Genomic DNA, 72,089 nt, shown 5'->3' with positions numbered 1-72,089 from the left:
ACACTAGCAAACCCATATGCTGCTAGGATGGGGGAACTCTGGCACATGTTCACCTCTTCCCTTGCTTGGTTCACTTTTGTGAAGTTCTCATCCAATTGTGAAGGTGGAGTACTTAGATGTCAGTCTAAAATAAATCCAGGACAAGAGATGTTGGGGACAGATAACTTGAGCAATTTGAGATACAGTGCTATAACCAACACTGAGCAGCCCGTATGGTGCTAGGTTTGGGGAACTCTGGCACATGTTCACTTCCTCCTGCGCTTGGTTCACTTTTGAAGTTCTAATTAAAGCAAGAAGGTGTGAAGGTGGAGTACATTGATGTTAATCTGTTCATCCCTTCAATAGTAAAAAATTTTTAAAGTAGGGTAGACCCAGAAAATCTGATTGACTCCAATCACATGGCCACCTATGGTGCCACAGCTTTCAATTGGAACAGTAGTAATTCCCATTTCCTGTTCGTCTTGCTAATGGTCACAATGTCAATAATACTGATGTAGGCCTATCTGTCCAATGTGATATCATGTCATGCAATAACATGGTCCTATGGCTACATCACCTGGCTGCTGGACTTGACCTCAAGTTGGATAACACATGACTTGAGCCCCAATATGTGTGTGTGTGGCCACGGAGCTATGAGCAGACAGCCCAAAACTAAATTTTTAATAACAATCTTGAAAAAGCACTGAAAATTTACTTTTCTTTAAGAACTTAGTTCACAGGCGCACTTTTCATAGAGGCATAACATGCTGCTATGGGGCACTTGGGTATAAGAGTTACAGACCTAGTTGATCCCATGCTCTTTGCTATTGGGTGGCAAGAACCTATGCATGAGAGGAAATGCATTTTTCAGGTTTCTTGGTGGAATTAGCTCTTAAACATAATTAATTATGACTATAAAAAGAAATGTATACACAAAAGCAGCCGCTCATTACTAAACTGCGCAAAAACTCTTGACTGCTCATAATTAGCTTGATTTGGAGCTTAGCAGAAAAGTTCATATTTGAACAGTATAACATTTCATTTACAAATGGTTTAACTTCATGAATCAAGTCAGGAATCATGTTTCCTCCTGGATTGTAAAATGGGGATTTCTTGATCACCTCTGACACTGATAGTAAAATCTGACAAATAAATAATTTTTACACTTGCCCTATATATTTTTCTTTTTTAGCTGTTTCCTATATGCAAACTTATTCAACTTTCTAAATGGTCATTATTACAAATGTCCTATTGTTTTTCTTCTGCAGAGAATGTCCTTCACCTAGCTGCTGGTGCTGCTGAATCTGATATAAATCTATCAGAGCTCCGCTCCTGTTTCTGATGCTCTCTCTCTCCCCTCGCTCAGTGTTGGAGATAACAGGAGATGTAGAGAGGTGAGAGTATCTAAGGAGGGCTGCTCACACAGGTTGTAGAATAGACACTTTGCAGTGGAAAGAGAGCAGCATACTAGAAACACATCCAGGAGACATGTCCACATGAGAAAAGTTTGAAACTAGGATCCGATTACAAACTGAATATCAGGGGGTCTGAAAATGAATGAAGGAATGAAGATTGCAGGCTGAAACTTTGTGTAACATACAGTAGTTCACGAACAGAGAACCACAAACATATGTAGAAATAATATTTTTTCAATGTTAAAAGTGTCCATAGCCTTAGGTCAGTGGCCAGTGTTCATTCTTGTATGAAAGGATAGAAAATTGTATTTGGTCATATATCAGTCATTGTGCTGTTGGGTGACAACCAATAGTCCTACCTTACAATATCAATTCTGGTTATCACCTACGTGTAGAGCCCTGAATGGTAAATCTCTTAGTGTAGATTCTCACTAGCTTCCTCTTTTGTATTCTCAGGGACAGGTATAGGTGCCTAACATGTCTTCTAATTTGCGTGACCGCCATTTGTGTAAATAATTGTGGTTTGAGGTATAGAAATTTACTGGGAAGACTTACTGTTTAGGAAATCTGAACAACTAGTAGACTAAGGTCCGTCATAGAGAAGTGGGTATAGGAGTGGAGATAGTTGGATTTAACACTCTTGAGTAAGTGCATCTAATCTCAACTCAGGTTTGGACCCCGAGCGTCCACCAAGTGATCAGTTGGGTATGATTATTACTTCTGCAACCCCAATAGGTATGAATTAGCCCTTAGTTTGTATGCTCTCACTTTCTCCAGATATTTCATTATCCTCTCAAATTTCAATTACTGGTAGGCTAATGGCATCATCATTATCAAAACCTTCAATGTCTATACCAGTAACATAGACTGTGAGTCTTAGTAGTGAGTGAATACTGCACCGTGTAATATGTTGGTGCTCAAATATTTAATTCCATTTTAAGGCTCTATGTTAGGAATTCAGTTTTTCTGTTTTTGTTTTCATAGGAATCATAGAGACACCAATGGACTCCAATGGATCCCATTTATTTATTTTGAGGTCCATTGGGTATTGTTTGTCATTTTACTGGAAAAGTTTGTGCTGTAGGCTTTGCTATTTTTGATATTCTGGAAAACAACAGCGATTCTGCAACAGAGGCTCCAAACAGAATCTCCGATGCCCATGTGATCAGAGACTTACGCATTCTGAGTAAATATAAGGGACTCCTGCTTCAGGACTTCAATCAATTTCCAAATGTGGATTGTGGCTATAAAGAGTGTCCCTCCCTGTGGAGTACCTGGGCATTACATGGAGAGCCTATTGACATCAATAGACATGATGTAATTCTTCAGTTTCCAGTGATGGCATTGTAGCAGAATTGAACAGGTGTCACCAGGTTCGTCTACAAGCTGCATCCGATGGTCAGAGATTAGTTTATTTTATTGTCCAAAGTAGACAACGCCTTGGCCACTTTTTTTTTTTTTTTGGGCAAACCCCTCTCCAGGGCAGGCCTGCAAAGGGAAACATTCTTACCTTCTCCCCACTTCTGGGTGCCAGCTCTTTTGCTCCTTAGCCTTGGCTGCCTTGCTCGGGTCCCACACCGTCAACATCCACTTCGATGTCGCTGCAGCCAATCGCTAGCCACAGTGGTGACCTGCCCCCTTTGTGTCACATGACCATTTGACATGACCCCCCCCCCCCCCTCCAAAAAAAATGTGGCCAACCCTGTTAAATTTACCCTAATTATGTGGATAGGTAGGCACAGGACCAACATGATCAATGGTCCTTGTCTCCATGGGTCTATGCATAGACTTAGCAGATAACCAACCTGCCTGGTGTTGCTAGGTTCCTCTACAAACTACAGCTGATGTTTGGAGGTTCTAGCAATCACACATTTTGAGATTAACTTATTTAATTATCCAAACCATAAATGCCCCTTAAGGCTACTTTCACACTGGCGTTTTGGCTTTCCGTTTGTGAGATCCGTTCAGGGCCCTCACAAGCGGTCCAAAACGGATCAGTTTTGCCATTAATGCATTCTGAATGGAAAAGGATCTGCTCAGAATGCATCAGTTTGACTCCTTTCCGTCTCCAATCCGCTTTGGAGGTGGACACCAAAACGCTGCTTGAAACTGTGCCAAACACACAATGTAAGTCAATGGGGACAGATCCGTCCTCTATTGACTTTCAGTAGTGTTCAAAACGAATCCGTCTCGGCTATGTTAAATATAATACAAACTGATCCGTTCTGAACGGATGCAGACGTTTGTATTATCTGAACAGATCTATCTTTGCAGATCCATGACTGATCCGCACCAAACACGAGTGTGAAAGTAGCCCTAGTTTACCCCAACTATGGGTGGACATGGATAACCTGAGCAAGGTTCCTCATCAACATGGGTCTATGTTGGTGTCTTGTATGTATGGGTCTTGTTCTTTCAGTCTTTATCTTCTCCATATGCTCTTCCCTAGTATAAATCTCAACCATTCCTTATATTTCCATGTTATTTATATGACTTCTACGCTTCGTTCTCTACCATGACATACCTCTTTAAATAAAACAATAAAGCGAGCACAAGACAAGAGGGTCACTCACAAAACTCCTTTCAATAATCTTTTACCCAAAGGGAATTAAGATCAAAACCCATCTTATTCAAGTCAAAAGCAAACATTTCATAAATTTAAGAATGCCGATCCCCGGGAGGGATTTGCAGAGCAATTGAAATATTAAATCAATAGACAAGAGATTAAGTGATGTTAATAATACACAATGCCTTTTGTGTGACTCCAGCAACAATCATCTCCCTCTTTTAGGAGAAAAAAAGAAGAAGCTCTGAACGTGTTTGTTGTTTTATTTTGCTCGATGTTTGCGTTTTGGAGCGAGGAAGAAACGTGTGACTGTATATAATTGGAAGGATCATGCTTGATCAAATATTATGAATTAGAATTTTAGGGCAATGGGATTTAAAAGAAAAAATGGAAGCTCTCAAATGTAATGACATGGTCAAATGGGTACATTTGCAGCACAAATGGTTTCTTAATTTCATGCAGTTTAACTTTAGTATTGCACCATGCTCACTCCCTGTAAACTGGAGTCTTAATTAGAATGGAAGGAAGAGCGATCAGCATCGGTCTTTGTTTCTAATGTTGTCTTTCTGTTTAATAGTTGCAAAGCTTTGCTTCCCAAATTTTTCCTCGCACTAATTACAGCTCATGTGATGATCATCGCCTGCACAAAAGAGGCAAAAAAAACTGCAGAACAAATGGAGGATGTTGATGCTTAAGGCGTGGGGGAGGGGTGATAAAATCTCAAAAGCTGCAGCTCGTCATTGATGTGCATTAATATCGGGGGCGAGGGCAAAGTTAGCATTTCTGCTTGATGCGGTCGTTCTATATTTTTGTGGTGTTTACTGTATTGATATATTTTATTGGTATTTTTAATAGAGTGGTTGGAAGCTCATTGAACACTGCTCTGTTGATTAGTAAAGGGTGGAACCGGTCAGTATTGAGGGACTGTAGGTGTGTGGCTATGGTGCAGCGTCTGGTTTTGTGTCGAGCAGGGGCATAGTTATAGAAGGTACAGAGGTTGTGAATGCTTGTGGATCCAGGAGCCTGTAACAAGTTTGCATTGGGGCCAAAGAGCTGTGGGTTAGTCCTCTGACCCTAGGGGTGAAGCACTGTGCTGGATTATGGCCTACTGGAATTAGATCAGCCTAAATTAGGGTTAAAAAGTTTAGGTTTAAATCAAGGATAGGATGGCCTCTAAAAAAAAAATTGTGGTTGTGTCTCCTATATGGAACCTCTTTTGCACAAGTTCACCCATGGCTACATTGACTTTCTCTTACTATGAATGAGTTGGTGGTGAAAGAGAAAAGACTGGTTGATCCCTTAACGATATAAGTTTTTTCACCTGTAGAAGCAGAGATGGGTAAAGACAGATTCTCAAAAGTTATTGTTTAAGGGTTTTTCCGAGACTAAGATATTGATGACCTATCCTCAAGATGGGTCATCAGTATCACATCGGTGGGGGACCAACATCCTGCACTTCCACCAATCAACTGTTTTCGGGAGCTGCTGACCACAAAAGTTATACAGTAGATACAGCCAGGGGTGCACCACCAATGAGGCCAGGTGAGGCAATCGCTTTAGGCAGCAACAGGTAGGGGCAAGCGGGGGGCAGCGGAAGGGCCATGGGCAATAAACGCTTTCATTGTGGCAAAGGGGTTAGGTTAAGAAATTGGCATTTGGGGGGAAGGGGCATTTTAGTTTTCGCCTCAGGCAGAAGAAGGCTAAGTCCACTGTGTGGTGGCCGTGCTGGGGAACTGTAGCTTAGCTCCTTTTCTGGCAGCTGAGCTGCAATATGCCGGTGCTGGAAACTACACAGTGGAGTGGATGGAGCCTTCAATTCACAATATAGTTACTGGTACCAGCAACTGCCTGATGCAGCTGATCTTGGGGACTCCAGATGTCGAACCAAGATTGGACTTAAAGGGGTTGTCCGGCCATATACAGGGAGTGCAGAATTATTAGGCAAATGAGTATTTTGACCACATCATCCTCTTTATGCATGTTGTCTTACTCCAAGCTGTATAGGCTCGAAAGCCTACTACCAATTAAGCATATTAGGTGATGTGCATCTCTGTAATGAGAAGGGGTGTGGTCTAATGACATCAACACCCTATATTAGGTGTGCATAATTATTAGGCAACTTCCTTTCCTTTGGCAAAATGGGTCAAAAGAAGGACTTGACAGGCTCAGAAAAGTCAAAAATAGTGAGATATCTTGCAGAGGGATGCAGCACTCTTAAAATTGCAAAGCTTCTGAAGCGTGATCATCCAACAATCAAGCGTTTCATTCAAAATAGTCAACAGGGTCGCAAGAAGCGTGTGGAAAAACCAAGGCGCAAAATAACTGCCCATGAACTGAGAAAAGTCAAGCGTGCAGCTGCCAAGATGCCACTTGCCACCAGTTTGGCCATATTTCAGAGCTGCAACATCACTGGAGTGTCCAAAAGCACAAGGTGTGCAATACTCAGAGACATGGCCAAGGTAAGAAAGGCTGAAAGACGACCACCACTGAACAAGACACACAAGCTGAAACGTCAAGACTGGGCCAAGAAATATCTCAAGACTGATTTTTCTAAGGTTTTATGGACTGATGAAATGAGAGTGAGTCTTGATTGGCCAGATGGATGGGCCCGTGGCTGGATTGGTAAAGGGCAGAGAGCTCCAGTCCGACTCAGACGCCAGCAAGGTGGAGGTGGAGTACTGGTTTGGGCTGGTATCATCAAAGATGAGCTTGTGGGGCCTTTTCGGGTTGAGGATGGAGTCAAGCTCAACTCCCAGTCCTACTGCCAGTTTCTGGAAGACACCTTCTTCAAGCAGTGGTACAGGAAGAAGTCTGCATCCTTCAAGAAAAACATGATTTTCATGCAGGACAATGCTCCATCACACGCGTCCAAGTACTCCACAGCGTGGCTGGCAAGAAAGGGTATAAAAGAAGAAAATCTAATGACATGACCTCCTTGTTCACCTGATCTGAATCCCATTGAGAACCTGTGGTCCATCATCAAATGTGAGATTTACAAGGAGGGAAAACAGTACACCTCTCTGAACAGTGTCTGGGAGGCTGTGGTTCCTGCTGCACGCAATGTTGATGGTGAACAGATCAAAACACTGACAGAATCCATGGATGGCAGGCTTTTGAGTGTCCTTGCAAAGAAAGGTGGCTATATTGTTCACTGATTTGTTTTTGTTTTGTTTTTGAATGTCAGAAATGTATATTTGTGAATGTTGAGATGTTATATTGGTTTCACTGGTAAAAATAAATAATTGAAATGGGTATATATTTGTTTTTTGTTAAGTTGCCTAATAATTATGCACAGTAATAGTCACCTGCACACACAGATATCCCCCTAAAATAGCTAAAACTAAAAACAAACTAAAAACTACTTCCAAAAATATTCAGCTTTGATATTAATGAGTTTTTTGGGTTCATTGAGAACATGGTTGTTGTTCAATAATAAAATTAATCCTCAAAAATACAACTTGCCTAATAATTCTGCACTCCCTGTATATTGATGACCTATTCTCAGGATAGGTCATCAATATCAGCTGTTTGATGAGGAGACCGTTCTCCATGCAAGCGCCACGTGCTAGTCTTTACACTATGTGTCATCTCCTGAGCTGCATTCACAATTTTGTTGGCTTTTAATGAAAAAGGCAACATCCCTGACAGCTTACCTTCTGTAATGTAGGAGAAGAATTAAGGTGGCTATTAGCTGAAGTTTGGCCAAAACCTTCAGGCCTACATGCCAAAATCTGCCATTACAGGAAATGATGGGGGGTCGGACTTGTTGGATTTCGTCATGCCTAAATCTTTATTCCCAAGTGAGCTAAGTCACCATCCAGTGTTTTGCAGAATTTCTCGTCCTATTGCAAACACATGCATCATCTGCTGAGCCTAGTATGCATGTGTTTGAGGGGGCCACAAACAATAGTTAGCTGTCTGTCTAAGTTGCACGGCCACCTTTAGTGTTTTTTAAGCTTGTTATCTGTACAGCATCTGATATAAGTCATAGAATTAATTTGGCTGCATGTCTGTTATGGACATTGACTCAACAAGGAATCATTTCTGCTCTGAAGCCTACAGAAATAAAAAATATAGCTCTGGGGTGTAATACAATCTGTAACTCCAGACAAATACAACCCATTTTCACTCAGATTAGCAATATGAGAGGACTGACCCATGACCATTGGAGAAGCGAAGAGGACAGCCACCGACATCAAGGAGAATAAGAAAAGTGAGGATTTGGGTTGTCATATTTCTAGTGATACACATTTTTTATATCTTTTTTTTGCTCCTGGGAGGCTTCATAGTTTGGTAGACATATCCGAAAGCCTGAAAACTACATGAATTTGGCTTTTGTTAACGTAGGCGTCAGGCCAGGTTCCAGAATTTTTGCATGGTATGCTGGTCATAGGTCGATGGCCTTTGCCTCTCCTACACATGTTGAACTTGGACAGTCTTTGCAGCCTTGGGCTGTGGCTGGCAATCGTTAACATTTTTTTCTGTAGTCTCAGTTATGTTATAGAAATATTCTTGGAGAAAGTTTCCTTCCATAGGTTTCACTTTTCACAAGGGTCGCCTTGATTTGAGTCATTATTTTTCAGCATTTAGATACGGGATACACCTAGAAAAATAGCTCTGAGGAGAGAGTGTCCATGTACTGGTTTGATTGAGTTTGACACTAAGACGTTATCTGTGATAGATTAAACAAACTCACAAACCCACTGAGCAGATGTTTACGAACATTCGGGATATTTACATTGATCTGAGGCTGATTACGGTAAATTAAGGTAAAGTACGAGATATCTCCATGTTCAGGTCAGATGAAAAGTGAAAACAAAGGCCTTTCAGTAAATGTCTACAATCAGAAGAGGCAAGAACTTGAAGATCTCATAGAGCTGAAGGGGAGGCATTGGTTATTCAGATATCCCTTAAAAATTACTGATAGGTCATTTTAATTCAGAACATTTAAGCTCCACCTCTGGGAATAATTGGTGACACTCTTTAATATGCCTACTTTTGGGGTACATTTTCATAAATCTTGTCCCTTTATGGTGCAGTTTGTTGGATTGTTCCCTCAAATTCAGAATTGGCATGACTTGGGTGGGATCATGCCCTACGCACTATTTTCAGTGACCCTTTTTTTTCAATAACAATTCCTGGACCAGATTAGTCTAAGGGAAGCATTACATGATGGTTTTAGGTCCAAAATGTGTTGATTACTATCTAACTATATCTTTACATCAGCTGGACCTCCATTTTTCTGTTTCAGATCTCAAAATACTGCTCATAGTCATAGATGTAAAAGATAACATGCTGACTGTTTGCAGCTGCCACAAGGTGGGGCTCAGAGATTACTGCATCCTCGGCACCCCCTAGTGGTGACTACAGGCAGCCAGATTTTCTATCTTATGTCTATGAAAGGGAAAATAAATAAATACAAAGGGAAATGTATAATTCGCCCTAACCTCTTTCTGGTGTTAAAAGGTTGCAAACCCTGACTTTTTAAGTAGAAAGCATTTTTTTATTCACCCTCTCCAGTTTCCAAAAGGGGCACATGGTGAGGGCGAATTGTATGCTGGCCCATAGGCTCCGGAACATTTATCATTATTTATGCCAGAAACTGACGTAAATAATTAGCGATGAGCGAAATTTTCAAAAATTCGATTCGGCTGCTCCGCCGAACTTCGACAAGAAATTTGATTCGTTATCAAGTACATTGTCACAAATCACATTTCATAGTTTTTTAGCGGATATTGTATCAGGGATTAAAAAAAAGAAAGTACATACCTTGGAGAGGCCGTCATGGCCACCTTGAGGCCGTCATGGCCACCTTGATTGAAGAAAACTTGCCAAACCTTGGCCAGAGTGATTTTTTTTTACCGCTATTTCAGGAAAAAGTGATTCATTACCACAAAGTGCAAGGAAATTCGCCTTGGTGACAAATCTAATTTTTCCTGAAATTCAGATCGAAGTCCACTTCGTTAACTTTGATTCGCTCAAACTATAAATAATGACTGAAATCAATGGAGCTGCTGTAGAATTCATTCTGGCGCATAGCCTGCCAGAGAAAGCATGTAATTTATGATAAGGCCTGTGCCTCGTGATAAATTACATGCCTCCTCCAGCAGCACAGGTACTACCTGCACACGCATGTCTCGATAAATCAGCCCAAAAATTTTTAAATTATAGTATTTAAAGAAGTTTTCCACTTTAGGCAATCCATCTTGTTAGAAGTGTACCATGACGGAATGCAGATAACTGGAAGCTAGTATTGAGTTTCCCTGCAGCACCACCACAGGGGAAACTCAGCATTACACAGACCCCATTCAAACCAATGAGTTGTGTCTGTAATGCAGGACAGGACAGGTCTACCTAAGAGACAGATTTCCCTCCCCTTCTCAATTAATTGAGAATTTCCCAAAAGGGAGCATGAAAGTGTTTTTTTTTTTAACTGCACAAAACTCATAAAAATACTAATGCTTTCATGGGTGGACATTTATTTAGGCCAGGATTTATGATCTTTTACTATTAGCATTGTGTAGAAAAGTTGGTATGTCAACTAGCAGTCCACCACAGTCCACTGCCACCAAAGTCACCAAGATCTGCACATGGGGGGTTATATTTTAACACAGCCTATGTTATAAAGTTGGGGTACCATATGCTGCCATTTGGTTCACCCAAACCTTTAGGCTACCACCCAACTATACTAGAAGAGAGTGGTCCCCACTCCCTTCTCGATGATCAAAAGGGTGCTCCCATTAGGGTGCCATCTCTTTTCATTTCAGTAGGGCTTTACATTGCTTACCCCGTCAGACAGTTCCCATGACCCTTAAGCCAGCTCTCTACCCTCATTTGCTAAGAATGTAGTTCCTCAGGGGAGGGGACTCCTTCATAGGTTGTTAGCAAAGGGTATGGGACCAACCAAGGCTGGGACACATAGTCACCATATATCAGCCTCTATGAAACGGGTATGTCCCCAAAACATGTCATTGAACTTCTGAGAGGTTATTTTTGCTCTATGACTATAACACTCAGCCTTACTATAGCTTCGGGAATGCCTAAAACGAGCCGTATGACTCAATGGAGAAGAGCATTATGTTTAATTGAATGGTGAGAAAAGTGTGAGATGATTAAGAATTGGAATTTTGATCCGCGTTGGTTGAGAACCATCTGTTTTCACCCTCTGAAAAATCCATAAACAGAATTATTTAGCTTGAAATCGAGCCGAAGGAACGAAACATTAGCCAACGATACGCTATATAATAAGAAAAAGGAGACGACGAAGAGGAAAACACTTGTGGAAATAGATCCTGAAGCTTCACCTTAAACCTGACTATTTTCATTCTTTCAGATGACAAGTAGGCTATTGCTGAAACAGATTTGTCACCAGCAACACAATCTGCTGGGGCTGGTAGTATAATGCGATCGCTGCGTTACTGCATCTAATTGTCAGACTGGGAGCGCCTGCCAGCGCTTGTGTCATCTGTCTGTCATGTCTTAATTAATTAGGATTATTTTGCACAATGTTCCGGCAACGTACCTGCTGTTGTGCAGTTTGGAGGCTCAATATGTGACTTCTAGCGCTTCCACATCATGCTGAGGGAGTCTTTAAATGGGCCGTTTCATGAAATAGATATTCTTCTACAGATTCAAGGCCTGCAACGACTGTATATTAAAGATAATTTATATACATTGCATATCATGTTCTTATGAAAAATTCAACAAAAAAAGGGAACCTTTAACCATTTTGATTAGCAACTCGCGCCTCATCTGGCATGCAAAGGGCAAGAGATCTTGGGCCTTGTTCCAAACGGATATATATGAGATCGTAAATTTGTACTGCTAGGCTCCCGTTGTCATTGATTTGCAGAAGTAGATAGTTTATCTGGAAAGTTCTAGTCTAGAAGCTTCAGAGAAGAAAATTGCATTAAAAAACATTAACTATGGAGCATTTGAGGTGATTTAAAGGGCCTTTTCAGGAATTAGAAAACACGGCTACTTTCTTGAAGAAACAGCACGGCACCTCAAAGCACTGGTGCCGTATAAAAAAAAAATGGATTATTATTATTACCTTTACCTAGTCATGGCTTGTGTCTGGTATTGCAGCTTGGTTTCATTGCAGTGGATGGAGCGGAGTTGCAATACCACATACAACCTGCGGACAGTTGTGGTACTCTTTTTAGAAGCCTCTTACTTTATGTTCACCTAGTTACTAATTTGGGGCAGTTACTATGCAACTGCCTTGCATCAGAATCTGGGTTTGGTTATTGCCCAGCTGTACCTGGTTAATTGAGGTGGAGTTGCTGATTGTTGAGCCTTTATACATCAAGGTCTTACTCCATTCTGGTTGCTTGGTATAGTATTTGCTAAGTGCATTCCCTTAAAGATATTTTGCATCTTGTTCTGTATTCTGGGATCTGTAGTTCCACAATTGTATCTTATTCTAGTCTAGTGTGTTTTCTGTGTATTCTAACCCTTGTAGTTCCATGTTCTTTCTCGCTGTGTTGTTGTCCTGGCTGACTTGCTGGATTGTATTGAAGTCCTGTTGCGCGGTCTTGTGCAAAGCATACATTGTTACAAGAAGATAGATTTTCTAACTGTGGACAACCACCTTAAAGAGAACATGTCACCTCTCCTGACATGTCAATTCATTTCAACCCATAAGAAACAGACAAACCCTAGAGGCAAGTTTTCGGCTTCAAAGACGCCTTTAAATGGGTTTCTCCTTTGAGGCCCATTATTGATGCACAGCCTCTCGTAGGCCAGTTCACCATTGTGCCAGATTGTGCTGTGGGCCGGCACCCACTTGGTGCTCTGTCCTCTTCCATTTGATGCTGAAATTATATAGAATAATTTGTCCTTGTCAGGGTTTTCTGCAGGTTTTTATATTCATGAAACTGGTACAGAATGATTTTTTTCCCTACAACATGATGTGACTATAGTCCATCCAGTTCAGCCTGTCATCCTGCAAGTTGATCCAGAGGAAGGCAAAAAAAAACCTGTGAGGTAGAAGCCAATTTTCCCCACTTTAGGGCAATAGAAAATTCCTTTCCGACTCCAATCAGACAATCAGAATAACTCCCTGGATCAACGACCCCTCTCTAGTAGCTATAGCCTGTAATATTATTACACTCCAGAAATACATCCAGGCCCCTCTTGAACTCTTTTATTGTACTCTGTCATGGTCTTACCTGCTTGCTGCTCTCCTTCGTTTGACATGTGCTGGCGGCCATCTTGGGTCCTGGGTTTCTTGTAGCCTTCCACCCTGCGGCTCCTCCTTCCCCTGGGAGGAGCTGGATGCCTAGCTCATATATATAGGAGGTCTGTGGCTTCAGTTCCTTGCTTGGTCCTCTTGTGTTCACATGCTTCTAAGACTGCTGCTGCTTCTGGTTCCTGATCCTGGCTTCGTCTGACTACCCTGCTGGTTCCTGATCCTGGCTTCGTCTGACTACCCTGCTGGTTCCTGATCCTGGCTTCGTCTGACTACCCTGCTGGTTCCTGATCCTGGCTTCGTCTGACTACCCTTCTGGTTCCTGACCTCTGGCTTCGCAAAGACTCTGCTCGGTTTCACCATCCGTTTGGACTTTTGCTTTTCAGCTTTATTTTCAATAAAGCCTTCTTATTTTCATTTATCTCTTGTTGTACGTCTGGTTCATGGTTCCGTGACATTAGGACCAAGCCATGAATTCTGACGGTACAGGGCCATCCTCGCTACCCACGCTGGTTGCCAGACTTGATCAGCAGGATCACCTGTTGGGTCGGTTCGCTGTGGCGTTGCAAACCCTGCTTGAACGCACGGCTCATTTCGCTCCCGTTGCCGATGGGTCGGTTGTCGCTCCTGGGCTCGCTCCTACTGCCGCTCCGGTTGTTGCGCCAGAGTCTACCCCGACACCTGTTGTTGCGCCTGCGGTGTTTCGGGGTATGACCGGTTCTGCCCCTCTTCCACAGCGCTTTGGGGGAGAGCCAACTCAGTGCCGAGGTTTCCTTAACCAGGTGGGCATTTATTTCGAGTTGCTGCCACATGCCTTTCCTACTGAGAGATCAAAGGTGGGCTTCTTGATCTCGCTGCTCTCGGACAAGGCCTTGGCCTGGGCCAGCCCTTTATGGGAGAACAACAATCCGGTGGTTGCCGAGTTTTCCGGTTTTGTTGCTTCTCTTCGGAAGGTATTCGATGTGCCGGCTCGTGCTGCCTCTGCTGCGAAGCTCCTTATGTCCATCAGACAGGGTTCACGATCCGTAGCTGAATACGCCATTGAGTTTCGTACCCTGGCAGCAGAGGTGGGCTGGAATAATGAGGCTCTGGTCGCTGCTTTCTCTCATGGTCTCTCGGATGCCTTGAAGGATGAGGTTGCAGCTAAGGACCTACCAGTTGAGCTCGAGTCTCTTATTTCTTTCCTGATTTTGATTGACACCAGACTCAGGGAGAGACCTTCCTTTAAGGAGAACCTGCGGAGGTCTTCTAACAGATTGGTGCCTACGTTTGCTGTCCCACCCGTGCCTCCCTCTCCTCCCACGCCTCCTGGGGATGACTTGTCTGGGGGTGAACCCATGCAGCTGGGGTTTGCTCGCCTGTCCGAGGGGGAGAGGGCACTCCGGAGACGCGAGGGCCGATGCATGTACTGTGGTCTCGGTGGGCATTTTCGGTTGGCATGTCCGAACCGTCCGGGAAACGCTCGTACCCTGAGATCCTGTCGGGGGCAGATCTTGGGTGGAGTCTCCTCGTCCCCGGTTTCCCGTGTTGACAAACCACTGATCACTGTTGTCCTCTCCTGGGTCGGGGGCTCGGTGACGACCCAGGCGTTGGTGGACTCTGGTGCTGGTGGTTTGTTCATTGATAGTGTGTTCGCTGCCGCCAATTCCATTCCTCTGCAGGCTCGAGGTTCCCCACTGGCTCTTGAGGCGATAGACGGCAGACCCCTTCTGCCGCCACACGTGACTCATGAGACCCTTCCAGTGGGGATAGCCATTGGTGCCGTTCACAGAGAGTCGGTCTGCCTCCAGGTTATTTCGTCTCCACACTACTCGGTGGTCTTGGGGTACCCCTGGCTCCAGAAGCATAATCCGACTTTCGATTGGAGATCGGTCGAGATCCTCTCGTGGTCACCGCAGTGTGGGGCTAGTTGCATCCATGGGTCTGTCAAGTTGCTGTGTACTTCCTCGGACTCTCTGTTGCCTCCTGAATACGAGGAGTACCGGGATGTATTCGATAAGGTGCGCGCGGTTGCCCTACCTCCGCACCGCCCATACGATTGTGCCATAGAGTTACAATCTGGTGCCGTTCCTCCTCGTGGCAAAGTCTATCCACTGTCGGTAGCGGAGAATGAGGCCATGGAGGAGTACGTGAGGGAGGCGCTTTCACGCGGACACATTCGCAAATCTTCGTCCCCGGCAGGGGCTGGATTTTTCTTTGTGAAAAAGAAGGGCGGTGAGTTGAGGCCTTGCATCGATTACAGGGGTCTCAATCGCATCACGATCAAGAACGCTTACCCGATACCCTTGATTTCCGAGCTGTTCGATCGCCTTAAAGGGGCCACGGTCTTTACCAAACTCGACCTGAGGGCGGCATATAACCTGGTAAGGATCAAGGCGGGCGATGAGTGGAAGACCGCGTTTAACACCAGGACCGGTCATTACGAATCCTTGGTTATGCCCTTTGGGTTGTGCAATGCGCCCGCAGTCTTTCAGGAATTCATCAACGATGTTTTCCGTGACCTGTTGCAGCAGTGTGTGGTAGTCTATTTGGATGACATCTTGGTATATTCTGAATCCATGGAGGCCCACATTCTGGATGTCAGACGAGTGTTGCAACGGTTACGAGAGAACAAGCTGTTCGGTAAGCTTGAGAAATGCGAATTTCACCGATCCCAGGTAACCTTCTTAGGTTACATCATTTCCGCTGAGGGGTTCTCCATGGATCCTGAGAAGGTTTCGGCTGTCTTACAGTGGCCCCAGCCCAGTGGTCTTCGTTCCCTGCAGCGCTTTTTGGGCTTCGCCAATTATTATCGGAAGTTCATCAGGGACTTTTCCATGCTGGCCAAGCCTCTCACGGATCTGACCAGGAAGGGCAGTAATTCCCAGGTCTGGCCGCTCGAGGCCATCCGAGCTTTTGAGGCCCTAAAGTCCGCCTTTGTGTCGGCTCCGATTCTGTCGCATCCCAACCCTGGGTTGCCCTTTGTCCTCGAGGTGGACGCGTCTGAGACGGGAGTAGGCGCCCTTCTGTCTCAGCGTAGAACACCAGAGGGTCCTCTGCTTCCTTGTGGGTTTTACTCCCGGAAACTGTCTTCCGCGGAGTGCAACTATCAGATTGGTGACAGGGAGTTATTGGCCATCGTGCAGGCCCTTAAAGAATGGAGGCACTTGCTCGAGGGTTCGGTGGTTCCGGTTCTCATCCTGACGGACCACAAGAATCTGACCTACCTTTCTGAGGCCAAGAGATTGACACCACGTCAGGCCAGATGGGCTCTGTTCTTGTCACGTTTTAATTACGTGGTCTCCTACCTACCCGGTTCCAAGAACATCAGGGCGGATGCCTTATCACGGCAGTACTCCGAGCTGTCCAGGGAGGAGTCGATTCCGACTTCGGTCATACCTCCGAATCAGATCCTGGCCGCCATTCGCACCAGCCTGACCTCTCCCCTGGGTGAGCAGATTTTGGCGGCTCAATCTGGTGCTCCCTCTGGGAGACCCAACGGCAGATGTTTTGTGCCTGAGGAGTTGCGCACTCGGTTGTTGCGAACCTACCATAACTCCAAGACCGCGGGGCATCCTGGAAAGAATCAGCTGTCCTGGGCTGTTTCACGTCTGTTCTGGTGGCCTTCCCTACGTTCCGACATCGCCGCATATGTAGCGGCATGCTCCGTTTGTGCCCAGAGTAAGTCCCCTCGGCACCTTCCGTTGGGCCTTCTGCAACCCATAGCCACCGGGGAGCGCCCATGGTCACACCTGGGGATGGATTTCATTGTGGACCTCCCTGCATCCCGAGGCCATACGGTCATTCTCATGATTGTGGATCGGTTTTCCAAAATGTGCCACTGTGTTCCTCTCAAGAAGTTACCCTCTGCACAAGAGTTGGCCACGATTTTTGCCAGGGAGGTCTTCCGGTTGCACGGTTTGCCTAAGGAGATTGTGTCGGATCGGGGGAGTCAGTTTGTGTCCAGGTTCTGGCGCGCCTTTTGCTCCCAGTTGGGGATTCATCTCTCCTTCTCCTCGGCCTACCACCCTCAGTCCAATGGGGCCGCAGAACGATCCAATCAGGCCTTGGAGCAATTCCTTCGTTGCTATGTCTCCGATCACCAAGACAATTGGGTTGACCTCCTGCCTTGGGCTGAGTTTGCCAGGAACACGGCGGTGAACTCTTCCTCTGGGACGTCTCCCTTCATGGCCAATTATGGGTTCCAACCTGCCGTGTTACCGGAGGTATTCTCTCCCCAGGATATTCCGGCTGTGGAGGATCACCTTTCCGTCCTACGTGCTTCTTGGGTACAGATCCAGAAGTCCCTTGAGGTCTCTGCGCAGCGCCAGAGATTCCAGGCTGATCGCAGACGAGCGCCTGCTCCTTCCTACCAGGTCGGAGACCGTGTATGGTTGTCCACCCGCAACCTCAACCTTCGAGTGCCCACTCCCAAGCTGGCGCCTCGCTTTGTTGGTCCCTTCCGAGTGCTTCGCAGGGTAAACCCGGTAGCCTATGCCCTTGCGCTTCCTCCTGGCATGCGGATCTCCAACGTGTTTCATGTCTCCCTGTTGAAGCCACTGGTGTGTAATCGTTTCACTTCCTCGGTTCCTCGGCCTCGTCCGGTCCAAGTGGGCAATCGTGAGGAATATGAGGTGAGCAATATCCTGGACTCACGCCTGGTCCGCGGTCGGTTGCAGTTTTTGGTCCATTGGCGTGGTTATGGTCCAGAGGAGCGTTCCTGGGTTCCCTCCGCAGATGTCCATGCTCCTGCCTTGCTCCGAGCCTTCCACGCACGCTTCCCTCAGAAACCGTTTTGTGCTCCGCGGAGGAGGGGCCCTTGAGGGGGAGGTACTGTCATGGTCTTACCTGCTTGCTGCTCTCCTTCGTTTGACATGTGCTGGCGGCCATCTTGGGTCCTGGGTTTCTTGTAGCCTTCCACCCTGCGGCTCCTCCTTCCCCTGGGAGGAGCTGGATGCCTAGCTCATATATATAGGAGGTCTGTGGCTTCAGTTCCTTGCTTGGTCCTCTTGTGTTCACATGCTTCTAAGACTGCTGCTGCTTCTGGTTCCTGATCCTGGCTTCGTCTGACTACCCTGCTGGTTCCTGATCCTGGCTTCGTCTGACTACCCTGCTGGTTCCTGATCCTGGCTTCGTCTGACTACCCTGCTGGTTCCTGATCCTGGCTTCGTCTGACTACCCTTCTGGTTCCTGACCTCTGGCTTCGCAAAGACTCTGCTCGGTTTCACCATCCGTTTGGACTTTTGCTTTTCAGCTTTATTTTCAATAAAGCCTTCTTATTTTCATTTATCTCTTGTTGTACGTCTGGTTCATGGTTCCGTGACATACTCACCATCACCACCTCCTCAGGCAGAGAGCTCCATAGTCTCACTGCTCTTACCGTAAAGAATCCTCTTCTATGTTTGTGTACAAACCTTCTTTCCTCCAGACGCAGAGGATGTCCCCTCGTCACAGTCACAGTCCTGGGGATAAATAGATGATGGGATAGATCTCTGTACTGACCCCTGATATATTTATACATATTAATTAGATCTCCCCTCTGTCGTCTTTTTTCTAAAGTGAATAACCCTAATGTTGATAATCTTTCAGGGTACTGTAGTTTCCTCATTCCAGTTATTACTTTAGTTGCCCTCCTCTGAACCCTCTCCAGCTCTGCTATGTCTGCCTTGTTCACAGGAGCCCAGAACTGTACACAGTACTCCATGTGTGGTCTGACTACTGATTTGTAAAGTGGTAGAACTATGTTCTTATCACGGGCATCTATGCCCCTTTTGATGCTGCCTGACGCTGGTTTCTACAGCTGTTCACAAAAAAACCTAGGTCCTTTTCCATGTCAGTGTTACCGAGTGTTTTACCATTTAGTATGTACGGGTGACTTGCATTATTCCAACCCATGTGCATAACCTTACATTTGTCAGTGTTAAACCTCATCTGCCACTTCTCTGCCCAAGCCTCCAATCTATCCAGATCCCTCTGTAGTAGTATACTGTCCTCTTCAGTGTTAATTACTTTACACAGTTTAGTGTCATCTTCAAAAATTTATATTTTACTATGCAAGTTTTCTACAAGATCAATAATAAATATATTGAAGAGGATAGGGCCCAGTACTGACCCCTGAGGTGCTCCAATAGTGACTATAATACATAGTTCCCCATAGAATCATAGATTAAAATTGTAGCTGCCTGAAACCACCACTAGGGGGAGATTAGGAGCTAACTGCAAACTGTCTTCTTATTGAGTTCAATTTATAAACAATAGGCAGTAAGCTTCTGAGCTCCCTCTAGTGGTGGCTGCAGGTAGCCAGAAATTGAATTATGTAAATCTATGTTAAAAAAAAAAAGCTAATGCAACTCCAACTTCTATAAAGATACATAAAAATGAATCAGCACAGATGTGTTTACCTGTTTGGATGCCATTTTATAAAACCTGGAGAGATTCTATATTTCAGGGATGCCCAACCTTTGGCCCTCCAGCTGTTGCAAAACTACAACTCCCAGCATGTCCGAAGAGGCTATAGCTATCAGCTTACAGCAGGGAATGATGGGAGTTATAGTTTTACAACAGCTGGAGGGCCGCAAGTTGAGCATGCCTGCTCTATTCTAATCCATATCTTTAAAGCTCAGACTATGGGGGACAAAAACACAAATCCATGATATGAGACTTTATATTTGACATTTTGCTGACTTTGACCTTGGTCGTGAAACCTACTTTAACCCTGTCAAGACAATTAAGAAGGGATCAATCCAATGCCATGTGTCTGCCTGACTGACTATATGACCATGCGCAGTCTTGGATTGCATTGCTTTGTCTTCTGCTTCTGAACAATACCATATTTGACACAATAGAAATCTGAGAGGATTGGGTTTTGGTGTCAGTTGGGACGACGCGTTACTGCGCCACTCATACAGTATTTAACTTTGTTTATTAAACAGGAGGTTTTCCGGGGCCATTAGAGCGGGGCTGAGGCTCGTGTGATATCACTTCTAGCTGCAATAAAGAATAAATGCGTTTTGTAAAAGAGTTTACATTCCAAGCAAATCCATACCACGATGATTACACCGGCGAGAGGCACATTTTAATAAGCGTCTCTCTCTCTCTATATATATATATTTTTGTTTTTGTTTTCTTGCTCTGTTGCAGAAAAAAATGGTCAGAATTCATCCGGAGATAGAAACCAGTCTGCAATGTTCACTGGGAACGAAATCTGTCAGCATTACATATCCTCAGGAAAAAAAAAAAATCCCTAATGAAATCCATAGCAAATAAGATGAGATGTAAGTGACCCAGGGATGTGGAGGTCAGCCTTTGTTTTGCATCCACTGCAGTTGCTAAGGGGCTTTGAATAGAATGTAAGGATTCAGAGTCAATGAGTTTCAGTAAGACAGTCTCATTTGATAAATGCAGCTCAATGATTTAACCCTGTGCTACAGAATGGAACAAAGTTATTTTGCCTACATCATATCATAAGGGTGACTCATTGACATTGAATGTCAGCCTGTAGAGGGTACTAGAGTGCTCCCAACATCTGACCCTATTCCTTTCCTCTAGCTCCCTCCAGTTTCCTTATTTGTATGCTAGAGTCTCTTTCGTTAATAGGACATATACGCTATTAACTTGACAAAAGCATGCTGCTATACTGATCGGGATGAATCAGGTGTAGGTGTTTTCTCTCCCCAAAGTGCAAAAAAGTGACATCAGTGAAAATAATGTGCACTAGAATGCAGTCTATTCAAAAGGAGATGAGGCCCCATCCTATTCCCCATAGCCAGAAGGCTTCTGAAGAGAGAGAGAGGGAACGTTGACCTCCCCTCGCCAAAACTTAGGAAAATCTGTCTTTGCTATGGCATCTGCCAAGCTTGCCGCCCAAGCATCATCCCACAGAGCTTGTAATCTAGGTTTGAATTATAGTTATAAGGGCTGGTACAGACAATAGAAGACCCATGTGCAAGGAGAAACCTCCCAAAGGATTGGACGTGGACTGCTATAAGCTTAGAGAAGGGCTCCCAGGTCTGAAACATTATTACTAATGGTGGATAGATGTTAGTAAATAATGCTTAAAGTGTAACTATCGCTTTATGGAAGTTTTAACATGTCACAAGTTTTAATTAGTGGGGTCTGGGTGATAAGACCCCCACAGTTGCTACAAGGAGTAGAAACCTAGTGTGTTCCATCAGCGTTGAGTCATTGTCCTCAAGCAGACTAGCATATTGCTTCATACTGATCCATAGAAAGAAGTATATGAGTCTGTACACCATGTACTCGGAAGTCCAAGGATAGCCGAGAAGAGATGATCAAAGCTAAAGGTGTGAAGTACACAGCTGAGAGTTTCTGCACCTTCTATTTAGCAATCAATGGGGGTCTCTATACTTGTACCCCAGTTGATGAAAAACAGTTGTGCGCTGTGCCCTTTGGGTTTCATTGGCTCTCCTTGGTGGAACTTGTGGCATATGGATCCATAAAAAGTATAAGTCTGCACACCACATACTTATCCCTCCGAAGAGTGGTGGGCAAGGCTGATTAAAGCTGAGGTGGCACAGTGTTAAGGTGGGTGCTTCTTCTTCATTTTAGCAATCGGTGAGGGTCTCAGCATAGATATAGCACGTTTTTTCCACAGAGAAAAACGCGCTATATGCACATGGACATACAGCCTCAGACTTGAAAAAGGAGTGTTTGTCTACTCCGAAACGCGTTGTCCTTGAAAAAATCAGAACTTACTTGACTCGTGGTTGTGGTTCTGCACCCTGTGTTGTCCTCAAACTGATTTGACTCCTATGGTCTAGCATTTGACTCCTATGGTCTAGAATATTCCTATTCACCTGACTGGCGGCTTGGCTCCCGCACAAGGTTATCGGACAAGCTTGGCTGCACCAACCAGTAACTATCTCCATTTGGCTTTCATTGTGGTTGCGCCCAAGTTGGTGCAACACAATTCCCCTATATGAGAGCACTGTAATCTGATATACTCACCCTATGAGCACCTTCTCTCCCTCTTTGCCATTTTTTGCCTCATATGTAATGGGGAGAAGAACATGCAACCAGTCCCCACCTGTGAAACAGTAGACAAGTGCAATGATTGCAAAATTTTCAACCTTAAAGAGTCAACGTAGTTTCACACAATTTCATTTTAGGCTTATTTAACGCTAGCATTAGACATCTTTGGCAGGCTGTTTCTCAGCATATTTGCTGGGTTTCAGCCAAAACTCCATCAGTCCCCATTATAGTGCATGGGGCTAGACGGTGATGCGGCAGCTTCCGGCAATGCCAGAATGCAGAGAGATCTGGCAGGCTGTTCCCTGCCAAAACAGCCTACCGGATCTAAAAGTAATAGTGTGAAACTAGTCTAATAAAGTATGGTGTAACTAGCAAATTTCTAAAAAATTTCATTTAAAAAATCTGCCTGCATCCACCTGAAAAAAGTTGTAAAGTCATGGCCACTAAGGGGTCTCATTTCCACCTAATTTGCAGTCCGCTGCCTGTTGTCAGGCCAGATATGTCCCTTGTAACAGAGACACTGAAGATGGCTTACAGGAAGTGGGGGCGTGTCAGAGCTAGCTGAGATCCTGAACCTAATAAAATAACTGCTTCTACACAGCTTCTGAACATCACAGGAGCCTCCTTTGTGTCTTTAAGTGTGATTCCCCCTCCTTATCTGTTATTTGAGCTCCATAGCTAAAAACAAATATACTGAGAAGTAAGGGAAAGGACATCACAGCAGTTACAGTGCTGGCAGATTTCACAGAAGGGATAAGCTGCCTGCTTGTGAGAGAAATGCATCTAGCTGTGCTGTGCAGCTGAAACAGGGAATAATATGACTGAAAAAAACTTTAGGGAATCCCAAAAACATCTGTTCCTTCACAGTTATGATTGTATAAAAAGCACAGCCATTATGCAAACTTTTTTGAAAATGGAGGTACACTTTAATAGTAGCTGTGTCATACTTAATTTTTCCTGTGATGGCAATGCATAGGATTTGATCACTTACTGCCAGGTTCATGCACAGATTACAACCTCTTTAAAAGTTCTGTGCATTTTAAAACTGTTTAGTTAAAATACATTTTATTTTCAGTCGGCCATGTTCATACAGAATAGTTTCATGATTCTGCTCATATGTCCCAGGATGAAACCTGGGGCGGCTGTTTATGTAGGAAGTAAAGGCTCCAGATCCTCGAGTGTTTACTTTTTATATGTCCAAATCAGCTGACTTATGTAAGTGCCCATAAATTAGATGTCGTACCGGGCCAACAGGACTCATCGGATTCACAGCACAGCTGCTGAGGGCTGGGAAGGCTGCTGTCTTCTTCCTTGAGGTGATGTAATTTACACTCCAAAATATTGTATAAGTCATCCTGGAATTAGGAAATCTGACTTGCCGCTTCTCATTATCTAAACTGTGACTCCATCTGGATCTCTATAAAAATTTCTACTGGGACTGTGTGGCTCCTACAACATCCTTAATGAAAGCCCCAGTGAGCCTCACGGAAAAGCTGATCTGTGAAAACACAATGGCAGAAAAAGCTGATACAGTGAACATTCAGGATGGATACAATGGGGGTCATTTACTATCCAGAAATACGCCTAGACTGCGACTCCCCGCTTACGCCTCGGTCTAAAAAAGTGGGAGGGGAAGGGGATAATCCAGCGGTTCTGTCTCATTCATCATGTTCTATGCCTGTTTTTGGTCTAACATTTAGAACTGGTGCTGGATGCACGGAAGTTATGTAAGATCAGTGTTTTAGACCCCCAATGTTTAGAAAATAGGTTTCATATTACTTTTTTCATATCATTCCCATCGTGGCTTAGGATAGAGGTTAGGTTTAGCGCTCTTTAAATTGTGGGAGTTGATTCAGTTTGTGCTCATTGTCTCCACCTACTGTGAGCAGTATAGGGGAGATTTATCAAGAATGGCGCTTTCTGCGCCAGTAATTCCCTGTGCTGCCAGAGGATGCATCTAATTTGTGACAAGGTAAAGGCTTCTTCATAAATTAGGCGCATCTTTCTGCAGTCCGTGCGCCTAACCAGAAATCTACGACAGCTCACAGCTACGGGCGTAAATGAAGACAAATTTGTCGTAGCCGCTGGCCATGCCCCTTTCGCGCCCCCTTTTTAATAAGTGGCAAGGGCAGCAAAAAAAAGGGGAGATGCGACAATTTTTTTAAAAGTTGCAGTTAAAAATAGAGATTAGTGAATTTTTAATAAAATCGATACGTCATTTTGCCAAATTTTTCTGGAAAAATTTGCTTCGATCTGAATAAATTTGCGGCAAATTACATTAAAAAACGGCTATTTCCTGGCTGCAGAAAGCCTTTATATGGGTGTAGAACACTGTGCCTTGCTGTAACACACATAGGGAGTCTGCTTGTGGTAGTGAAACAATACTTTGAGTCAGTATGACACGCAGATGACAAGCGTTGCTCTTAGAATCACTGCATACTTCACTTATTTGGGCAGTCACGGGGCCAAAACTGACCAAATAACTGAAGTATCAACTCAGCCTTACAGGTCGATATTAGCGTCAAGAAGAAGCGCAGTGCTTTTACACCCTCGTCAGCTGACTCCACATAGATGTCTACAGAGCCTGTTCTATTAAACGCTAATACAAGTAGAGCCCCCCCGACAGAGTGGAGAGGGTGTCAGCAGTAAGTTTGTGTTGACGTCAGTGATTATTTTGCCCTTCCTCTGATCCATCATAACAATAACCCACAAAAAATGGATCCTGTCTGTGGAGCATCCGCCTTCACTCGGTCAGCATTTGCTCAATAATCCATCAGTATTGCTAATAGCAAAAAAAACAGGAGTGAATCTAAAACAGAGATGGCACGTGAATGGAATATTTGCATGTCTTCTGTATTTTGTACCCACTCCTGCTTTTAGCTACCAAATCATAAGTCAATTCTGATGGGACCATACAGGCCTTACAGCTGCTACACAGACAGGATCCGTTGTACGTCTCATTTTTCCTTCCTTCTGACAGATCAGAAGAAAGGTCAAATAAATGATGATGTCAGTCAGGCCGAAAGCCAAAATAGTGGACCATTCATGAAGTGGGGAGGGTGGAAACAGCATGAGAAGTCCACAGAGTGGACCTATGACATAGTGGTGAGGTGGAAGCAGCATGAGGAGACCACAGAGTGGCCCAATGACAGGGTCTGGAGGTGGAAGCAGTATGAGGAGGCCACCGATTGGCACACTGACGGAGTCTGGAGGTGGCAGCAGTATGAGGAAGCCACCAAGTGGCACAATGACAGAGTCTGGAGTTGGCAGCATCAGGAGAAGGCCACCGAGTAGCACAATGACAGAGTCTGGAGTTGGCAGCAGTATGATGAGGCCACCAAGTGGCACAATGACAGAGTCTTGAGGTGGCAGCAGTATGAGGAGGCCACCGAGTGGCACAATGACAGAGTCTGGAGGTGGCAGCAGTATGAGGAGTCCACCGAGTGGCATAATGACAGAGTGTGGAGGTGGCAGCAGTATGAGGAGGCCACAGAATGGCCCAATTACAGAGTGTGGAGGTGGCGACAGCAGCAGCATCAGGAGGAGGCCACAGAGTGGCACAATGACCTTGTGTGGAGATGGCGGCAGCAGCATGAGAAGACCACAGAGTGGCCCAATGACAGAGTGTGGAGGTGGCGGCAGCATCAGGAGGAGGCCACAGAGTGGCACAATGACCGAGTCTGGAGGTGGCGACAGCAGCAGCATCAGGAGGATGCCACAGAGTGGCAAGGTGACATAGTGTGGAGATGGCAGCAGCCGCATCAGGATACCACAGAGTGGCAAGGTGACATAGTGTGGATATGGCAGCAGCAGCATCAGGATACCACAGAGTAGCAAGGTGACATAGTGTGGAGATGGCAGCAGCAGCAGGATACCACAGAGTGGCAAGGTGACATAGTGTGGAGATAGCAGCATCAGGATACCACAGAGTGGCAAGGTGACATAGTGTTGATATGGTAGCAGCAGCATCAGGATACCACAGAGTGGCAAGGTTACATAGTGTGGAGATGGCAGCAGCAGCAGCAGGAAACCACAGAGTGGCAAGGTGACATATTGTGGATATGGCAGCAGCAGCATCAGGATACCACAGAGTAGCAAGGTGACATAGTGTGGAGATGGCAGCAGCAGCAGAATACCACAGAGTGGCAAGGTGACATAGTGTGTAGATGGCAGCAGCATCAGGATACCACAGAGTGGCAAGGTGACATAGTGTGGAAATGGCAGAAGCAGCCTCATGAGACCACAGAGTGTCAAGGTGACATAGTGTGGAGATGGCAACAGCAGCAGGTTACCACAGAGTGGAAAGATGACATAGTGTGGATAAGGCAGCAGCAGCAGCAACATCAGGATACTACAGAGTGGCAAAGTGACATAGTGTGGAGGTTGCAGCAGCAGCAGCAGCAGGATAGCACAGAGTGGCAAGGTGACATAGTGTGGATATGGCAGCAGCAGCAGCATCAGGATACCACAAAGTGGCAAGGTGACATAGTGTGGAGATGGCAGCAGCAGCAGGATACCACAGAGTGGAAAGGTGACATAGTGTGGATATGGCGGCAGCAGCATCAGTATACCACAGAGTGGCAAGGTGACATAGTGTGAAAATGGCAGAAGCAGCATCAGGATACCACAGAGTGGCACGGTAACATAGTGAGGAGGTGGCAGCAGCATCAGGAGACCACAGAGTGGCAAGGTGACATATTGTGGATATGGCAGCAGCAGCATCAGGATACCACAGAGTAGCAAGGTGACATAGTGTGGAGATGGCAGCAGCAGCAGAATACCACAGAGTGGCAAGGTGACATAGTGTGTAGATGGCAGCAGCATCAGGATACCACAGAGTGGCAAGGTGACATAGTGTGGAAATGGCAGAAGCAGCATCATGAGACCACAGAGTGTCAAGGTGACATAGTGTGGAGATGGCAACAGCAGCAGGTTACCACAGAGTGGAAAGATGACATAGTGTGGATAAGGCAGCAGCAGCAACATCAGGATACTACAGAGTGGCAAAGTGACATAGTGTGGAGGTTGCAGCAGCAGCAGCAGCAGGATAGCACAGAGTGGCAAGGTGACATAGTGTGGATATGGCAGCAGCAGCATCAGGATACCACAAAGTGGCAAGGTGACATAGTGTGGAGATGGCAGCAGCAGCAGGATACCACAGAGTGGAAAGGTGACATAGTGTGGATATGGCGGCAGCAGCATCAGTATACCACAGAGTGGCAAGGTGACATAGTGTGAAAATGGCAGAAGCAGCATCAGGATACCACAGAGTGGCACGGTAACATAGTGAGGAGGTGGCAGCAGCATCAGGAGACCACAAAGTGACCCGGTGACAGAGTGGGGTGGTGGATGGTCATACCAGTACCCCACTGACGAAGGTGGGTGAAATAAGGAGCACTTGGCATCAGATATGTGGCATCAGGCCGTTGTCAGCATCAGAATAGTAGCTTAGGCAGGTAGCCAGAAGAAACCGGTCTCTTTTGTCAAAGTGTTCGTGTAGCACCATCGATTATCTAGTCTGATGCATCAGGCATTGGTGGGTGGAAATCCTGGCTGATCCACACCTGAATCATCTTGACAAAGGTCAGTCTCTCCACATTTTGGGTGGACAGGTGAGTTCTTCTTGGGATAACTATGGCCCCCGCCACACTAAACACCCGCTCTGATGCCACACTACTGGCCGGGCAGGACAGCTTTTCCAGGGAAAACTCAGCCAGTTCGGGCCACAAATCCAGTTTGGCTGCCCAGTAGTCCAGCGTATCTTCAATGTGGGTTGGCAGGGTACTGTCCAAGTATGCCACCACCTGCTGGTTCAGGTCCTGCTCCAGCTCTACCTGCTGCTGCTGGTGAGTAGTTTCTTTACTATGCGGGTGAAGAAAGCTACTCATCAGTGACTGTAGACTCAGGCTGCTGCTTATGGAGCTGGTACTGTTCCTGCCACCCCAATTCTCCTCAGCAGCCATGGCAGTGGAACGTGAGTGCAGAGGGCCTCCCCAGTCAGACCTGCGAGAGGATAGACGATGGCGCAGATAGGCAACGGCCAACTGACTACATAAGATGTCTCTGTAGTAGTTCAGTTTGTCCTCCCTCTCAGTGGGTGTAAAAAAGGCCCCCATTCTGGACCGGTAGCGAGGGTCCAACAAGGTGGAGAGCCAGAAGTCATCCCTCTGCCGAATGGTAACAATTCGGCTGTCACTACGCAAGCAAGTGAGCATGCATCGGGCCATTTATGCAAGTGACTCAGAGGGACTTCCTGCCTCCATCTCTACCGCATACTGCCATGGTGTGTCTGGGTCCTCTGTCTCGTCTTCCTCATTGCCCTGTTGCTCCTCTGGCTGTTCCTGCTTCTCCTCTCCTGTCACCTGAGTAGAAAAACCACCCATTTCGCTACACATTGCCTGTGCTCCAAGGTCCTCCTCCACCTCCTCCTCTTCTTCCAGTTCAGCTCCTACAGGGCTCATGTTGCCGTGAGATCTAGGAGCCATGCCTCCAGTCCCCTGACCAGCCATTGTTACCACTATCTGTTCCAGGACATGAAGCAGAGGAATGACATCGTTCATCCCATAGTCCTGGCGACTCACAAATAACGTGGCATCCTCAAAAGGCCTGAGCAAATGGCAGGTGTCACGCATGAGCTGCCACTGTCTGACATCGAAGTTATACAGGGGAGTACTCCTGTCCGCTTGTATCATCAGGAAATCGTTGATGGCCTTTCTCTATTCGTACAGTCGGTCCAACATATGGAGGGTTGAATTCAAGTGGAAATGTCCCATATCAGCCTATGTTGGGGGATGGCGTTCTGGCGCTGCAGCTCAAGGAGGGTGTGCTTTGCGGTGTACAAGTGGCTGAAGTGCATGCAAAGTTTCCTGGCCATTTTTAGGACGTCTTGCAGATGGGTAGAAGACTTCAGAAACCGCTTGACAACCAGAATAAACAAGTGTGCCATGCAGAGCGAATGGCTCAGTCCTCCTTGACGCAGCACCGACACAATGTTCTTCCCGTTGTCGTTCACCATGGTTCCCATTTTAAGTTGTCAGGGAGAAAGCCAGGATTCGATTTCTTGCTGAAAGACGCGGAGCAGTTCCTCCCCTGCGTGACTCAGTTCGCCCAGGAAAACGAGGTGCAGAACAGCATGACACCACAGTGCCCTGCACATGTGGTATGCTGGAGGGGCACAGTGATTTGTCCCTGCAGTGGAGTCTGAGGACAAGGTGGAGGATGAGGAGGCAGAGGCGGACATTGTCGCAGGACCAACGGCGTGACAACGTGTAGGCGGAAGCAGCGTGACCTCGCCAAGTTGCTGGTGTGGCTGCACAGGAACTACATTCACCCAGTGGGCCGTAAAGTACATGTACTGTCCCTGACCGTAGACACAGCTCCACACGTCGGTGCTGCCGTGCACTTTGGCAGACACCAACAGGCTCAAGGACTGGCCCACCATCTGTTCTACATATTTGTTCAGAGCTGGTATTGCCTTTTTCACAAAGAAATGACGGCTTGGGACTCTCCACCTCGGCTTGGCACAAGCCATCAGTTCTCTGAAAGGTGCAGAGTCCACCACTTGGAAAGGGAGGAACTGCCGCACCAGCAACTTGAACAGGAGCACGTTCAGCTTCTGCGCCGTTGGATGCGTGCACGCATACTGCTGTCTCTTGGCAATCGCTTTGGTGATCGATTGCTGACGGAATGACTGACGAGGAGTAGGAGGAGGAGGAGCAGGAGCATCTGGACCATCAGAATATGGGAATGACAGACAGTTCCCTTCAGCTGAGGTGGTGGAGCCTTGACTGTCTGAAACCAGGTGCGTGCCACTGGGTGATGCAGCGGTTGCTGCGGCAGGCTGGACCACCACATTGGAGCCACGGTTCTCCCAGGCCACTGTATGGCGACGCAGGATATGTTGACGCAGGGCTGTAGTGCCAACATTTGAACCCTGGCCACGCTTTACTTTCTGCCCACAGATTTTACATATGGCCACGTTCACCTCCTCCGCTGGCTTAACAAAAAACTGTAACACCGACGAGTAGGTGATTTTCCCCACAACAGTCTGCACTGACTGACTGCTACTGCCTCTGCCACCGTGAACCCCTGCACCACTACTCCCTGGGCAGGTAGGCTGCTGTGAAGCAGGTGGTCTACCCCAGGCACGTTTGGCTTCCAACCTCCCACTGCTGCCACCCTGCTGACTCCCAGCCATACTATCACCTTGCTGGCTCAGCCGCTGCTTCATGGGCCAGCTGACACCCTCTTCTCCTGGCTCCCAAGTGTGATCTGCTTCATCATCATCGAGTAGTGTCTGCATGTCACTGATGTCCTCCTCAACAGTCTCTGGGTCAGGAGCCTGACCGCTCACAACACCAGCTCCCACGCCACTCTCCTCATCACTACTTGCCCGCCTAGCGGAGGAAGCGGTGGATGTCTCCTCCAGATCTTGGCTGGGCATTAGCTTCTGACTGCCCTCTAGTAGCTCTTCCTCGCTGAAAAGTGGAGCTGAGCCTACAGTATATAATACTTCTCGTGGTGAGGGAACAGAAAAGGACATAAGCAGGTTGAGGACAGGTGAGGGCACAGGGCTTGCTCCCGGGCCATGCCAACTATGGGTTGTGTCTGACGAACCCACCGACGGTTGGCTGGGGGTGTCTGATGTCACTTGGGATAAAAGGGATGACCGAGCTAACCAATCAAGAACCGCTGGGTTGCTGGTCAAGACACGATCGCTAGATGATACCGGGAGCTCAGGCCTCTCGCTGCGACTCCTGCTGCCATGCCCACTTACTCTGTTGCAACCTCTGCCTGTGCCAGAAACATTGAGGCCTCTGCCACTCCTCTGTGCATGGCGTGGCACTTCTCTGTCTGACATACTTTTAGCTAAACGAAATAAATTAAAACTAAATTAAAACACCACTAAAAGCGATGAATATATTTTTCTTTTTATACCGAAATAGGCCATTAAACACTTTCACCACAAATAACTGCAACAGTGCGAATTGAATTTTTCCTGAAATTCGGATTGAATTCCACTTCGTCTGATTCGTTTCGCTCATCTCTAGTGAAAAAGTCACACATATGACTTTTTAGCCCCACTTTTCAGGCGCACGGGGAATGATAAATCCTCCTTGATGTTTGATTTTTGTTTCTTTTGGAAAAAAGTTTTGAGCGAAAGCCAGAATTTGATTCAACAGGAATGGGAAATATGCTCCTTGCTGCATCCACTTCTAGGTAAAAAAATAAAAATAACTGCATCAAAAACTGGCAACGACTTGTCTCCCGAAAGTATAGCAGGATCTAGCATTAACATTCAACACTCCCCATACACATTGTTGCCCATTCCTGCCAAAAAATTCTAATGTGTATGGGGGCCTTAATCTGCTGCCAGACACCTCTGATGGTAGCAAATCTCCCCAAAAACAAAAGGATTAGTCATGTTGAAATCTAACTGCTTGATCCTTCTCTCTGGACACCGGGTCAGTATAAGATATATTGGCAGGTACTCAACTTTTTATGTAGATTATTTCTTCATGTGAAGAATTTGTTTTTTGATCTAATGGTCCATATTAAATGGGTTATCTCATGATTAATATAAAGAATGAAAATCAGACATCATATAGCACATAACAATCTTTTTCTAACAAAGCTAGAACCAGCCCCGTTCCTCACATGAATCCAGATATCTTCCAATTCATTTCTCCAATTGCTCTGCTATATTTATTTCAAGCTGGAAGCTCAGGGAGTGTAAACTTTCTCAGGGGGCATGTCCTTTCTACTGCAGCTGGTGGTAGTAGAAGGATGGAACTGAGCATGTGCTTCCTTCAAAGTGAGCAGGACAGAGAAATTATGAAAAGAGCAAACAGCAGGTGGCGCTATACAGATAGATTTCAGTGAACAACTCAGTGCCTATACAAAATTATCACTTACCTGCAATTACAAAAGTATTCAGATCTAGGTGCTGGTTTGAAAAATGCACAATATTTTTGAGGGATAAACCCTTTAAATAACAAAGTATATTCCATACATGCCTGAAGAGTGGTGGTCTTTTTACCCAACCCCACACTGTTTTCTGCTTTTTTCATCGGATTAAATGGAAAGGTGACCTCTGGCTTTGAAGTTTATGGGCACTACCTAAAATTTATGACATATACCATGGAGTGCTTAAGGCAGGTATACTCCTTTACCTTATCTGGACAATACCTTTCCATATGACCTATCAGTACATTTGAATGATTGTCTGCTGCTTTGGTTTCTCTATTATCCAGGGTAAAGATCAACTGGAAAAGAGTGCCTAATGAAGGAACAGTTGTGATCAATTGTTACATAAGGGACCAATACTTGATACATTTGGTGTATCTTTAGATATTTTTGTCTAAGTTTACACCACCTATTGTCTGGCTTACTTTGTGCCAAAATTTGCCCATATTTGCACCAAAATTTTGCTGCATTTTGGTGCGTCATAAGCCACACCCTTCCTTTCTAAGTCATTCTCCTTTGTCGAGCAAGGCACAAAGATGTCTAAAACACAGAAAAACCGTAGTTCATGGCGTGTTTTTGGTGCAAATTATGCCACCATTCTGGCACATTGAGCTTAGTAAATCCCCCCTTATGTGCATGACATTTTCTTCTCCCATATCTCCTCCCTTCATACCTTTCTGTGCTTTCTCCTTGTGTTGCGCAACATACGTGTTCATAGAAACGTATGTGAGATTTATTCCACTTGACTGGAAGGCCAGGAGATTAGCTGAGGACCAGGAGATTTAGAGGTCAAGAAATGATACAGAACTATGAATGACAGATTTTTTTTCATAAGCTTCCAATTCAATGTGTCTACAACTTTCAATCCATAATGTCTACCTTATCAGAACCTAGACGGAGCTTAGCGGCTACCTGCACCTCACCTGTGACCCAACCTTTCACTTTCAAGAAATAAGACATGGATGTCATATCACACAAAGCTATGGTTGATCTGAGCCTTTCTCAATGGGCAGGCGGTGTCATTGCCCATGTCACATCCACATGAGTCTTGGGAAATGCACAGATTTTCTATTACTCTATAAAAAAAAGACGTTTAATCCACTATAGAGTTACAGTAAATCATCTAGAAGTTAAGCTACATATGCTCTATTATAGGGGTTATTTATTGGAGCATAGCTTTAAGGGCATCTGTCAGCAGGATTTGTACCTATGAAACTGGCTGACCTCTTGCATGTGCGCTTGGCAGCTGAAGTCATCTGTGTAGGTCCCATGTTCATAAGTCATACGTCATCTTCTGAGGTCTGGTTTACTTTAGCAACATGTACTAAAAGAACTACAAATCTCAGCATCCCCTTCTCGTCTTTCTGCACGAGACTTTCTGCCCACTTCTTGCCACTGCAACCATTGCACGAGCCATGATGTTCTTTTGCCGAGGGAGTCAAGACCAAGAAGGAGGCTGGCTTATGAATGAATGAAGTGGTTACACTGATGTATTGAAACAAATCGGAGGGGGAAGCAGCCCTCAGGCACATGGGGCACTGTGCTGGCGCATCATCATTGAAAAGGTCTCCTCAAGGCAACCCTATTTTCAGATGAAGCCGACCGAATGATCATCTGTGTGCCATGTGAGTTTCAACTTCTGTTAATTCCAGCGAATGACTGATATCACTAGGGGAAGTTGTTCTATTTTGCTAATTGACCATTAGCGGCTGCAGTTTTACACTTTGAGGAACGGTGCTGCACTTCCACTCTTTAACACTGGAGGCTGCTGGTTTCCCCTTTTAGGTTTCATTCACATTTTGTTGCAGAAATTTCCACTAATGAAAATTGGTTCCATTCACCTGAATGAGGCTTGCAGAAAACCATGGGCTTGCTTCCCCATTCAAATGAATGGAACAGATTTTTAGCAGCGAATATTTCTGCAACAAAATCCGCTGTGTGTAAAGGCACCCTTACCTGTCCTTAATCAAGATGGCCAATGTTTGTGGGATGGGAACCATTTTGTTTCCTATTCGGACAATTTTAGTCCTTATGGTTTATCCAAACGTTAGTTATTGTGACTTGTTCCAGTCTCCCGCCAACAGAAAACTATCTTTGCCAAACAGTCTCACTCCCAAAAAGCTTTTTTTTATCTTACTAATATAGAGGGGTCACATAGGAAGGAAAGCACCACCTATGATTTCTATATGCTCTAATGGGGCAGAACCCCTTCAAAGTATTTATCTTTTTTTATAATACAAAAATTACAAAAACAACTGTATCTATAAATTTTTTTCATTGAAACAGTTGATATCACTTCTCCATTGGGCATCTATTGTACTGGATAAGGTTTGTGTATAGACAAAATCTATTTTCCAGGACCCCTGTAGGCATTTCTCTGCTTGGGTTAGGAATGGGTGCCATAGGTAGCCGCGCTCCTCCTCCTGCCGTCCTTTCCCCCACTCTCCCTGCCCCCCGCCTTGCAGTGGAGTGCCGAGGAACGCCAAGCCCAGCGGTGGCCTGCCGCTTGCCTTGACCTGCCGCCTGCTGCTTGTGGAGTATAGAGGGGCCGATTTTGATGTTGGAGCGGGTGTGTGTCCTGAGATGCTGGGACGCTGCTCTTGCTGGTACGGAATGCATTCTCGGCCAGAGTGAGATAAAGCTGTGGTGCGGATACTTACCTCCGGGACAGGAGACGGCAGCGGTCTCGTGCTCCTGGCGTGTAGACGTCGCGGGGCCTTCTTTCTCTCTCCTGGGACGTCGGTGGTGCCTTCTGGGGATTCCGGTGGATTGCGGTGTTTAGCCGCGGATTCCGGTGGTGTCTGCTGTGGAGTCTTCTGTGGAGGTTAGAGGTGGATGCCGTTGAGTTTGAGGTACTGATCCCTTTTGTGTACCTGAGAGGGGTCGAGGTCACAGACGAATCCCTGCCGAGGTCCCTAATGATACCCGCTGACTGACAGGCGCCCTGTTTTTCATCCTTCTGTCTGTGAGTTTGGATGCATTGGCCCCCTGGAAAATATCATGCGCTAGGGGGGCATTCAGTTGGGTGGTTTGATAAGTCAGTAGCTTGGGTGGAAGGGACACATTTGGGGGCCTCTTTTGGAGGGCAGGACGGTGAGGTCTGTAAGAGGCCTTTGCCCTATTCACCGCATATGAACTATATGACAAACTCCACTCCAACAAGTTACCGGGATATACAGCGGCTCCTGCCTGTAGGACTTCTGCCAAGCCGAACCAGTCTGACATTTGGGGTGTTTATGTACTCAGCTGAACATGTTATTTTTTGTGTTCCTATCCTAAATGTATCCAGCTTTTATGTTCTCCTTCTATATGTACTCTGCGTTTTTGGTGACCGGGCATTGTATGTGCACATGATATTTCAGTCTGTGGGTCACTTATGTCTTCATGAGCACGAAATAAGCCGTCTAGGTCTTATAGTAAAGTGGGGTATTGCCTTTGGCAGATCCGGATTATTAGTGGATCTGGTACTGGAAATTCCTTTGGTATTTAATATTGCCTGGCTTTAAATTCACTCCCCTCCCCCTCTTGTTTTTTTTTTTTTATCTCTATTAAGTTTTATAAAAATTCCGCCAAAGTATCGTAAATCAGGAGGAGTGTCCTCGCCGAAAGGTGGTTCGGGGAGGAGCCCACAGGCTCGATTAGATAAATTTTTGAAGTCACCACCACCCAAAACCAGAGGAGGTGTGCAAAGATCTATCCCACAGGCTGAGTTGGGATTGGTTAATACAGACCGGTTAGAACTGGGTGCGTTAAAGACCAGTTCGCCCCCAGAGTGAAGGATTTGAGAGTATTAATAAAAAACTAGCGGATATATTGGGAGTAGTAAATTCTACTAGCACCTCAGTTGCAGAGTTGGCCTTTTCCCTCTCAGTAGTACAAGTAGATGTCACGATAATTAGAGATGAAATGACAAAGCTGAGACTAAAGGTGAAGGAATTGGAATCCGCAGTTAACTCCGTCACTTCAGAGAATGGTATATTAAAAAAGAGATTAGAAGAGGTAGATGAAGATTGCTCTTGGCTTAGAAAGAAAGTGATAGATTTGGAGGATAGGTCCCGTAGGTACAACTTGCGGCTGGTAGGGTTCCCAGAAGGGGCAGAACAGGATAATCCCTCGAATTTCATCCAAAAATGGTTGGTTGAAAACCTAGGGCCAGATCATGATGCATCTACCTTCTGTGTGGAAAGGGCCCATAGAATTCCCTTTAAAAAACCTCCCCCAGGGGCCCCTCCTAGGTCAATTTTGGCAAAATTGGTTTGTTTAAAGGATCGGGATTGGGTACTTAAACGTAAAAGAGAAGTATCAGATACACATTTTGATGGTAATCTGATATCAATATTCCCAGATTTCTTGCGAGAGCCCCAAATCAAAAGAAGATCTTTTTTTGACGCAAAGAAAAGATTGGCTGCAGCCAACATTAAGTATTCAATGCTATATCCTGCCAAATTGAGGGTGGTACACAATGACTCTGTCCGTTTTTTTTCCACAAAGCTATGAAGAGAATGTAGAGGTGGGGAGGAGGGAGGTTAAGAGGGGAAGTGGCCGGGGGGGAGGTTTGGTGGAAGGAAAGAGGTTGATGGGTACTGTGAAACACCTTGTCAACCATGTAGGGGGTTTTCTGGGGGTGGCGGTAAGGGAGGGACTGGCTGTCACACTTGCTTTTCAGGTCTGCGTGTCTCTCTCCTAGATGGGGGACCGGGGTTTGCATTTATATATCGGTTATGCCACGTAATATTTTATTTTGGAATGTGAGAGGGTTGGGAGACAGAGTGAAGAGGACGGTGGTGTTTGATCTTGTGGCCCGTCATTTGCCGCCTATCGTGATATTACTAGAAACCCACGCATCAGTAGATAGGCTTTATACACTGAAAAGGAAATTAGCTTCTTTTGAGTATCACGCTTACTTCTCTTCGTATGCAAGAGGGGTCAGCGTTTATATTCACCGTGGGATGGCGTTTCAACCTGTTGATAATAGGATAGATAAAGAAGGGAGATTTGTATTCATCCATGGCTTTTGGAAAGGGCAGGAGATGATATTGGCGTTTATATATATTCCTCCACCATACAAATCAACTGTCTTTTCACTATTAGCTAAATGCATAGCCACAAAAAACCAATGTGCATTATTAGTGGCCGGAGATTTCAATTCAGTTCTTGATCCTGAGTTGGATCGTTTCTCCGCCTCTTCTGGGCAGGGTCGGACTGGATCGCCTCTGAGTATTATTTGCCAGGAGCTGGCGCTGGTTGATATCTGGCGCCACCTCTATGGCAATAAGAAAATCTTTTCTTGCTTCAGCCAGTCCTATGGGTCAATGTCCCGTATTGATTTGGCTTTTGCAAGTCGTGATTTGAGTCATCAAATTCTGAAAATGAAGTGTGAATCTCATGGAATTTCAGATCACGCCCCAGTCCTGATTGTGTTCAGAGAGGCGGATGCTCCAGGCTCGGGTAGAACTTTTAAACTAAATTCACATTGGTTTGATGTGACAGGGGAGCAATGCTGAATTGATCTGGATATACAGGAATTTTGGGGCTTTAATGTAGGCTCAACACATATACACTATGTGTGGGATGCATCGAAGGCCCATATAAGGGGCTTATACTTTACTAAAATTAATAGGTATAGATTTGAACTCCGTCGAAGGGAACAACAGCTGACAGAGGCAATTAGGAACTTACGGGCTTTATTAATTGCTCGTCACAATGAGCAATATATAAATCAGTTAAAGGAGGCCAATCAACAGCTTAACACACTTCTGTGCAGTAAAGCACAACATAAGCTTCTTTTCCAAGGTCAAAATCGCTTCTGTGAAACGGGTAAAATGGGCAAGTTTCTTGCACGATTAGTGGCTAATCAGAGAGAGGCTACTAGTATAAGAAAGATTAGGAACTAAAAAGGTAATAGGGTGAGGTCCTCAGAGGAGATTAGGGAGGAATTTGTGAAATATTATTCTACTCTCTATCAGTCTGATTCTATGTTTAGTAGGAATGATATGGATCAATATTTACAACAATTGGAGCTTTCCCAGTTAGATGCACAGGACAGAGAGATGCTGGATCGCCCTATTCTTTTGGAGGAATTGCAAGCGATACACCCATCCCTAAAGTACAATTCATCTCCTGGCCCAGATGGCTTGCCATTTGAACTTTATAGGTACCATGCTAAATCGCTCCTTCCTATTCTTGTGCGGGTCTTGAATGAATCCTGTTCATTTGGCTCTTTGCCTCCATCATTTAGAGAGGCAGTGATCATCTTTGTGCTGAAAAAGGATAAAGATATATGCGATATGGGGTCATATAGACCCATATCGCTTTTAAATACGGACTACAAGATCTTTGCTAAAATTCTGGCTAATCGCTTGAAGAGGGTCATAGCCTCTCTGGTACATCCCAATCAGACGGGTTTTATTCCGGGTCGGCAAATACAGATGAGTCTTTATAGGGTGTATCTGAATCTCTCGGTTGGGGGTAGTATAGACCACTCCGTCCTGTCTTTAGATGCCGCAAAGGCGTTTGACAGGATGGAGTGGTCTTTTTTGTGGGCTACTATGTCTCAATTTGGTCTGGGGAACATACTTATGGAAATGACTCAAATGCTATATGAACAGCCGATAGCATGTATTAATATCAATGGTATTAGTTCTTCTTCCGTTATGATGCGGCGAGGGATGAGACAGGGATGCCCCCTTTCTCCCCTCCTTTTTGCCCTATTTATTGAACCGTTGGCCTGTAAGATCCGTTTAGATAATCGTATAGACGGCTTTGGGGTGGCGGGAGTGAGCGATAAAATAAGCCTCTATGCTGATGATGTGATTCTGTTCCTGGATCAGGGATGGAAAATCCTTCCTTATGTGATAGAAGCAATAGAGGATTTTGGTAGATTATCGGGTTATTTGATTAATTGGACTAAGTCATCGTTCCTCCCGCTGAACCGTAAGGCCGTAGATGAGGGGAGTGGAGTCCGCATTCTTGCTCCTAATGATACTTTGGACTATTTGGGGGTTAAGATTGGGGTTCCCATAAATAGGTTTTATGAGCTTAATTTGGCCCCGGTTTTGAATAAAGTCAAATCTAAAATATGCGCTTGGCAGAAATTGATATTGACACAGACGGATCGAATTGCATTGGTTAAAATAATTATGCCTATTGTGATGTACACGATGTGTGCTTCCCCTGTTTGGATCGAGGATATCTTTTTCCATAGATTGGAGACTCTTATTAACGATCTAATATGGGGAAGGAAGAGGGTGCGTATAAAGCAGAGATATCTATGGCTGGCGGAGTCAGAGGGTGGGTTATCATTCCCTTTTTTTCAAGGATATTATTTATGTGCACAGATTCAGCGTTGCTGTAACTTTAAAGAGAGTTCACTTGCACGATATTTGATAAAGGTTATGGATAAACCAATAGAGAATATTTTCACAAGTTTGGAGTCTGGGTATATGGGATTGTGGAAGTCCTTACTGATCCCTTGGACCCTACAGAGGGTTTGGAATAAGCTTAAGGAGATTCTAAAAGTTTCCTGTCCTTTTGCTTTCACCCCTCTGTGGGAGAACAGGAGTCTGGTGGAATTCTTCAAAATCACAGATTCTGTTTATTGGTTACGAAAGGAGGTTGTCAATGTGAGCCACCTCTTTTCTTTGGGACATTTTAAAAAGTTTTTGGAATTTAATTTCACTGATAGTTCATCATTAGATTGTTCATGTATTAATGTCTAAAACACACATTTGAGGCCTCTAGGAATAAAGGCTACATTTTTCAACGAGAGAATTTATTTTTTGATTATTGCTATGCCCAGAAAGATGAGAAGGTTAGGATATCTAGATTATACTGCAAACTCCGAATGGCATTGGCAACTGTAACACTCTTTAAAAGCCCAAGTAAGTGGGAGCAAGAGTTGCATTGCCCTCCACTACAGTGGACCAGCATTTACAGAAATGTAAGAAAGGCTACAATTTCCAATGCTCATAGATTAATTAAATTTAAGATCTTGCACCGATTGTACTACACGCCAAAAATGCAAGCGAAATTCCCCCAGAATAAAGGCCGAGATTGCTGCTGCCCAAAATGTGGATATGTGAATGCGGATTACGGCCACCTACTCTGGAACTGTAGTAAACTAAAAAAGTACTGGGAACAGGTTTTTGTAACCCTACAAAAGGGGTCTTCTATGATATATAATCCCGGGATGATCACAGTGATATTGGGATACTTTGCTCCAGAAAGGGAAATCTTGGTCCGGGTCAAACAGATCTGGATGAGGGGTTTGATGGTGGCAAAAGTTATTTTAATTAAACACTGGGGCTCTGTCTCCCCGCCCTTGATAAATGAATGGATCCTGTACCTTCAACAAATTTGAATGTTTGAGGATATGGAAAGGAAACGGAGAGCGGCACGTATGACTGTTTAGCTGTAATTAATATAATAATATTGTAATCGTGGGTATATTTGATAGATCCGTGTTGACGACAGCCTATTGGGAAGGGGGGGGGGGGCTTATAGTTGTATCTCTTTGTATATTAATTCTGAATTTATAGTGTTATTTAAGCAGGTCCTGCCTTTCTTTATAGGGTAGTTGATTGTTGTTGACAATGGCTAGCTATCCTGTGCTGAATGTCTTACTTACAATAATGTTCTGTATTTCACTGTGGTTTTAAAAAAAAAGAAAATAAATATATATATATATAAAAAAAAAAAAAGGAATGGGTGCCATACATGAAAACTCCTTTGAAGCTCTCCACCATAATTAGCAAATGAACCTGGGACAATCCCCTCTTAGATATTATGGGAGCAATAGAGAAGCAGGAAACAATCTTCCAAAGTAATTGACCTTTGGCTGCTGTCCCATACAGGAGACCCTCGGAGCTAGAGACCCGCCATGGGTTTACATGGGGGGGAACAAGATTTAAGCAACATTTAAAAAAATTTATAAACTGTCTGAAGTTCTCCCAGATCAGCCGGTCTAATGACTGCTCCTCATAACCTGCCAATGGTTAATTGTATATAAAGCGTCTTGAAAGCTCATTAGTGGACAGCAAGCCTTGTTTTTTCGAGATACGCTATACATTTAATAGAGACCCTCCTCGGGCATAAACAGGCCCGTTGTCTCTTTATTACATTGCAGAGAAAAACATTATTAAACGTGTAGACTGTATATCATGTAATTAAGAGAAAACCCTTGGGCTTGATCTCTTGCTGTAGTCATAATGAAAAGAACAATCTGCATCATACTAGTTAAGCTCTAGAACTATTACAATTCACTAGCCTTCTCAACTGGTACCATGATTGGAAAATTTCATTTTCTATGGAGAAAGGGCACATTCCTGCAGAGCCCAATAGTCATCTATCAGGAAATAATAACCTCCAAATGAGAAAAGTAACAATGAATTTTCTATTTAGCCCCACCCTGCTGTTCTCCCGTGGCGTCTCATTGTCCTGAATGGTGTGAAATTTCATGCATTACAAATTTAGTATTTTATTTTCCATGATGCTGCAGAGTCTACGTGTCTGATTACCAGACGGCAAATCTGCAAATCAGAACTTCAAAGAATAAAAATGAATTCTCAACTGTAGAAAGAGATTTCCAATGTAATAATTCAATCATTATTACCAGATGTAACCTGAATCTCCTGGGCCCCAGTAACAGGGGCCACCAACTACTATGCTCTACTTATAACACGGGTGTCATCTTGAATGGTTAAAGGAGCTTTGGGTCCCTGACTCCCCTCAAGCTGCCAGATATGGCTGGAACCTCAATACTCCTTGGGGTTGGAGCTGTCTTGAGATGACGTAACCACTGATGACTTCCAGCTACGTGGCAATGTGGTCACACAGCTCAAAAGTTGCCACTACTCAAGGAAAATCTGCTCCCAGAAAACTACCTGAATTCTCCCTTAAAGGGGTTGGCCACTTTCTGGATACTGTTGATCAATGTGTTTGTAAGATGATTATATGGCACTTACTAATATAGTCTTTGTTGATATTCTGCACCCTTTTCTAGATTTCGTAAAGTATTATCCCTTGTTGGTCGAGTCTTTTGTGCTGTCTACACAGAGGTCCTGTCTATAAAATGGCTCCTAATGGAGGGTCATGTGACCAGGAAAATTACTCAGTCTACTCGTTCCAAACACACTGCACCTGCAATAAAACTCTCAACATTGCCAGTGCAGATGGCAGATGTGACGTATTTGAGTGGAGAAGGCTGAGTGATGTGCCTGGAGATAATTTTGACTGGCCACATGACCCTCCATCAGCAGCCATTTCTTGGACAAGTCTTCTGTGAGATTTGGCCAGGAAGGAGACGCGACTTATAAAATATTGCAAGCGACACAGAAAATCAACAAAGATTATATTAGTAAGTTTCATATAGTCATCTTACCTACCCATTGGTCAAAAGTAGCCAGGAAGTGGCCAACCCCTTTAAGTGATTGGGCTACTGATTAACTCTATCCAATCACAGAGAGGATGAAGCAGCTGTACAGCCTTAGGGCTCATTCAGACAGCTGTATGCTGTCTGCAAAAATGCGGATCCGTTTTTTTGCGGACAGTTCAGTATGTCCGCAAAAAAAACGGTTTGCGTTCCGTTTTTTTGCTGATCCATAGACTTCAATAGGGCCATGTCCTGATTTTCACTGACAAGTATAGGACATGTTTAATTTTTTTGCTGAGCCCTGCAATGGAAGAAAAGGTCCCCATAGAAGTGAATGGGACAGCATCTAATCCACAAAAAAATCGGATCTGCGTTTTTGCGGACAGCATACGGCCGTCTGAGTGAGCCCTTTCTGTTACAGCTCTTTTGTCCTTTCTGCTCTCATCTCTAGGATCAGTGCAGGATGAGGATAAGAAGCTGGACATTCAGTCTATTCAAACAGACTGGACAACCCTGTGCTTCAGGTATAAATAAAATATTAACCTCATTACTGCCCTCTACCACGGATCCTAAAATTCACGCTTTTCATTGCCCTTGACCACCAGCAATCCTTAATTAACCCCTTCACTAGCATAAACCACCAGGGAGCTTTAATTAACCCCTTCATTGCCCTATTCCACCAGGGATCCTTAATCATCCCCTTCACTGACCTAGACCACCAGAGATCCTGATACTAACTACTTCATTGCCATAGAACTTCACATGCATTGATATCTAAGGGGTCGTCAGGTTTCAGTAAGAAAACGGACAACACTGGGGATTAGCCTGAAATACAGGGTTGAGTGGTAGATACCTGGCAAATCCAGCACTGCTGCTCCAGTTCTTCACCCTGGACTCTGTTTACCTGGCTGCATAGTAGCTGTAAACATGAAACGGTAGGAGATTTTGTTTTTCAAAGTTGCTTTATTTTATGCTTTTGATACGCTTTAGCAAAAAAAAAAAAAAAAAAAGATGGCTAAAGTGGATTTATTATTGAGATTTCGAATGGTCCCGTGCCAACACACTATTTTGTACTCAATTACTGAAAAAAAATAAAATGTTGCTAGTTCAGGGTGAACAACCACTTTATGGCTTTGTCAATTTTTGCTTTATTTGTGACTGATTTTCCCTGTTGTCTGCTGATTGAATATTTGTGAGTCTGAGTGGATACGGGCACAATCTCTGTGACATTTCAGACTGGCTCGCCATCTGGTCATATTGTGAGACAATACCAAATAAAAGTAAATATCTGCTCCCGATGCCAGAACATAATGATATATTTTCAGGTTGCGTGATCTCTTGGTGAGGAACATTGAGGATTTCGGAGCGGTTGCTAAGTAACCAATTCCTGTACATAAACTGTTAGTGGAATTGGATAGAAAAGTACAAGGCAGAACAGTAGCTAACACTGGAGCTGATGCAGAAGCACTTCCCGGTCTCTTATAGCCGTTCACTGTAAAGTTTATTACATTGCATTTTTAATTTAATTATTGACCCTTCTTTTATTTTTTCATATTTAGCATCTATGCTGCTTCTTTGCTTAGTAAAATTCCTATAGTCCAGGATCATACATGGAGTTTTTGTTCTGTTTTTTGAGCCAATGCCAGAAGTGGCCTGAAAAGAAATTGGAATAAATTATATTTCTCCAAAAAACTGCACGTGGGATTCCATCCCTATAGGATTTCTCATGAATAACATTGATGTCATGTGGATGAGATATGACAATGTCGGAACAAGAGGGATATGTCCAATTTGAAGCTCACCAATCGATGGAAAGAAGGTGCTGCAACTCTTTTAGGGTCTTCCTAGTGAGGGATACTACTGATGAGGTGCTGTGAAGGAGTTACAGCCTACAGATATGTCCTTTCTCAGCTTTGTTCTTTGCTGAACATACAACACAATTCTGACATTTTTGGCTCTATACATCACCTTAATGGATTTGAATTACAACAGTTTGCATATGTGCCTCCCACTTGTTAAGGAACCAAAAGTAATGGGACAGAATAATAATCATAAATCAAACTTTCACTTTTTAATACTTGGTTGCAAATCCTTTGCAGTCAATTACAGCCTGAAGTCTGGAATGCATAGACATCACCAGACGCTGGGTTTCATCCCTGGTGATGCTCTGCCAGGCCTCTACTGCAACTGTCTTCAGTTCCTGCTTGTTCTTGGGGCATTTTCCCTTCAGTTTTGTCTTTAGCAAGTGAAATGCATGCTCAATCGGATTCAGGTCAAGTGATTGACTTGACCATTGCAGAACATTCCACTTCTTTCCCTTAAACTCTTTGGTTGCTTTTGCAGTATGCTTTGGGTCATTGTCCATCTGCGCTGTGAAGCGCCGTCCAATGAGTTCTGAAGCTTTTGGCTGAATATGAGCAGATAACAGGGGCGGGCTGGGCCGGGGGGCAGGGAGGCAATTGCCCCCCAGGCCGCCCGAAATAAACGGCCACTGGGCCGACCGTCTTAAAAAAAAAAAAATTTTTTTTTTTTTTTTTTTTTTTATTCTTCAGGGCCGCACCGCCGATCATCACCACAGGCGGCGCGGCCCTGGATGTCATTGCGGCCGTGCTGTGTGCTGTGGGGCAGGGGAGGGAGAGGCGTGTCCCTCCCCTGTTCTTCTGATAGGCCGCAGGCACTAATGCCTGCAGCCTATCAGAGGCCGGCTCAGGCAGAGCAATGACGTCATTATCATTGCGACGCCTGAGCCAGCACACAGCAGGGACACAGGCCAGAAGAGGCTGCATCGCTGCTGATGGAGGTAAGTATTAGTGTTGTTTTTTTTTTCTTCTTTGCAGGGGGCTGGCACTATTGGGGGGGATCTGGCACTATAAGGGGGGCTGGCACTATGGGGGGATCTGGCACTATGGGGGGGGATCTGGCACTTTGGGGGGGCACTATAGGGGGAGCTGGCACTATAGGGGGGGCTGGAACTATGGGGGAGCTGGCACTATGGGGGGCTGGCACTATAGGGGGAGCTGGCACTATGGGGGGCTGACACTATGGGGGGCTGTCACTATAAGGGGGCTGGCACTATGGGGGAGGAGCTGGCACTATGGGGGGGCTGGCACTATAGGGGGGCTGGCACTATGGGGGGGGGATCTGGCACTATGGGGGGGATTTGGCACTATGGGGGGATTTGGCACTATGGGGGGATTTGGCACTAAGGTGGGGAATCTGGCACTTTGGGGGAGCTAGCACTATGGGGGGGGCACTATAGGGCTGGAACTATGGGGCAGCTGGCACTATGGGGGGCTGGAACTATGGGGGGGGCTGACACTATGGGGGGGGGGCTGACACTATGGGGGACTGGCACTATAAGGGGGCTGGCACTATGGGGGGGCTGGCACTATGGGGGGGCTTGCACTATAGGGGAGCTGGCACTATGGGGGGGGCTGGCACCACGGGGGGGGCTGGCACTATGGGGGAGCTGGCACTATGGGGGAGCTGGCACTATAAGGGGGCTGGCACTATGGGGGGGCTGACACTATAAAGGGGCTGGCACTATAAGGGGGCTGGCACTATGGGGGGGGCTGGCACTATGGGGTAGGAGCTGGCACTATGGGGGGGCTGGCACTACGGGGGGGGCTGGCACTATGGGGGAGCTGGCACTATAAGGGGGCTGGCACTATGGGTGAAGTGGCACTATGGGGGGGCTGACACTATAAAGGGGCTGGCACTATAAGGGGGCTGGCACTATAAGGGGGCTGGCACTATGGGGGGGGGGGGGGGCACTATGGGGTAGGAGCTGGCACTATGGGGGGGCTGGCACTATGGGGGAGCTGGCACTATAAGGGGGCTGGCACTATGGGGGGGCTGCCACTATGGGGGGCCTGGCACTATGGGGGGCTTGTACTATGGGGGGGGAGCTGGCACTATGGGGGCATTTCTTGCTGGCACATTATGGGGGGGCACCATGGGGGAGAGGAGCACTATGGGGGTATCTGGGGGCTCTAAAGGGGCTTTTTTTAAATTATTGGCACATTCTGGGGGGCACTATAGGGGAGAGCAGCACTATGGGGCATCTGGGGTTACTATAGGGGCATTATTTGGGGGCACTATGGGGAAGTGGGGGCTCTAAAGGGGCCTTTTGTATTGGAACATTATGGGGGGCACTATGGCATTTGGTAGCACTAAGGGGGCATTTTTTACTGGCACATTATGGCAGGCACTATAGGGGAGAGCGGCACTATGGGGCATTATTTGGGGGCACTATGGGGGAGTGGAGCACTATTGGGGCATATGGTGGCACTAAGAAGGGAAATTTTTTTACTGGCACATTGTGGGGGAGAGGAGCACTATAGGGGCATCTGCTGGGGGTACTAAGGGGCATTTTTTTACTGGCATATTATGGGGGACACTATGGGGAAGGGGGAGAGGAGCAGTATGAGTGCATTTACTGGGGCACTATATAGGGGTATTTTATACTGGCATACATTATGGGGACATTAGCTCAACTGCGGGCACTAAGCGGGGGTATTTCATGTACTGTCATATTATAGGGAAAATTAGTACTACTAGGGGGTATTATGGGGAGCTTTACTACTACTGGGGGGCTATGAGGAACATGATTACTAGGGCACTATTGGGGCATTATTACTACTAAGTGTGCTCTGGCAGATAATTATTTCTATTGGTGGAATTTTGGGGGGCACTGTTACTTTGGGGGCACCCTAGCACAGTATCAGCTTAGCACAATTATTTTTGGGGGACATTATCTTTATACTATTAGTGTCTGGGCGCAGTTATTTTTTAGAGCACTGTGTGCCAATAATTGTTTAAGGGGGCACTATCTGTGTGGTAGTAGTATTCCCAGGGGTACTGTTTCTGCAGTATAGTATTGGGGGTGGCAGGAAACTAATGTCTGTTTCTCAATCTCTGCAGAGACGGGAGATGGCTGAAAAATCATCATAGCGGTCTGGTCTGAATGGAGAAGATGAGGAAAAAGAACGTCTACAACAAAGGTGACATTGGATGTAAGAGGTATGTGGTGCTATGTAGGAGAGGAGATGCTCCGGCTCCTCCCCCTGCCATTTGCAGAAGGAGGATTCAGAGCTGGGTGAGGATGACGAAAGGGGGCAGCAGGCCACGGGCGGGTGGCAGATGGTGGGGGGGAACCACAAGCCTTAAGCAGGATCTGGGGAGGGAGGAGAGCGGAGGAGCTTCCTGGCTGTAGCTTGTTGTATAAGCAGGCAGTGCAGCCAGGACAGGTCCTCCCCTCTCCGTATGATGTGTAGACAGGCCGCAACTATAGAATGTCAGCTGTACAGTGTGTGTTGGGAGTGGCCTATTAAATGTAGGAGGGGCTTTTAATAATGGGCGGGGCTAAAAATGGGCCACTTGACTGGATTTGCCCCCCAGGACTAAGGCTGCCAGCCCTCCCCTGGCAGATAATATTGCTCTAAACACTTCAGAATTCATCCTGCTGCTTTTGTCAGCAGTCACATCATCAATAAATACAAGAGAACCAGTTCCATTGGCAGCCATACATGCCCACGCCATGACACTACCATCACCATGCTTCACTGATGAGGTGGTATGCTTAGGATCATGAGCAGTTCCTTTCCTTCTCCATACTCTTCTCTTCCCATCACTCTGGTACAAATTGATCTTGGTCTCATCTGTCCATAGGATGTTGTTCCAGAACTGTGAAGGACTTTTTAGATGTCGTTTGGCAAACTCTAATCTGGCCTTCCTGTTTTTGAGGCTCACCAATGGTTTACATCTTGTGGTAAACCCTCTGTATTCACTCTGGTGAAGTCTTCTCTTGATTGTTGACTTTGACACACATACACCTACCTCCTGGAGAGTGTTCTTGATCTGGCCAACTGTTGTGAAGGGTGTTTTCTTCACCAGAGAAATAATTCTTCGGTCATCCACCACAGTTGTTTTCCGTGGTCTTTCGGGTCTTTTGGTGTTGCTGAGCTCACTTGTGCGTTCCTTCTTTTTAAGAATGTTCCAAACAGTTGTTTTGGCCGCGCCTAATGTTTTTGCTATCTCTCTGTTGGGTTTGTTTTGTTTTTTCAGCCTAATGATGGCTTGCTTCACTGATAGTGACAGCTCTTTGGATCTCATCTTGAGAGTTGACAGCAACGGATTCCAAATGCAAATAGCAGACTGGAAATGACCTCTGGACCTTTTATCTGCTCATTGTAATTGGGATAATGAGGGAATAACACACACCTGGCCATGGAACAGCTGAGAAGCCAATTGTCCCATTACTTTTGGTCCTTCAACAAGTGGGAGGCACATATGCAAACTGCTGTAATTCCTGCACCGTTCACCTGATTTGGATGTAAATAACCTCAAATTAAAGCTGACAGTCTGCAGTTAGAGCACATCTTGTTTGTTTGTTTCATTTCAAATCCATTGTGGTGGTGTATAGAGCCAAAAATGTTAGAATTGTGACGATGTCCCAATATTTATGAACCTGGCTGTATCTCAAGGTTTATGTCACGATCTACTTTGAAAAGAGCTTGATTTAGTGATACTCTTTCATGAGAGGTGTATGCCATATTATGTCCATCTCTGGCCACCCAGTGGTTGTGATGTGAATTGCAGCGTGTCCAGGGTTTTGCCACTGAGGTCCTTTTGCATAGAGAGCTGGCCTTGAATGTCTCAATGTGCACAGCATTACTTTTGTGGGGGGTGCACACTTCACTAATGGAATACTGTTATGTTTTCTTTGTTTTGTCTCACTAAAAAGGTGCTGTGGATAATAGGTTAGGTTTTTAGTTATAACTAGCTGGGGATTAGAGATTGTGGGATCATGCAGGGTGTTATAGGTTGGATTGTACCAAATTTATAATTTGAGTAGCTTTGTTTCAAGGTTAGTATTGAAAGAGTCATTAGGTAGGGGTATGTTTAAGTTTAAGGATTTCAATGAAGGTGATTAGATTGTTCATCTGCTAGTTGTAGACTAACCCATGGTAATATGTGAAGTATAAGTGTTAAGTAATAGAATAATTGATAGAATTGATTCAAAGTATCTCTTTCTTAGTTTTTATGTAAACAAAGGTGAGTCTTATGAGCTGAAAAATATATACTTTTATCAGCAGGATCAACTCTACTCTGGGTTAATAGGGCTGATCCTGGTGACATGCACTTTAGGAAGCGAACAGTTCAGAACAGCTAATAACCGACTACCGGCCTCTTTGCCACTAACACAATAAAGGCTCATGCACACAAATTTATTTTTGGTCTGCCTCCAATCCACATGTTTTTGTGGGTCAGATGTTGATCAGTTCACTTCAATGGAGCCACAAAATATGCGGGCAGCACACCGTGAGCTGTCTGCATCCGTATGTCTATTCCGTAGCCAAGCAAAACAATATAACGTCCTGTTCTTGTTTGTTTTATGGACAAGGATAGGACACTTCGATAGAGGGAAGAATGCTCCGTTTCATAAAATGCAGAACGAACACAGACGATTATTGTGTTTTGCCTATCCGCAATTTTAGGACGGCAAAAATGGCAAAGGCTGTGTGCATGAGCCTTAAAGGATTGGGCATATTGAAATCCACCATTCTCAATTCCACCAACTTCTTACCTGAGGGTAAGGGAGAGTTCACATCACCGTTCCATTTTTTCTTCTTCTGATCCGTCGCAAGAACAAAAAACAAAACAAAAGAAAACAGTAAAAATCAGGTGCTGTTGAATCAGTTGGCATCCGTCTTTTTTTTTGTTATTTATGTCTGAGATCTGCTTTTTAGGCTGGAAAAAAAAGTCCTCCCTCAATATGCAATAGGATCCTTTTTTTTTTATAGGATCCTGTTTTTTTTTCTCTTCTTCAGATTGATCAGAAGAACGGAAAATGAAATGGAGACTCTCCCTAATTGGTAAGCCATCACAAATATTATATTTTCAAAAGATGACCGCAATTAATCAGTAAAAAAATTACCCAGTTTGGGTGATGTTTCTTTGTGTATCATGGACCGGTTGCCTAATTTTTTATTTTTTTCCCCTTTCCGTCTTCAGTAGTGCAAGATCATCAGAACGTCAGAAAGGAAGCAATATTTGGTGACTGACAAAAAAGACAAGAAGCCACCAGTAATAAATTAGCAAGTCGCAGGTCTGAAACCTTGGATTATAAATCACCCAAACACCAACTTTTCATGAAAAGGGTGAGCTCTTGGGATAACATTTTGATCTTGCGATATCTGAAGGTATAACATGACAGCCATGACAAAGCTCATATCTGAAGCTTAACCATCTATCAGATTTGAGAGCTCATATTTGATTGCAAAGAGTTCATTAGTTCATAATCCTTATTGGATTTCCGTGGATATAAGCAATCAATCTCTCCAGCTCAGCTCATCCCTCTTTGTCTGAGCAGCGCTACTGTCTCCACCTCTCCATATAGAGGTTCCTCTGGCCAGTTTATCATCTGCAGGATAACTCTTTGACATTATGAGAAACCATGCTCCATTCAGCAAAAAAGACTCTTGCTTTTTTCGGAGGATCACCTCTGTCATGAAATTTGTGTGTCAACATAGCAACATATACCTAACATGAGATAAGAGCACGTAGGGGTCGTATCTACTTTTTGCTAGTCCATTACAGATAATCATGAGAATTAAATGGGTTTGTTTTTGACAATTGTCATATTGAGGGTTCTCCTCTTCGGAATTGATTGCAAGAAGTTTTGCAGGTGGGTTTTTTACTTCTAGACCAAGTATTGGTGCTAAAATAACTATAATATTTTTGCGTGAAATTATACTGGATAAACCAGAGAGCAAGTCCTTAGGATGAACAATCAATATTACATTGGTAGGGGTCCAACTCCTGGCACCTCCACCAATCAGGTAATTGAAGGACTGTTGGGTAAGTAGGAGATTTGATGGCTTATCCTAAGGACAGGTTGTCAATATCAAATAATGTAATGTCAGTAAAATGCCTACAAAATACATACCCCTTGCTGTGCATTTACATCTCTAATCCCTCTATCTATTTATTGTGATGTCTAGTCTCCTCGGCTATTAAAGGGGTTACCCAAGATTTTACTACATCATTTATCCACTGGAAGGTGATGTCTATGATGTGATAGGTATCTGATCTCTGGGATTCCCGCCGATCATATGAGAGTGGTTCTAGGCCTGCCCATATTAACGGAGCAGAAACAGTTGAGCATGCATCCTTTCATCTCTAAAGGACTGGTGAAGTTTGGCCAAAAGATTAATTTTGTGTTTTTGACTCAAGTTGGACTTGACGTTCAACAGTATTGAGAACTGAATTGAGGTTCCATGCAAAGTATCTCACAGTACTCCCAAACATTAAATAATAAAAATGAAAACATTATAATAAAAAAAATTGCAACTTATAAAAATGCTAACGGTAGTATCAAGACATTCTAAGATTATCTTTGGCCCTCAACTGTTAGTGATGGTTCTATTGCAAGATATGCCAGGATTCTCCAAAGTAAATAACCCTGTTTAATGGCTCATTCATACAACCGTATGGTCTCCGTGCCCGTGCTGTGGACCGAAAATAGTGGTCTGCAATGCACGGACACTGGCTGTGTAAATTCTGTGCTGTGGTGCGGAACCATTGACCGGAATGGGTCTGCGATCCACAAAATACGGCTTTGTCAGGAAGCAAGGACCCAAAAGCCCACGGAATGGCTTCTGAGTTTTTCTGCGGAGTTTCCGATCCAGCCTCCTCTCCACAAAAGTTAGGACATGTCCTATCTTTTGCCTTATTTTGTGGATCGTGAACCCATTCCAGTCAATGGGTGCCCGTGTATCGAGGACCCACTGTTTGCAGTCTGCAACATGGGCATGGCAACCATACGGTTGTGTGAATGAGCACTGAAGAACATTTAGCCCATTTACCCATTTTACTGCACTTTCCCCTTTCATTAACCATTTTAGGTACCGGCTATAGTGTTCTTCAATTGAACAGTTAGATGGAACAAAGTGTCTACCCCATGATCTCTATTCTAACTCCCATATCTCCAGTTCCGTGTACTTTTAGTTGCTGCCACTTAGGTTTAGAGTACCCTTTATATCCCTGAACCTGTAAAATAATTTAAAGGGATTATCTGGTTTGCATATCGAGATGCCAGTGCCAGTAAAAACATCTATTTGGCACAGGACACCATCTGATACTAAGTATATCTGCCATACACTTAGATTAGTTTCACACTAGCATTCGTTAGCTCCCGCAGGCTGTTCCGGCTGTGCAGCGGTTTTAGTCTGGCTGATTCTCGGCATATTTGCCAGGTTGCGGCTGGATCTTTGCCGGTCCCCCTATATCGCTAATGAGGCCCGTGTGGCATTCATGTAGTTTCTGTCAATTCCGGATCCAGAGAGACTGCTGGATCTCATGAGCGCTAGCGTGAAACTAGCCTAAAAGTGATAAGCGTGGCGCATGCTCTGCTGGAAACGGGACGCCAAAAACAACACAAGACCAGCAATAGACTCCTGCGTTCATGCGGTGTCTCCAGAAGCATTAACCTCACAGCAAATGGATGCCACTGTAAAGACATATTCCAGGTTGCAGATATATTATATATTTGTGGACTAGGTTACATCAGGTACTTGCAGGGACTTGGATATACAAGCAATTAGGGTATATAAAAAAGGAATAAAAACAGCAACAGGGCGATATTGATCCCCTGACATTCAACATTGGTGCACCAATATACCATTCGTATACAGTAGTAACAAGGAATCACTATTACTATTTGTGAAATACAACATATAAGATCTCATAGTCTCTTTAATTGGTACCTACACGGGATATCTAATATTTTATATGATTATATTTCTCTTTAATTTTATCTTTATGTTTTTAATATTATTTATTTACATCCATTGTCTTATCTACTATTAAAAAAATTTATACTAGAAATACTATATACATAGCCCGTGCCTTGAGAGATTATTTGATCTATTTTAGAACAATTTAGAATAGTTTTTCACTTCCTAAATAACAAATTTGGCTCATTTATAGTAAATCCTTCTCATTATTCATTTGACATTTTATTCTATACTACGGTAAATCTTGCCAATATTTTTTTTTCTGATCTTGTGAATTCCTTTTCATCTCCGTTTTCTGCATTGACTTTTATGTCCTTTATATGTTCTTGTCCAGTCAACAGTCACCCCTGGATTCAAACTACTGTTGCTAGGCCAACTGCTGTCATGGCAACCTGATGCTCCGAGACCTACAGCTGTCCAACTTCAGAGTTTGTTTTAATTTGCCTAGACGTATACAGGAATGTCCTCGGCAAAGAACAAGCATTAGCAGCTCAGCCGGCTGCTGAGCAAACTAGATATCTTCATCCACCAGTTTTATTTCTTTGTACAGGTCCAAGTCTTTTTGCAAATTACCCATTGCTTTAGCTAGAAAAATTTCAGAATATTTTCCAAATTACATGAGTCTCCAGAGCTTGGACTACATCATGAAGGTCAATAGCTATTTTTCTGTCTTTGACTAGAGATGAATCAAAGTTGACGAAGTGGAATTCAATCAGAATTTCAGGAGAAATTTGATTCTCACCGAAGTCTAATTTACTCACGCTTTGTGGCAACGAATCGCCTTTTTTCCTAAAATGGCTGCTGCTGCACGTGTTCGGACATGGAGCAAAGAACTCTGGGAATGAGGGATTACCCACAATGCCATGCATGCAGCCGATCAGCAGCCAGCCAGCCGGTGTGATGTCACAGCCCTATAAATAGCCTCAGCCATTTTGGATTCTGCCATTTTCCATTGTACTTAGTGCAGGGGGAGACGTCAGCAGGCGCTAGAAACAGTGCTAGGAAAGACTTCATTGTGCTAAAAAATCAATTTAGAAGTTCAGGGAAAGATTACTCAATGTGTAGGGAAAGGATAGGGAGGCATCATCTACACTATAAAAGGAGAACAGATTACAATAGGAGAGTGTACAGCCTGGTTAATAGGAGCGATTCTATTACACCTTGCTGCACTAATTGGGGATCCAAATTGCAGTTATACTGTTGCTTTTAGGTTGTTTGCACTATATAATACATCAGTAATTCCAGCAAACCTAGCTTGTGATTGGGGTGCAAGTTCTGTGTGATACAGCCATTTACGGAGTGTATTAATAGGAAATATACGTACGTCCAATTAACCGTTCTGCAGTAAATTTATATTGTTCTACAGTTTTTTTGGGGGTGTATCAATAGGAAAAAAATACGTCTTATTTGCCGTTCTGCTGTGAAGTTACATTGTACTACAGCCATTTACTGGGTGTATTAATAGGAAATATACGTATGTCCTATTAGCCATTCTGCGGTGAATTTACATTGTTCTACACCTCACCACTCTGTGGTCTCCTCATGCTGCTGCTAACTCAACACTCTGTCACTGGGCCACTTTGTGGTCTCCTCATGCTGCTGCCACCTAACCAGTCTGTGGTCTCCTCATGCTGCTGCTACCTCAACACTCTGTCACTGGGCCACTCTGTGAACTTCTCATGCTATTCTCGCCCTCCCCACTCCATGACTGGGCCACTATTTTTCCTTTTTGGCTTGGAGGACATCACCATTTATTTGACCCTTCTTCTGATCTGTCAGAAGAAAGGAAAAATGAGAACTGATACAACGGATCCTGTCTATGTCGCAGCTGTAAGGCCTGTATGACATGGTCTCTATTTTACATCACAATTGACTAATCATTTGGTAGCCTAAAGCAGGAGTGGGTACAAAACACAGAAGACATGCAAATATTCCATTCAAGTGTCATCTCTGTTTTGGATCCACTCCTTTTTTTTTTTTTTGGCCTTAGCAATACTGATGGATTACTGACAAAATTCTGACCATGGGAAGGCGGATGCTCCACAGACAGGATTCATTTTATTGTTCTCACGGATCAGAGGAAGGGCAAAATAATCAGTAATGTCAACACAAACCTACTGCTGAAATTTTCTCCACTCTGTCGGGGGGGCTCTACTTGTATCAGCGTTTAATAGCACAGGTTCTGTAGAAATCTATGTGGAATCAGTAAATCGGTGTAAAAGGAGTGCGCTCTGTCACACTATAGTAGGATCTTGGGCCTCTGCACGGTTCTTTATACCTGGTGCTAACAGCGACCTGTAAGGCTGAGTTCACACTTGAGTTATTTGGTCAGTTTTGGCCCCATAACTGCCCAAATAAGTAAAGTGTGCAGTGATTCTAAGAGTGACACCTGTAATTTGCATGTCATACTGACTCACAGTATTATTTCACTACCACAGCAGACTCCCTATGCGTGTTATTGCAAGGAACAGTGTTCTACACCCCTATAAAGGCTCTCTGCAGCCAGGAAATAGCTGTTCTTTAACAAGATTTGCCATTAATAAATTTGGATCCAATCAAATCTTTTTGGAAAATTCGGCGAACTGACTGAATAGAATTTTTGAGAAATTTGCTCATCTCTATCTATGACCTTTATCACTCACCCATTTTGAGCAATCTTCTTGAAGACTTTGGTTAGACCACATTATACGTGACATGATAACTAAACAATAGGGTTGGAGTCAGTGGCCAGATTGAAGATTAGTGAAGACTCCTTTGTGTCAGTAATAGGGAAGTATTTCTCCTCAACTTCATTCTTAGCCATTTCCATTATAGGGGTACCAGACTAGGTCTTGTATGGGCCACAACTAGCTACTGGTTTACAAATACATCCATCATTAACCTTAGCTCTCATTGGATGGGCACACAGACACACAGAGGGTAAACATCTCATGACAGAGTATCTCAAAATCCCCCCCCCCCTTTTTTTGTAAAGCGGGTCATCTCGTGCCACACATCTCAGGATATGTTAACCCAAGAGGAAATTAAAGAAAGACACAGTTATACAATACTTCAATATTTCAGCCATACAATATTTAGTTGTAGTTGATTGTGAGTTCTCCTTTGGAACTGGCAGACCCCTACTGATAATTAGTACTATGGATTCAGTGCTAATAACAAATACTCACAGTATCTGCTTATTCTTCATTAGCTCTAGTGCCAATATTCCGATGGTTCACTGAGGTCTTAGTATACTTCCCAGCAGCAAACAAGCCTTACATGCATATGACCACTGCAGCCAATCACTGGCTTCATTGGCAATGTTAGGGCAGATGAGATAAGACCGCTGAAGCCAGTGATTGGCTTCATCAGTCACATGCATGTATGGCATGTTATCACTGCAGGGAAGTAAACAGAGACTGAATTGGGCACATTAATGCATTGTTGCTGGTGCAGCGGAGAAGATACAATTTTTTGAAATTAACATTTCTGCTGCCTGTCCTTTGGACCTAAAATCAAGCACACTGACAGACTGAGCATTATCTCACTTCTTGTTATGTGAGATTTTTCACACTGCACAAAGACATTGTTTTGGCTGCCTAGAGTATAACTATAAGAGTCAAAAGTAACAAAAAATACAGAGAGAAAAAGAAAAGTTTGTAGCAGCACAACGAAAAAATAGTAACTACGGAACCTTTCTGGTGGTGGTGCCGGCAGTGTTGGGAGCCAGTCTGAAGCTCCCCCTTCAACATGTAGTTTTTATCAAAATACCGCAGCACTCACTTATCTTCAATTATGCAGGATTTATTCACCAACACAATGCGACATTTCGACCAACATGGTCTTTCTCAAGCAACAACTTGAGAAAGACCATACTTTTGAGATAATGATCAGCTGCATTGCTGTCGATCAGTCATCCATGGGATCGCTCGTAGGAACGATCCCACCAATTAGACTGCCCGACCAGGGAGTCAGTGTTTTAATAAAAACTGTCTCCCTGGTGCTTGAGCACAATGGCAATGGCTGATGAATGGGCAAAGTTTTCCAGCACATTTTTGGCAGACAAGAATCTGCCATTGGCGATCATGAACGCTCATTTGCGCTAGTTTTTCAAATTACAGTTGGCCGGAATCCTGTCATTCTGCATGACTTTAATCTTATATGTATGGCCACCTTAAGGCTACTACTAGGTGATCACCAGACCCCGCTGTAAGATAGGTTGGATTTGAATGCTAGGGACCCTAGTTACATCTGCAGAGGCAGGTGGGATGAAACAGGTGCAAACTCACAGGCAGCAAACCTATCAGATGCAAAGGAGTAGCAAGAGAGAAGCACAAGTCAGAGTCTAAGCAAGGAAAGTCAGTAAGAGCCAAATCAGTAGACAAGGAGTCAATCCAGAGACAAGCCATAGTCGGTTCACCAGGAGAGACAACTGAATCCTAATCACTTGACAAGAGGTTGATCCAGAGAGACTCAAAAGTCAGTTTAATAAGAGTACTAAGCAGGAAAGGAAAGTAGCACAGCGCACACATGATGTAACAGGATTCTGGACACATACGAATCACAGGCACTGACAAGAAGCAAATGTCAGTCTTAAAGGGGTTGTCTGGGTTCAGAGCTGAACCCGGACATACCTCCATTTTCACCCAGGCAGCCCCCCTGACTTGAGCATTGGAGCAGTTCATGCTCCGATGCTCTCCTTTGCCCTGTGCTAAATTGCGCAGGATAAAGGCATTTTCAGAAGTTCCGGTGACGAACTGAGCTCTCTATGGGGCTACCAGGAAGCCCGGTGACGTCACCGGCTCTAATGGGTGTGCTTTAGAGCTGCCCTAGCCATTTTACTGGCTAGGGCAGCACTAAAGCCTGCCCATCAGTGCCGGTGACGTCACCGGGCTTCCTATCAGCCCCATAGAGAGCTCGGTTCGTCACCGGAACTCCTGAAAATGCCTTTATCCTGCGCAATTTAGCACAGGGCAAAGGAGAGCATCGGAGCATGAACTGCTCCAATGCTCAAGTCAGGGGGGCTGCCTGGGTGAAAATGGAGGTATGTCCGGGTTCAGCTCTGAACCCCGACAACCCCTTTAAGACTGACATTTGCTGCTTGTCATTGCCTGTGATTTGTATGTGTCTGAAATCCAGTTACATCACTCCGCCCGGCAGTGTGTTACCCTTGCCCTGCGCGATCTAGCCTGAGATGCTCCGATGCTAACATCAGGTTGGCTGCCTGTGTGAAAATATGGGTATGTCCGGGTACAGCTCTAAACCCGGACAACCCCTTTAAATCCTCCACCTGGGATTGTGTGCTGAGTCAGGAATCTAATTGGGTTCTTATCGAGGCTCACTGGTAGGTTCACCAACCAGGTCTTGGCTGGTCAGGATTGAAACTCTCCTAGCACAGCCGAGCACTGGATCATGGTTGGGTAAGTTCCTGACAGTAACTCATACACAACATGATTGGGGTATTGCCTACTGACCCAGTACCTCCTCTACTATAGCTGTAGTTCTGTCTATGCAGTCAATTTGGAGCTCATGGCTATGTTAAAGAGTCAATCAGCACAAAAATGGGCCGAGAAAAGCCACGTGGTTATTCATAGCAAGGTGGGCTTCCAAACTTAATTTGTCAAGTAAACGAACATGAAAGAAGTCACTTGATTGGTTAGATGATTTAACTCAATTCTGTCTTTTTATTCTTTACTTTTCCAATTATCTGCCACGAATATTCATTTTAACATTCCCCAGGTGAGCTCCTTAGGATTTATTACGAATACACTTTGCTAATGTTGGTATTAATAATTGTAGCAAGACATCTGAGCATCGTCTCATGTTTCGGCTTGCCTTACAGCCCATTTGCATTATCTATGACTTTTGACCCAGTTTTTATAGAGAAAGAATTTTAATGTAATTTCAGAGTCCAACTGTGATTTTTAACATGTTCATTAGCATTGGCTTTGAAAGTGTATTACATGCTAGCAAGGATCACTTTTCTACAGCTAACACCCAATTTTCTGACGAGACGTTCTCTTGAACAATTAACAGTTCTCATTTTTTTAAGTTGCAGAAAGGAAAAATTTTTGATGCTATTTTCAATGAATTTTCTCTTAAGGCCAATGTAACATTGCAGTTCCAAGTCATTGACAGATGCTTATAGGTGCCCAAGATTTTAGTCCCCTCTTATTTCTACTTGTTACCATTGTGTCTTGTTAACATCAGGTCAGGTCTCATTTTTTGAGGCGCAATCTGCACTTTTCAAGGTTACCATTTTGAGGTGTGTATGACTTTTTTATCACTTTTTATTTAATTCTTTTTGGGAGGTGAAGTGACGAAAAAACTGCAGATTGGCCATTTTGTTCCATTATGCTGTTCTCCGTATGGGATAAATATTTTTATATTTTAATATAACAAGTGTTTTTGGATTTGGCGATGCCCACGATGTTTATGCTTTTATTGTTTATTTATTTATTTTTTATTCCAGGGAAAGGGGGTGATTTGAATTTTTATATATCTTTTATTTTTTTATATGTTAAATACTTTTGCTTTATTTTTTGATTTTTTTTAAAGCCACCCTAGGTGACTATAACTTGCATTCATTAGATTGCCACTTGCATTCTGTAATGGATATCTGTCCATGACAGAATACAAGATTCAGTATATTCCAATGCAGTGATGCCATCTGCAGGCCAGCATTGGTATATACTAGTAATTGGCCTGGAATCCCTGTACAGGCTCAGGCCTATTACTACCACAGAATGACTTACCCAATCTTAGCCAGGGCTGGGAAGCACATTTAACCATGGCATCTGAAGGGTTCAATGTGTGCAGCGAGAACATATTAACCCCCCCGGTGTCTGCTGTTTAAACCAGGATCGGCCTCTATCTTTAAACCTCGCACTTCTGCCGTACTTATACTGTGCTGGGAGTGAATAGGTTAATAAGTGTAACTTCTTCGTTGTTCTTCGTCAAGCTCTGCATATTTTTCTGGATGTTGCATTTTCAATAATAAGCAGCAAATATGAAGATATCAAATTGCTGTCAGTAATGGTAACATAATTATCACGTCATCTCCCACACAGATATTTGTCTATTAATAGAGCATCTGTCACTGTATTTTATTTTTTATTTTTTATATAATCAATGCTATATTACAATATATTCTTATGGGAGAATTCAGTTAAAGGGAATCTGTCACCAAGAAATTCAACTAATAAAGCAGATATGATACCTTGTAGCTATACCTTTTTCTTAACGATCTTAAAAGTACTTTTAATCCATATGCAAATAAACAGTTAAGTGCACCGAGGGAGAGCCCAAGCCACTCTGTGCACCCTTGCTTCTTATGCTTCCTCAGTCAGCCCCTACCCCTCCTTCGGTGGGGATTTCCTTTAATATTCAGGGTGAAAGCAATGAACAATGGGATTCTCGGCCAGGTCATGACAGAAGTGAAATTAGTGTTGTTTTTTTTTTGCTCCAGCTGTCCTGGGGCGTGGGTTAGATGGAAATGGAGGAACATAAATTGAGATAAAATTGTGATGTTTGTAATGATTTTAATGTCTTTGTCAACTATTTCTTATTTTAACCCCATCCGGACCCTCGCTGTACATGCACTTGCTCAGAAGTTGAGCGGGCACCAGGTTTCTGCTGTTTTAACACTAGAGCTAATGTCTGCGATTGACGATAACGCCAATCACAAACATTTAACCCCTCAGATGCAGTGGTCCATTGTAACTGTGGTATCTGAAAGACTTTTTTGCCGGGAGCGCTGCAGTCTAGGGGCCTGAACGGCTCCCCGCACAGACACTGAAAAAGCCATTCATTCCTTATGGTAGGCTTGAGGGCTCGAGGCTACCACAGCAGTGCCTTCCCACTACATTGTATGCAATATTAAATGATGCCATTAGAAAGCACAACCTGTCCTGCAAAAAACAAGCCCTCATATGGAGATGTCAGGAAGGCCAGGCATAAAAACCAAAAACAAACAAAAATAAAAGTCACACGGTCCTAAAGGTGTTGATTTAATTTATTTATTTTTAAAAGTCCCCGTAACAGACTTCATTTAATGTGTTTTCATTATTTTCTTCTAAAAAAAAATTAAATTGCAAAAAAAAGACAAATTATAGGCTTTATTCTTTAAATTTGCAAAATGACGCCAAAATAAATTCATAAAATGGGTTCCCTATTCTGAAACTAATATATAAAGAAAAGTATCTATTTTCCAGAAGAAAGAAAACTCTGTCACATCAACAAAAGCAGAGACTTGTCCAAAAGGAAACGACATCCATCTCTAGACAGCTGTTTTGAGGGTTTTTTGCCCGAGCTTGCCTAATATGGCATACTTTTCTTCTGTCTGGAGGAGAGTTAGTTTGCATATTTAATTCCCATGAAGCATTGCCTGTACGCAAATCTCTAAAACTAGATATCTTTAATTGAAACCAGTACTCCGTTCATCAAAAGCATCCCAAACATCCAGCCAGTGTCCTGCTCTTTACTGATATGTGGCAAGAAGTTCAAAAAAACAATGTACAGGTCGGTGCCTCTTCTTTTTGGAAGAGTCTTTGGTTTCGTTGATGTGAGAGAGTCCAATTTTACTAGTGACGAGGAAAGTCAGTATGCTGGTTCTTGTACAATACCAAGTCGTGGGATAACGACACGGGGGAGCGTTCCATTCTTCTCAATAATGTAAGTCTTTAACAAAACTTTGATGTAAGACAGAACTGAGATCGTAACAATAAAACATTTCTTAAGTTGAGCCGTGATATAAATACAATAGAACTTTATGGGTTTTCCAAAGAGCTTATTAAACAAATCATTTTAAGTTAGCACTAAGCTATGCAACATTAATAGGAGACTGTAATCTCAAATCCGCTGAAATTTCTACGTCTGTTAACACAGAAGAAAGAATAAAGAGGGCGTAAAAAAAAGTGATATATCAATTATGTTCCTCAGAGTAGTGCACAATGTATTCTCATTCCTTATGGGACTTCTTTGTAAAGAGCTGAAGAAGGAACAAACTTTTTAGGGGAGCAGAGTTCGTTACCTCGTTCAAAGGTTATGAGTTATAACTTGCTGGTAGGATAATTGGGAAATATTATTGTTAGGGAAGAATATATTCCCTCCTTAATTTTTGGAAGTACAGTATAATAAATGGAAAGAATTGTATATGAAGAGTTTTTCCCACAAATATATTTTTATAAAGGGCCAGAAAGGATTTAAAAAAAAAAAAAAAAACATTCTCATCTCACTGATTCCCTGCCACTGCCATTCTGCCACTGCTCCGGGTCGCTGCTGCTCTCTGCTTCCTGGTCAGGCTGGAGACACTGGAATTGGCCTGGAATGCCCGCTCAGTGAACCAATGGCTGAAGTGGGTCACCACCAAGGACTGGATGAGCAGGCATTTCAAGCCATTTCATATGTATCCAGCCGACACCAGTAAGAGGAGAGCAGTGCAGCCTGGAGCAATGGGGGAATGGCAGTGGCAGGAGATTGATGAGTTGAGTAATGCTTTTGTATGGGGCTTTCACCCCATTAAGCAGCCATACAAGTCAATGCCAGACAATTAACATACCTGATTCCTCTTTGTTCCAAAATCTACTTTTGGGGGAAAAGTCCTTAGGTTGCAGAGATCAACAGGTTTGGCTGACTTTTATCACTTACTTGTGGCCAGTTTATGTTACATGGCTGTTTAATTTAGGTTACTTTCACACTTGCATTTTGGGCGGATCCGTCATGGATCTGCAAAAACTGATCCATTACAATAATACAATCGCATGCATCCATCCATCATGAATCTGTCAAATGCATCCGTTTGTTTTATCTGTAACATAGCCAAGACGGATCCATCATGAACTCCATTCAAAGTCAATGGGAGACGGATCTGTTTTCTATTGCGCCAGATTGTGTCAGAGAAAACTGATCCGTCCCCATTGACTTCGTCAAGCAGACAGCAAAACGCTGCAGGCAGCGTTTTGGTGTCATGGAGACTGATCGGAGGCAAACTGATCTTCTGAGCAGATCCTTTTCTATTCAGAATGCATTAGGGCAAAACTGATCCGTTTTGGACCGACCTGTGAGAGGCCTGAACGAATCTCACAAACGGAAAGCCAAAACACGAGTGTGAAAGTAGATTTACAGTACTCATTAATATAGCCATCAGCAGAATTATGATTGCAGCTCTGGAGTATAATGCAGACTGGAACTCAAGATTAACCTAAGGCTTCCATCAGAAGGATTTCTTGATGTGTACTGCTCAAGGAAGGCTATGATGTATACTAATGTATAGACATACAGTATGTCACTCATGGGACTCTATACTTTAAAAAATATGGTACGGTATACAATTTTATACTGTATGTGTCTGGATGAAATAGTCTACATTCAGGGGCGTAGCTAAAAGGTCATGGGCCCTGGTGCAAGAGTTCATCTTGGGCCCCCTTCCCTCGGTGCTTTGTGGCCAGGGGGAAGGAAGCAACCCCCTCATGCCAAGTTCTTGACCTAACCCCTTTCCTCCAGCCAGAGGTGTTACTTGACTAGCATGCGCTTTCTATAACACCAGTGTCTTCTTATGTGGCAAAAGGGTCTTTGGGGCCCCCCTCAGGCTCCTGGGCCCGGTAGCGACTGCTACCTCTGCACCCCCTATAGCTACGCCCCTGTCTACAGTGCTATTTTATACAATGAAAGAAAAGTATGTTGACTATAGAGGAAAGTGCCTAAAAAAAAAAAGGTCTTATCATTGCGTCAGCCCACGTGCACTGGCTGCAGGGCCGCTAGGGAGTGAGCTCTGCTGGGTTTAAATAACTCAGCCTTGGAGCGCTCGGCAGTTCAGCTGAAGGGCCCCTGCTAAGAGTCACCCCCTGGGCAACAAACAACCCCCCCCCCCCCCCGGACAAAGAGCAACCTCTGGACCACAAGCATAGTTCTTGGTTGAGTAACCCTTAGTGTTTTGTATTGTGTAGATGCAGCATTATAGTTATATATATATTTAATTTATACAATATACTGTATATATATATATACACGTAATTCATTGACTGTGAAAGACTCTGTAGTGTACATGTTGAGTCTAAATATGACAACAGGTCTAGAGGGAACAGAATAGGGAGGCGAATAGGGAGGTGGAGACAAGCCTCCATATCTTTTTACACCGACACATATTGTACCAGCTCAATGTATACCGGCCCCGGTTTGAAAAAGATACAGATGTAGATGACCAAAACTTGATGGTTAACGTTTTAAGTAAATGATGGCAAGAAAAAGATAACTAACTTTTCAATGGATTTTAATGGCTTTTGTCATGAGATAACCAAGATAACCCTGTGCCATATGCTATCAGAGGCTACAGTAGCTCGGCTACATTGTAAGTTCAGTGCATGCACTGAAAACTGTAAAATGGTGATCAAAGTGATTGGTCTGAATGTAGTAGACCAGAATATTATTGGAATATTTTTGTTTGCATATTTCTAAGCATAGTTTGTATTCTGTAAACTCATCCCTTGGTTATTACTCTTGTCACCGGTACTTGGTGAACTTTACTACTACTAAATATATGGACATGTCCAGTAAAAGTTAATGTCCCCAACGCTTTAATTTTCTTACTTATAATTTAGAATAAAACTGCACATTACATCCTTTTTTTTAATACCCAAGACATTTCCTCCCTGGAAATAATCTGCTGTCATTGTGCTGGAATAAAGAGCATTCTCTTTTTTATTAATATCCACTCTCAACACTTTCTTTCCTGGAAGAAATGTCGAAGAATTCAATGAATCAGTTGTTAAATCGTATCATTATTTGATGACTCTATAGCATGATATAGGATCTCGTAGGCTTCCCATTGTATTTCTGCCTTCCTTCATATAGCGCCTTTAAAAGCTTCATATCATTGCGAATGCATATTTCAAAACACTTCCCTGCCAAACTGCGCTTTTTTCCTATAAGTCTAGCTGCAGGACGCTGATAATACATGTATAATGAGTAATAAACTTTACTGCACGGCTGTCAGATCTACTCTTGTGTGTGCCATTTGAGATCATAGCAGCCTAAGTCTTTTGTGAAAAGTGCAGCCACATATCATGAGCTTCCATTTGCTGGGGAATAATAGTAAAAGTCCTTAAAGAAATCCAAACTTTTGAACTTAGCTGAATTTTCCCAAAAACTGAGAAAAGTGCTAATCTAAACTAAGCTCCCCCTGACAACTTTTTTTCTAGTAAGTCAGGATCTACATCTTAAACCTTCCTCTGGTCTAATAATTTTTTTTGTTGCCATCATTCTTCTGCATGTGATAGAATACTCTGTAACCGATGACTTCATATAAGTGTTTTGAGCAGCAGGAAGGGAATGTTTTGATTTTATATCAGGCAGTGACCTGCTTGGAAAAGTTTCCAAAAGAACACTTCAGCATCTGGTAAAAAGGTTCCTGTCTTGAGTTAATTTTTGCAATGATTAAAAATTTGGGTACATAGAGTCCTTGATGAATAACATTTCACAGACGCATTTCGAACCACGTCAGCAAAGTTTGTCCATTGCTGTTTGTATTTTCCCAAATTTTTAAGTGTTACAACAATAAAGTCAAGCCAAGAACCTTTTTATCAGATGCTGAATTGTTCCTTTTGGACACTTTCATGTTTGCCTCATGGTCAAAGTGAAATTCGTGCACATGGTGAAAGAAGGACTACAAGTTTGGTGAACTGATATTCTTTATGAATGAAACAAGCACTTGGTCAGAAAATGGGAAGGAGAGATGGTGGTAAATGGCTCGGTCAAGAACTGGTAAAGCAACAGGATAGTTCAAAACAAACCTCTTAATAATGGCAAGAGGTACTAAAGGTCAAACAAGCTGAATCCTCAGTGAGATACTATAGATATCTAGCAACAAGAACAACTAGGATTTTGAGTTTAGGGATACTGAACCAAGGAAACAGGAGAACTGAGGGACAAGAACATGTAGGAGAATGGAAGCAGAAGGGGCAGCAGAAACAAAGATCGGAAGTGGGTAAGTACGTCGAATTAGGAGAACAGGAACATGGAACCACATCCTCAGGAACATAGGATCAAGAAACTTGGTTGGAGACCTACTGCTTGGCAAACAGTATAAACTAGTTTTATATAGGGTATATAGAGTGTTGATAAGATTGAGGAGTAGATCATTAGATAAGAATGAGAAATGGGGGAAGATCTTAAGACAGTAACAAACACAAAACTTCACATAAACAAAAGCCTGTACAACTGAACTGAACCATGTGAACACAACTGTAATCCCCACCTATCTCTTTTTTATCTGATATCCTTTGAGCTTCATTACAGCCACTTTGAGGACTATGCAGTCATGTCTCGAGCTCAACTCACAAAAAATCTTTATCGCCTGTCCATAGGATTGAGGCTAAATATTGAATTGTTGTGGGTCCATCTGCTGGGAGCCCCCAAGATCCAGAGAATAAGAGTTCCCCAAGTCCTCTCTCTGAATGGAGCGGTAGTGTGCATGTCGGTTCACTGCTCCATTCACTTCTATGGGACTGAAAGAATATTGCCTATAACAGCCCCATAGAAGTAAATGGAGTGGTAGACGTACATGTGCACTACAGCTCCAATCAGAAAGAGGATTTGGAAACCCTTTTTCTCAGGATCGTGAAGAATTGGACCCTCCAAGATCCAGTATTTTTCACCTATTCTGCATACAGGAGGAAAAATCCCTGTACCTGTACCTGTGCCTGCTCAATATTGTAACTAGGAGGCTTCTGAACTTATAATGCTTCTTTATATGAATTAAAATTGTAACAAGAAGGAGCCCTATGCTAAAATCATAATCACCCAGACAAAAGTCAACAGATTGCTAGGCAACCTGAGCTAAATTTGTCTATATTTGTATACAGTTATTGCTGGGGAGTTAGAATTCAATTATGTCCATTGTTTCCATTCATCACATCAAAAATTTTGCTAAAATGTAGCCAATTAAAGTTGTAAAAAAATAGGTTGGAAGTAATCAATATACTGCATTATCACGCCATGCCGTCTCCTGAACTCTGGTGCCATAGACTCCTGCCTACCGGGTCACCCCTGCCACTAGATAAATGGAAATACAGAATCAAAAATGTCAAAAATATATATTACATCCACATACAAAAAAAGAAGAAAATGTGTTTTAATGTAAATAACTGATAGGAGAAAAAATGAAAATGTGTCTTAAAAGCCAAAAAAGTCATAATAAATCACTGTACATTGAAAGATAGCAAATTCCCCCAGACTAAAATATGCAAGAAGAATTTCTTTAATAGATAAGCTGTCCAATTAACTCAGTGCTTCATTCATTCTGAAGACTGTGAAAATGTCGAATTAGGCACACTTAGAGGAATAAAGAATATTTGTGTGTAAACATTTTCAATAGAAATCTATTTTTCTTCCCTCCAACTGTTCCATCTGGTCAGTTCCACAGCGCGTATCAGAGCTGGGAGAAAACATATGTGCTTCATCAAGAATGAGTTTGATGTTAACTTGTAAAAATAATTGACATTTTGTTATCTTTAATGACATGATCTGACATTAATGGAGAAAGGGAAGTGATCTTCTAAATGTTTTATCTACAGTGCTTTAAGAAAGTCTTTAAACTTTTTTCAAATTTTGTTATGTTGTGGCTTTACACTAATATTTTTAAAAAAAGGTAATTCTGCTCTCAGTAACCCATAATGAGAAAGTGAAAACAGAATTTTAGAAATGTTTGCAAATGTATTAAAAAGGAACAATTTATATTTTGCATGGACATAAGTATTCAGATCCTTTGCTGTGACACTTGACATTTAACTCTGGGGCCTCTCATTTCTCTTGATCACATTTGAGATGTTTCTACATCTTGATTGGAGTCACCTGTGGTAATTTCAGTTGATTGGACATGATTTGGAAAGTTATAGCCGTGGCTATACTAGGTCTCACAGCTCACAATTCATAGCGCAAAAACCAAGCCATGGGGAGGAAAGAATTTCCTTTAGAGCTGAGACAGGATTGTGTGGAAGCACGGATCTGGAGAAGGGGACAAAAAAATTTCTGCTGCATTGAAAGCTCCCAAGTGCACAGAGACCTCCTTAATTCTTAAAGCGACTCTTCCCTGCCCGACCAAACTAAGTAATCGGCTGGAAAGGAGCCTTGGTAAGAGAGGAGACCAAGAACCCAATGGTCACTCTGGAAGAGCTCGAAAGGTCCTATTAGCAGATGGAAGACATTTCCAGAAGGTCAGCCATCACTGCAGCATTCTACCAATCTGGGCTTTCTGGTAGAGTGGCCTGCAAATAGAAACCTAAAGGATTCAGACTGTGAGAAAGAGGATTCTTTGGTCTGACGAAACCAAGATTGATCTTTTTGGCCTCAATTCTAAGCGTCTGGAGGAAACAAGGCACTGGTGGCAGCATCATGCTGTGGGGGTGTTTTTCAGCAGCTGGTACAGGGAGACTGGTCAGTGTTGAGGGAAAGCTGAATGGAGCTATTCTTAGTGAAAACCTGATCCAGAGTGCTCTGGACCTCAAACTGGGCCGAAGGTTCACCTTCCAAAAAGACAATGACCGGAAAGCACACAGCCAAGACAACACAGGAGTGGCTTAGGAACAGCTCTGTGAATGTCCTTGAGTGACCCAGCCTGACTTAACCACCTCAGCCCCCCTAGCTGAAACACTCTTAATGACCAGACCACTTTTTACAATTCTGCACTACACTACTTTCACCGTTTATTGCTCTGTCATGCAACTTACCACCCAAATTAATTTTACCTCCTTTTCTTCTCACTAATAGAGCTTTCATTTGGTGGTATTTCATTGCTGCTGAAATTTTTACTTTTTTTGTTATTAATCGAAATTTACCAAAATTTTTGCAAAAAAATGTAATTTTTCAATTACAGTTGTAAAATTTTTCCAAAAAAAAATACATTTCTATAGAAATTTTTCTCTAAATGTATTGTTCTACATGTCTTTGATAAAAAAAAACTACAATGCCCAGACAGTAAAAACACCCCACAAATGACCCCATTTAGGAAAGTAGACACCCTAAGGTATTCGCTGATGGGCATAGTGAGTTCATAGAACTTTTTATTTTTTGTCACAAGTTAGCGGAAAATGATGATTTTTTATTTTTATTTTTTTCTTACAAAGTCTCATATTCCACTAACTTGTGACAAAAAATAAAAACTTCCATGAACTCACTATGTTCATCACGAAATACCTTGGGGTGTCTTCTTTCCAAAAGGGGGTCACTTGTGGGGTTGTTATACTGCCCTGGCATTTTAGGGGACCTAAAGCGTGAGAAGTAGTTTGAAATCAAAATGTGTAAAAAATGCCCTGTGAAATCCTAAAGGTGCTCTTTGGAATGTGGGCCCCTTTGCCCACCTAAGCTGCAAAAAAGTGTCACACATCTGGTATCACCGTACTCAGGAGAAGTTGGGAAATGTGTTTTGGGGTGTCTTTTTACACATGCCCATGCTGGGTGAGATAAATATCTCTGTCAAATGACAACTTTGTATAAAAAAATGGGAAAAGTTGTCTATTAGAGAGATATTTCTCTCACCCAGCATGGGTATATGTAAAAAGACATCCATGGATCGGATCCGCAAAACACATACGGACGTCTGAATGGAGCCTTACAGGGGGGTGATCAATGACAGGGGGGTGATCAATGACAGGGGGGTGATCAGGGAGTCTATATGGGGTGATCACCCCCTGTCATTGATCACCCCCCTGTAAGGCTCCATTCAGACGTCCGTATATGTTTTGCGGATCCGATCCATGGATCCGTGGATCCGCAAAACACATACGGACCTCTGAATGGAGCCTTACAGGGGGGTGATCAATGACAGGGGGGTGATCAATGACAGGGGGGTGATCAGGGAGTCTATATGGGGTGATCACCCCCCTGTCATTGATCACACCCCTGTAAGGCTCCATTCAGACGGCCGTATGTGTTTTGCGGATCCGATCCATGGATCCGTGGATCCGTAAAACACATACGGACGTCTGAATGGAGCCTTACAGGGGGGGTGATCAATGACAGGGGGGTGATCAGGGAGTCTATATGGGGTGATCACCCCCCTGTCATTGATCACCCCCCTGTAAGGCTCCATTCAGACGTCCGTATGTGTTTTGCGGATCTGATCCATGCATCCGTGGATCCGTAAAACACATACGGACGTCTGAATGGAGCCTTACAGGGGGGTGATCAATGACAGGGGGGTGATCAATGACAGGGGGGTGATCAATGACAGGGGGGTGATCAGGGAGTCTATATGGGGTGATCAGGGGTTAATAAGGGGTTAATAAGTGACAGGGGGGGTGTAGTGTAGTGTGGTGCTTGGTGCTACTTATTACAGAGCTGCCTGTGTCCTCTGGTGGTCGATTTAAGCAAAAGGGACCACCAGAGGACCAGGTAGCAGGTATATTAGACGCTGTTATCATAACGATCGCCGCTGGCAGGCTGTAGATCCACTCGCTTACCTGCAATTCCTGTGAACGCGCGCGCCTGTGTGCGCGCGTTCACAGGAAATCTCGCGTCTCGCGAGATGACGCGTATATGCGTGACTCTGCCTGAGTGAGCCGCCTCCGGAACGCGATCCTGCGTTAGGCGGTCCGGAGGCGGTTAAACTCAATCGAACATCTCTGCACAGACCTGAAAATGGCTGCCCACCGATGCCCCCCATCCAACCTGACAGAGCTTGAGAGGATCTGCAGTGAAGAAGAATGGCAGAAATTCCCAAAATCAACTAAGTCCTGAGTAAAGAGTCTGAATAATTAGGGTCTAAATACTTATGTCAATGCCAGATTTTAGTTTTTTTTAGTTTTTCTTTTCAATAAACTAGTAAAGATTTCTAACATTCTGCTTTCCCTTTATCATTATGGGATATTGTCTGCAGAATGATGGGGGAAACGTTTTTTTATTTTTTTATTTTAGCACAAGGCCGCAACATAACAAGATGTGAAAAATGTGAGAGTCTGAAGACTTTTCGAATGCGCTGAATATTATGTTTACAAGGCAAGGCTCATTCATTCATCAAATGGCTCTTATGATTTTTTTTATTAATTTTTCTAGCCATCAGTGAATTACTTTGAATGCATCTCAAGGTTTGATGATGCTTTGTGTTACTAAGAAGAGTTTAGGTGCTCTTACACCAAGTGAAGAAAGGACAGAAACTCAGCATTTTACATAAGATGACTATGAATTGCAACCAATTAATAAAATATATTTTCTATATGTGTCTTGTTATTCGGCAAGGAATCTTAGAGCAGTTGTCCAACTTTGGGGCCCTTTTTGCCAGACCCCCCACATTGTTGGACCTGCGAAGGGAAACATGCTTACTTGTTCCCCAGATATGGGCTCTAGCTTCTTCGGTCCCCAGCCATTGATGTGCTCGGGACCCTACTTATAAACTTCTGGTTTGATCTGGGTCATGTTTGCCACTGTGGCCAATCAATGGCTACAGCAGTGACATCTCCCCCATAAGTCATGTAACCTAAGGGGGACACGTCACCACTGTGGCCAGCCAGAAGTCAAACCCTCTGTCAAACTGGAAGTGTATGAGCGATGATTAGCGATTGACAATGGCAGCAGGAGACTGAAGGAGCTAGTAAGTATACTTCCCTCCACAGGTCTAGCAAGATGTGTGTGTTGGTAAGGTTGGTCTTCATATCCTGTGGCTTGTTTTTGCATATTAAACTAAGCTGACTTGCAGAGACATTTAAATCATTAGAAACCCCTGGCTTCATTTATCAGAAAATGCACTTTGTTCAAATATGCAAATAAGATGTTTGGTGCACCAAGGGTGGACCCTAGCCCCCTTGGTGGACCTAAAATCTTTCCCTTTTCACAGTAAGCCTTTCCTTTTACAGGACCAGGTGTC

The sequence above is a fragment of the Bufo bufo genome, chromosome 9, assembly GCF_905171765.1.
Source record: "Bufo bufo chromosome 9, aBufBuf1.1, whole genome shotgun sequence".
In the NCBI taxonomy this organism is placed as follows: Eukaryota; Metazoa; Chordata; class Amphibia; order Anura; family Bufonidae; genus Bufo; species Bufo bufo.
This window is presented reverse-complemented; position numbering follows the sequence as displayed.